The 72089-nt window shown below is 37.4% G+C and overlaps 4 long non-coding RNA genes across 8 annotated transcripts; 2 read left to right on the plus strand and 2 right to left on the minus strand.

Moving 5' to 3' along the window:
* Positions 1-1989: 1989 nt before the first annotated feature.
* Positions 1990-26181, plus strand: LOC126380761 (uncharacterized). Its single transcript, XR_007568534.1, has 3 exons — positions 1990-2082; positions 7894-7985; positions 25983-26181. It is a non-coding gene; the product is annotated as an uncharacterized LOC126380761 (long non-coding RNA).
* Positions 26182-31307: 5126 nt separating this feature from the next.
* LOC126380753 (uncharacterized) lies at positions 31308-58695 on the minus strand. Of its 2 annotated transcripts, XR_007568521.1 has the most exons (8): positions 58588-58695; positions 58352-58486; positions 58138-58264; positions 32185-32319; positions 31966-32100; positions 31751-31877; positions 31513-31646; positions 31308-31396 (listed from the first exon to the last, which is right to left on the minus strand). It is a non-coding gene; the product is annotated as an uncharacterized LOC126380753 (long non-coding RNA). The 2 variants fall into 2 exon arrangements; XR_007568520.1 differs by lacking the exons at positions 58138-58264; positions 58352-58486; positions 58588-58695 and adding an exon at positions 32404-32512.
* LOC126380754 (uncharacterized) lies at positions 32516-48407 on the minus strand. 3 transcript variants are annotated; one of them, XR_007568523.1, is made up of 5 exons: positions 48305-48407; positions 44184-44216; positions 32856-32983; positions 32634-32768; positions 32516-32541 (listed from the first exon to the last, which is right to left on the minus strand). It is a non-coding gene; the product is annotated as an uncharacterized LOC126380754 (long non-coding RNA). The 3 variants fall into 3 exon arrangements; XR_007568524.1 differs by lacking the exon at positions 44184-44216 and having other exon boundaries at positions 48305-48406; XR_007568522.1 differs by lacking the exons at positions 44184-44216; positions 48305-48407 and having other exon boundaries at positions 32856-33047.
* Positions 50270-52374, plus strand: LOC126380756 (uncharacterized). 2 transcript variants are annotated; one of them, XR_007568526.1, is made up of 3 exons: positions 50270-50613; positions 50687-50907; positions 51727-52374. It is a non-coding gene; the product is annotated as an uncharacterized LOC126380756 (long non-coding RNA). The 2 variants fall into 2 exon arrangements; XR_007568527.1 differs by having other exon boundaries at positions 50270-50633; positions 50770-50907; positions 51727-52372.
* Positions 58696-72089: the final 13394 nt, after the last annotated feature.

Below are 72089 nucleotides of genomic sequence, written 5' to 3' on the forward strand. Positions count from 1 at the left end.
GTATGGCGGCCATCTTGTTTTTCCACCATTTTGTTTTTTTTTCACCGGGGATTGAATTTGACCACAATTTAAATAGGTTTTGTGAAAAAAATATTGCTCTAGGTTTTATAGTTTTGCCAGGCCGTAGAGTGTCTCCCTGATGCGGAGCAGTTTTTCAAGATCGAGCAAAATTGAAATATTCAACATGACGATCCGATCACATCCCTATACATCATTTTTACCCTCGAGGCATTTTCAGGAAAAACGAAAATTTTGTATGGCGACCATCTTATTTTTCCGCCATTTTGGTTTTTTTTCACCGGAGATTGGATTCGACCAAGATTTAAATACATTGTGCGAAAAAAAAATTGATCCAGATGTGATAGTTTAGCCAGGCCGTAGGGTGTCTCCCTGATGCGGAGCAGGTTTTCAAGATCGAGCAGTATTTTCATACTCGACATAACGTTCCGATTACACCCCCATACACAGTTATTACCCACGAATCATTTTCTGGAAAAATTAAATTTTGTATGGCGGCCATCTTGTTTTTCCGCCATTTTGATTTTTTTTCACTCACAATAGAATATGACTAAGATTTAAATAGGTTTTGTGAAAAAAGAATCGTTCCAGGTGCGATAGTTTCGCCAGACTGTTGGGTGTATCCCTGATGCGGAGCAGTTTTCCAAGATCTGGAAGTTTTCCCATACTCACCGGGAGGTCCCGATCACACCCCCCGTACATCATTTTCACCCCCCGACGCTCCTTCTGGGAGAACAACTATGTTTGTAGCTATATATAATATAATAACTAGATCTCGCGTGGTTCGCTCGCAGCAAGCTGCTCGCGTGTCTTGTTTTCCCGCCATTTTTTTACCGCGATAAAATTTGACCAAGACTAAAATAGGTCTTGTGAAATCAAAATAAATCTAGGTGCTATAGTTTTGCCAGGCCGTAGGGTGTCTCCCTGATGCGGAGCAGTTTTCCAAGATGACGTTCCGATCATCAATTTTACCTCTGAGACATTTTCTGGAAAAACAAAAATTTGTATGGCGGCCATCTTGTTTTTCGGCCATTTTGTTTTTTTTTTTTCACCAGGGAAAAATTTGACCAAGAATTAAATAGGTTTCGTGAAAACAAAAAAGGTCCAGATGCGATAGTTTCGCCAGGCCGTAGGGTGTCTCCCTGATGCGGAGCAGTTTTCCAAGATGACGTTCCGATCACACCCCTATACATCATTTTTACACCCGAGACATTTTCTGGAAAAACAAAAATTTATATGGCGGCCATCTTGTTTTTCGGCCATTTTGTTTTTTTTTTCACCGGCGATAAAATTTGACCAAGATTTAAATAGGTTTCGTGAAATCAAAAATGTTCCAGGTGCGATAGTTTTGCCAGGCCGTAGGGTGTCTCCCTGATGCGGAGCAGTTTTTCAAGATCGAGCTGTATTGACATACTCAACATGACGATCCGATCACATCCCTATACATCATTTTTACCCCCGAGGCATTTTCAGAAAAAACAAAAAATTTGTATGGCGGCCATCTTGATTTTCCGCCATTTTGGTTTTTTTTCACCGGCGATTGGATTTGACCAAGATTTAAATACGTTGTGCGAAAAAATCATTGTTCCAGGTGCGATAGGTTAGCCAGGCCGTAGGGTGTCTCCCTGATGCGGAGCAGTTTGCGAAGATCGAGCAGTTTTTCCATAGTCAACGGGATGTTCCGATTACAACCCCATACACAGTTTTTACCAACGAGGCATTTTTTCAAAAAACGAAATTTTGTATGGCGGCCATCTTGTTTTCGGCCATTTTGTTTTTTTTTCACCCACAATAGAATTTGACCAAGATTTAAATAGGTTGTGCGAAAAAAAAATTGATCTAGGTATAATAGTTGCGCCAGACTGTAGGGTGTCTCCCTGATGCGGAGCAGTTTTCCAAGATCTGGAAGTTTTTCCATACTCACCGGGAGATCCAGATCACACCCCCCATACATCATTTTGACCCCCCGACGCTCCTTCTGGGAGAACAACCCTGTCAGTGAGTCAGTCAGTCAGTCAGTGAGTCAGTCAGTGGGTTTGTAGCTATATATAATATAATAACTAGGTGTCGCGTGGTTCGCTCGCAGCAAGCTGCTCGCGTGTCCTGTATTAGTTCGAAGCTTTGTATGGCGGCCATCTTGTTTTCGTGAAATCAAAAAAGTTCTAGGTGCTATAGTTTTGCCAGGCCGTAGGGTGTCTCCTTGATGCGGTGCAGTTTTCCAAGATGACGTTCCGATCACACCCCTATACATCATTTTTACACCCGAGACATTTTCTGGAAAAACAAAAATTTATATGGCGGCCATCTTGTTTTTCAGCCATTTTGTTTTTTTTTCACCGGCGATAAAATTTGACCAAAATTTTAATAGGTTTCGTGAAAACAAAAAAGTTCCAAATGCGATAGGGTTGCCAGGCCGTAGGGTGTCTCCCTGATGCGGAGCAGTTTTCGAAGATCGAGCAGTATTTTCATACTCGACATGACGTTCCGATCACACGTGCTATACATCATTTTTACCCCCGAGGCATTTTCTGGAAAAACGAAAATTTTGTATGGTGGCCATCTTGTTTTTCCGCCATTTTGATTTTTTTGCAACGGCGATAAAATTTGACCAAGATTAAAATACATTGTGCGAAAAAAAATTGATCCAGATGTGATAGTTTTGCCAGGCCGTAGGGTGCCGCCCTGATGCGGAGCAGTTTTTGAAGGTCGGGAAGTATACCCGTACTCTTTATGACGTTCCGATCACATCCCTATACATAATTTTTACCCTCGAGGCATTTTCAGGAAAAACGAAAATTTTGTATGGCGACCATCTTGTTTTTCCGCCATTTTGGTTTTTTTTCACCGGAGATTGGATTCGACCAAGATTTAAATACATTGTGCGAAAAAAAAATTTAACCAGATGTGATAATTTAGCCAGGCCGTAGGGTGTCTCCCTGATGCGGAGCAGGTTTTCAAGATCGAGCAGTATTTTCATACTCGACATAACGTTCCGATTACACCCCCATACACAGTTATTACCCACGAGTCATTTTCTGGAAAAATTAAATTTTGTATGGCGGCCATCTTGTTTTTCCGCCATTTTGATTTTTTTTCACTCACAATAGAATTTGACCAAGATTTAAATAGGTTTTGCGAAAAAAAAATTGATCCAGGTATAATAGTTGCGCCAGACTGTAAAGTGTCTTCCTGATGCGGAGCAGTTTTCCAAGATCTGGAAGTTTTCCCATACTCACCGGAAGATTTGGATCACACCCCCCGTACATCATTTTTACCCCCCGACGCTCCTTCTGGGAGAACAACCCTTGTAACAGTTTCACTGTCCACTTGAACATATACTCCTTAAGTTTAAATAAAAACAAAATGAAAACCTTAAACTACATTAATAATAAAACTTTGAAAACCTAAAAAAAAAAATATCTACATTTAAAACATTCTTATACTAAAACTATTTATCTACATACTCAACATCGCGCATAGCAACGAAATCAGTCCCAACGCTTAGAAACCGGTCGGTGCGAGCCGATGCAGCGAGAACGGAGAGGTGGGGTCCGAGCGCCGGACACCGGAAGGTGACTTACTCGACCACGATCTATCGGGGTACTAGCTGTGTACTCATTCGATTTTTTTATAGTTTCCGAACAGCTAATTGTTCGATTTTGCTCCGATACCTCGAAAGGTGTCGCAATTCAAATAGAATTTATTTTACTTTATTAATTAGACAACTTTGTAGTGGTTTCTGTGATTTTACCCCGTACTTGGGTGAGTGTTGAAATAATTTACTTATAATTAGCTGTAAGTACCTAGAATAGTGTAGTATGGCAATAGTTTATTCTAAACCCTAGAACTAAATAATTTTATAGAACAGATGAAAACCATCGCATTTATATTACTAAGTTGATGATTGTGTAGTTTAATAGATAATCCACCTACACAAATCTTTTTGGTTGTACCTGCAATGTAATTAAAACTGTTCTATTGTATTACATTAGTAATTTTAATTTTAAAGCCCATGGTAAATAATAATTAGAAAAGTAGATAATTTATAGATAGTTGTAAATATCATGCTGAACTGCTGTAGCTCGGGTACATATATTATGTGATAATTTCTGCCATTGTTTAAAAAAGGGATCATCATTGTGTTATCGCTAATTTACCCAGATGATTTTGCATGTACTACCACATCACCAATTACTACTTAATGCCATTTGGGTACACGCTTTCTAGCCGTTTCGCTTATTCAAGAATCCGGAAGTTGCAGTCAGTAACATGAAATCGGACACTTTATGAAATGCCTAAATTCCGGGTTCCAGGGTTTTTGTGACCGGGTCTACACCCTGGTTGTCGACCGACCTGCGGAAGTCACTACTTGCCGCTCTGCCGCTGCTACCCCTCTACTGCTGTCCCCCACCGGGGCCGCTTTGGACTTCGTCGCGCTCCGACCACGGCAGGGAAGTGGTACTCCATTTGGAAGCGTTTCAAGTGTTCCTCAAAGATTCGATCTCCACGACCTCGAGTTGTTCTACCGGGATTTCTATGGTTCTTGATACCAATATAAGTTACTTTGTTACAAAAGTGTCTTTGTTTTATTTAATTCACTACTCACTATCTTTTGTGACCAAGAAAGGTGACACCCTGTCAGTCAGTGAGTCAGTCAGTCAGTCAATAGGTACATGGGTTTGCAGCTATATATAGTATAATAACTAGATGTCGCGTGGTTCGCTCGCAGCAAGCTGCTCGCGTGTCTTGTTTCCCGCCATTTTTTTAACGCGATAGAATTTGACCAAGACTTGAATAGGTCTCGTGAAATCTAAAAAGTTCTTGGTGCTATAGTTTTGCCAGGCCGTAGGGTGTCTCCCTGATGCGGAGCAGTTTTCCAAGATGACGTTCCGATCACACCCCTATACATATTTTTTGACCTTGAGGAATTTTCTAGAAAAACAAAATTATGTATGGCGGCCATCTTGTTTTTTTTTTTCACCGGCGATAAAATTTGACGAAGATTTAAATAGTTTTTGTGAAAACAAAAAAGGTCCAGATGCGATAGTTCCACCAGGCCGTAGGGTGCCGCCCTGATGCGGAGCAGCTTTTAAAGATCGAGAAGTATTTCCATACTCCACAAGACGTTCCGATTACAACCCTATACACAGTTATTTTCCCCGAGACATTTTCTAGAAAAACATTTTTTTTTATGGCGGCCATCTTGTTTTTCCGCCATTTTGATATTTTTTCACCGGTGATGGAATTTGACCAAGATTTAAATAGATTTTGTGGAAGAAAAATTGGTTTAGATACGATAGCTATGCCAGGACATAGGGTGCCGCCCTGATGCGGAGCAGCTTTCCAAGATCGAGAAGTATATCCATACTCAACAAGACGTTCCGATTACATCCCCATACATAATTTTTACCACCGAGACATTTTATGAAAAATCAAAATTTTGTATGGCGGCCATCTTGTTTTTCCGCCATTTTGATTTTTTTACACTCACGATAGAATTTGACCAAAATTTAAATAGGTTTTGTGAAAAAAATATTGTTCTAGGTTTTATAGTTTTGCCAGGCCGTAGGGTGTCTCCCTGATGCGGAGCAGTTATCGAAAACCAAGAAGTATTTTCAAACTCAACATGATGTTCCGATCTCAACCCTATACATCATTTTTACCCCCGAGGCATTTTTAGGAAAAATGAAAAATTTGTATGGCGGCCATCTTGATATTCCGCCATTTTGATTTTTTTTCGTCAGCAATAAAATTTGACCAAGATTTTAAAGAGTTTTGTGAAAAAATAATCGTTCCAGGTGCGATAGTTTTGCCAGGCCGTAGGGTGTCTCCCTGATGCGGAGCAGTTTTCTAAAATCTAGAAGTTTTCCCATAATCTCTGGGAGGTCCAGATCACACCCCCATACACAATTTTTAGCCCCGAGACATTTTCTGGGAAAACAAATTTTTGTATGGCGGCCATCTTGTTTTTCCGCCATTTTGATTTTTTTTAGCAGGCATTGGATTTAACCACAATTTAAATATGTTTCGCGAATAAAAAATTGCTCCAGGTTTTATAGTTTTGCCAGGCCGTAGGGTGTCTCCCTGATGCGGAGCAGTTTCTGAAGATCGAGACAAATTTTTATACTCAAAAAGACGTTCCGATTACAACCCCATACACAGTTTTTACCTCCAAGACATTTTCTGGAAAAACAAAATTTTGTATGGCGGCCATCTTGTTTTTCCGCCATTTTGATTTTTTTTCACCGACAATAGAATTTGACCAAGATTTAAATAGATTTTGCGAAAAAAATATTTAACCAGGTATTTATTATAGTTGCGCCAGACTGTAAGGTGTCTCCCTGATGCGGAGCAGTTTTCCAAGATTTGGGATTTTTCCCATACTCACCGGGAGGTCTTGATCACACCCCCAATACATCATTTTGACCCCCCGACCCTCCTTCTGGGAGAACAATTATGTCAGTGAGTGAGTCAGTCAGTCAGTCAGTGGGTTTGTAGCTATATATATTATAACTAGATGTCGCGTGGTTCGCTCGCAGCAAGCTGCTCGCGTGTACTGTATTAGTTCGAAGCTTTGTATGGCGGCCATCTTGTTTTCCCGCCATATTTTTACCGCGATAGAATTTGACCAAGACTTAAATAGGTCTCGTGAAAATAAAAAAGTTCTAGGTGCTATAGTTTTGCCAGGCCGTAGGGTGACCCCTGTTGCGGAGCAGTTTTCCAAGATGACGTTCCGATCACACCCCAATACATCATTTTTACCTCTGAGACAATTTCTGGAAAAACAAAAATTTGTATGGCGGCCATCTTGTTTTTCGGCCATTTTGTTTTTTTTTTCACTGGCGATAAAATTTGACCAAGACTTTAATAGGCTTCGTGAAAACAAAAAAGTTCCAGGTGCGATAGTTTCGCCAGGCTGTAGGGTGTCTCCCTGATGCGGAGCAGCTTTCGAAAATCGAAAAGTATTTCCATACTCAACATGATGTTTCGATCACATTCCTCATACATCATTTTTACCCCCGAGGCATTTTCGGGAAAAACGAAAATTTTGTATGGCGGCCATCTTGTTTTTCCGCCATTTTGGTTTTTTTTCACCGGGGATTGAATTTGACCAAGATTTAAATAGGTTTCGTGAAAAAAATATTGCTCTAGGTTTTATAGTTTTGCCAGGCCGTAGGGTGTCTCCCTGATGCGGAGCAGTTTTTCAAGATCAAGCAGTATTGAAATACTCAACATGACGATCCGATCACATCCCTATACATCATTTTTACCCCCGAGGCATTTTCGGGAAAAACGAAAATTTTGTATGGCGGCCATCTTGTTTTTCCGCCATTTTGATTTTTTTTCACCGGCAACTAAATTTGACCAAGATTTAAATATGTCATGTGAAAATAAAATTGCTCCAGGTTTTATAGTTTCGCCAGGCCGTGGGGTGTCTCTCTGATGAGGAGCAGTTTTTGAAGGTTGAGCAGTATTTAAATTCTCAACATGATTTTCCTATTACGTCCCCATACATTGTTTTTACCCCCGAGACATTTTCTGGAAAAATATTTTTTTGTATGGCGGCCATCTTGTTTTTCCGCCATTTTGATTTTTTTTCACCCACAATAGAATTTGACCAAGAATTAAATAGGTTTTGTGAAAAAAGAATCGTTCCAGGTGCGATAGTTTTGCCAGACGGTAGGGTGTCTCCCTGATGCGGAGCAGTTTTCCAAGATCTGGAAGTTTTCCCATACTCACCGGGAGGTCCCGATCACACCCTCCATACATCATTTTTACCCCCCGACACTCCTTCTGGGAGAACAACTCTGTCAGTGAGTGAGTGAGTCAGTCAGTACATGGGTTTGTAGCTATATATAGTATAATAATAACTAGATGTCGCGTGGTTCGCTCGCAGCAAGCTGCTCGCGTGTCTTGTTTTCCCGCCATTTTTTTACCGCGATAGAATTTGACCAAGACTTGAATAGGTCTCGTGAAATCAAAAAAGTTCCAGGTGCGATAGTTTCGCCAGGCTGTAGGGTGTCTCCCTGATGCGGAGCAGCTTTCGAAGATCGAAAAGTATTTCCATACTCAACATGATGTTTCGATCACATTCCTCATACATCATTGTTACCCCCGAGGCATTTTCGGGAAAAACGAAAATTTTGTATGGCGGCCATCTTGTTTTTCCGCCATTTTGGTTTTTTTTCAGAGGGCATTGGATTTGACCAAGATTTAGGTAAGTATAGTGGAAAAATAAGTGTTCCAAGTGCGATAGTTTTGCCAGGCCGTAGGGTATCGCCCTGATGCGGAGCAGTCTTCGAAGATCGAGAAATATTTCCATACTCAACATGACGTTTCAATCATAACTTCCATACAAAATTTTTACCCCCGAGGCTTTTTCTAGAAAAAGGAAATTTTGTATGGCGGCCATCTTGTTTTTCCGCCATTTTGATTTTTGTTCACCGGCGATAAAATTTGACCAAGATTTAAATAGGTTTCGTGAAAACAAAAAAGTTCCAGGTGCGACAGATTTGCCAGGCCGTAGGATGTCTCCCTGATGCGGAGCAGTTTCTGTAGATCAAGAAGTATTTCCATACTCAACAAGACGTTCCGATTACAACCCCATACACAGTTTTTACCAACGAAACATTTTCTGGAAAAACAAACTTTTGTATGGCGGCGGCCATCTTGTTTTTCCGCCATTTTGATTTTTTTCACCCACAATAGAATTTGACCAAGATTTAAATAGGTATTGCGAAAAAAAAATTGATCCAGGTATAATAGTTGCGCCAGACTGTAGGGTGTCTTCCTGATGCGGAGCAGTTTTCCAAGATCTGGAAGTTTTCCCATACTCATCGGAAGATTTTGATGACACCCCCCATACATCATTTTCACCTCCGAGGCATTTTTTGAAAAAACAAAATTTTGTATGGCGGCCATCTTGTTTTTCCGCCATTTTTTTTACCGCGATAGAATTTGACCAAGACTTAAATAGGTCCCGTGGAATCAAAAAAGTTCTAGGTGCTATAGTTTTGCCAGGCCGCAGGGTGTCTCCCTGATTCGGAGCAGTTTTCCGAGATGACGTTCCGATCACACCCCAATACATCATTTTTACACCCCGAGACATTTTCTGGAAAAATTAAAATTTATATGGCGGCCATCTTGTTTTTCGGCCATTTTGTTTTTTTTTTCACCGGCGATTGGATTTGACCAAGATTTAAATAGGTTTTGCGAAAAAAAAATTGTTCCAGGTGCGATAGTTTCGCCAGGCTGTAGGGTGTCTCCCTGATGCGGAGCAGTTTTCGAAGATTGAGAACATTTTCCGTACTCGACAAGACACTCCAATTACACTCCCATATACAGTTTTTACCCCCGAGACATTTTCTGGAAAAACGAAAATTTTGTATGGCGGCCATCTTGATTTTCCGCCATTTTGTTTTTTTTTACCCACAATAGAATTTGACCAAGATTTAAATAGGTTTTGCGAAAAAAAAATTGATCCAGCTATAATAGTTGCGCCAGACTGTAGGGTGTCTCCCTGATGCAGAGCAGTTTTCAAAGATCGAGCAGTATTCCATATTTAGCTTGACGTTTCGATCAAACCCCCCATACATCATTTTCAACTACGAGGCATTTCTTGAAAAAACAAAATTTTGTATGGCGGCCATCTTGTTTTTGCGCTATTTTGTTTTTTTTTTCACCGACAATAGAATTTGACCAAGGTTCAAATACGTTGTGCGTAAAAAGAATTGTTCCAGGTGCGATAGTTTCGCCAGGCCGTAGGATGTATCTCTGATGCGGAGCAGTTTTCCAAAATCTGGAAAATTCCCCATACTCGACGGGAGGTCCAGATCACAACCCTATATACAGTTTTTACTCGCGAGACATTTTCTGGAAAAACAAAATTTTGTATGGCGGCCATCTTGTTTTTCCGCCATTTTGGATTTTTTTCACCTACAATTGAATTTGACCAAGATTTAAATAGGTATTGTGAAAAAAGAATCTTTCCAGGTGCGATAGTTTTGCCAGGCCGTAGGGTGTCTCCCTGATGCGGAGCAGTTTTCCAAGATGACGTTCCGATAACACCCCTATACATCGTTTTTACACCCGAGACATTTTCTGGAAAAACAAAAATTTGTATGGCGGCCATCTTGTTTTTCGGCCATTTTGTTTTTTTTTTCACCGGGGATAAAATTTAACCAAGAATTAAATAAATTTCGTGAAAACAAAAAAGGTCCAGATGCGATAGTTTCGCCAGGCCGTAGGGTGTCGCCCTGATGCGGAGCAGCTATCGGAAACCCAGACGTATTTTCATACTCGACATGACGTTCCGATCACATTCCTATACATCATTTTTATCCGCGAGGCATTTTCAGGAAAAACGAAAAATTTGTATGGCGGCCACCTTGTTTTTCCGCCATTTTGATTTTTTTTCAACGGCGATAAAATTTGACCAAGATTTAAATACATTGTGCGAAAAAAAAATTGATCCAGATGTGATAGTTTTGCCAGGCCGTAGGGTGTCTCCCTGATGCGGAGCAGTTTTCCAAGATGACGTTCCGATAACACCCCTATACATCGTTTTTACACCCGAGACATTTTCTGGAAAAACAAAAATTTGTATGGCGGCCATCTTGTTTTTCCGCCATTTTTTTACCGCGATAGAATTTGACCAAGACTCGAATATGTCTCGTGAAATCCAAAAAGTTCTAGGTGCTATAGTTTTGCCAGGCCGTAGAGTGACTCCCTGACGCAGAGCAGTTTTCAAAGATGACGTTCCGATCACACCCCTATACATCATTTTTACACCCGAGACATTTTCGGGAAAAACGAAAATTTTGTATGGCGGCCAACTTGATTTTCCGCCATTTTGTTTTTTTTCACCGGCGATAAAATTTGACCAAGATTTAAATAGGTTTCGTGAAAACAGAAAAGTTCCAGGTGTGATAGTTTCGTCAGGCCGTAGGGTGTCTCCCTGATGCGGAGCAGATTTCAAGATCGAGAAGTATTTTTATATACTCGACATGACGTTCCTATTACACCCATATACATCATTTTTACCCCCGAGGCATTTTCAGGAAAATTGAAAAATTTGTATGGCGGCCATCTTGTTTTTCCGCCATTTTGTTTTTTTTTTTCACCAGCGATTGGATTTGACCAAGATTTAAATAGGTTTCGTGAAAAAATAAATGCTCCAGGTTTTATAGTTTTGCCAGGCCGTAGGGTGTCTCCCTGATGCGGAGCAGCTATCGAAAACCCAGACGTATTTTCATACTCGACATGACGTTCCGATCACATTCCTATACATCATTTTTACCCCCCCGGCATTTTCGAGAAAAACGAAAATTTTGTATTTTACCGCGATAGAATTTGACCAAGACTTGAATAGGTCTCGTGAAATCTAAAAATTTCTAGGTGCTATAGTTTTGCCAGGCCGTAGGGTGTCTCCCTGATGCGGAGCAGTTTTCCAAGATGACGTTCCGATCACACCCCTATACATCAATTTTACCTCCGAGACATTTTCTGGAAAAACAAAATTTTGTATGGCGGCCATCTTGTTTTTCCGCCATTTTGTTTTTTTTTCCACCGGCGATAAAATTTGACCAAGATTTAAATAGGTTTTTTGAAAACAAAAAAGTTCCAGGTGCGATAGTTCCGCCAGGCTGTAGGGTGTCTCCCTGATGCGGAGTAGCTTTCGAAGATCGAAAAGTATTTCCATACTCAACATGATGTTTCGATCACATTCCTCATACATCATTTTTACCCCCGAGGCATTTGCGGGAAAAACGAAAATTTTGTATGGCGGCCATTTTGTTTTTCCACCATTTTGGTTTTTTTTCACCGGGGATTGAATTTGACCAAGATTTAAATAGGTTTCGTGAAAAAAATATTGCTCTAGGTTTTATAGTTTTGCCAGGCCGTAGGGTGTCTCCCTGATGAGGAGCAGTTTTTCAAGATCGAGCAGTATTGAAATACTCAACATGACGATCCGATCACATCCCTATTCATCATTTTTACCCTCGAGGCATTTTCAGGAAAAACGAAAATTTTGTATGGCGGCCATCTTGTTTTTCGGCCATTTTGTTTTTTTTTCACCCACAATAGAATTTGACCAAGATTTAAATAGGTTGTGCGAAAAAAAAATTGATCTAGGTATAATAGTTGCGCCAGACTGTAGGGTGTCTCCCTGATGCGGAGCAGTTTTCCAAGATCTGGAAGTTTTCCCATACTCACCGGGAGGTCCCGATCACACCCCCCATACATCATTTTGACCCCCCGACGCTCCTTCTGGGAGAACAACCCTGTCAGTGAGTCAGTCAGTGAGTCAGTCAGTCAGTACATGGGTTTGTAGCTTTATATAATATAATAATAATAATAACTAGATGTCGCGTGGTTCGCTCGCAGCAAGCTGCTCGCGTGTCTTGTTTTACCGCCATTTTTTTACCGCGGTCCCGTGAAATCAAAAAAGTTCTAGGTGCTGTAGTTTTGCCAGGCCGTATGGTGTCTCCCTGATGCGGAGCAGTTTTCCAAGATGACGTTCCGATCACACCCCTATACATCAATTTTACCTCTGAGACATTTTCTGGAAAAATAAAACTTTGTATGGCGGCCATCTTGTTTTTCGGCCATTTTGTTTTTTTTTTCTCTAGCGATAAGACTTGACCAAGATTTAAATAGGTCTCGTGAAAAAAGAATCGTTCCAGGTGCGATAGTTTCGGCAGGCCGTAGGGTGTCTCCCTGATGCGGAGCAGTTTTCGAAGATCGATTAGTATTTAAATACTCAACATGACGATCCGATCAAATCCCCCACATATAAATTTCACCCCCGAGGCATTTTCGGGAAAAACGAAAATTTTGTATGGCGGCCATCTTGTTTTTCCGCCATTGTGATTTTTTTTCAACGGCGATAAAATTTGACCAAGATTTAAATACATTTTGCGAAAAAAAAATTTATCCAGATGTGATAGTTTCGCCAGGCCGTAGGGTGCCGCCCTGATGCGGAGCAGTTTTCCAAGATCGAGAAGTATTTCCATAATCAACAAGACGTTCCGATTACACCCCCATACATTGTATTTACTTCTAAGACATTTTTCTGAAAAAACAAAATTTTGTATGGCGGCCATCTTGATTTTCCGCCATTTTGGTTTTTTTTCAGCAGGGATTGAATTTGACCAAGATTTAAATAAGTCTTGTGGAAAAATAATCGTTCCAGGTGTGATACTTTGGCCAGGCCGTAGGGTGTCTCCCTGATGCGGAGCAGTTTTCTAAGATGACGTTCCGGTCACACCCCTATACATAATTTTTACACCAGAGACATTTTCTGGAAAAACAAAAATTTATATGGCGGCCATCTTGTTTTTCCGCCATTTTGGTTTTTTTTTCGTCGGCAATAAAATTTGACCAAGATTTAAATAGTTTTTGTGAAAAAATAATCGTTCCAGGTGCGATAGTTTTCCCAGGCCGTAGGGTGCCGCCCTGATGCGGAGCAGTTTTTGAAGGTCGGGAAGTATTTTCATACTCAATATGACATTTTGATCTCATCCCTCTTACATCACATTCACCCCGAGGCATTTTCGAGAAAAACGAAAATTTTGTATGGCGGCCATCTTTTTTTCCGCCATTTTGTTTTTGTTTCGCCGGCTATAAAATTTGACCAATACTTTAATAGGCTTCGTGAAAACAAAAAAGTTCCAGGTGCGATAGTTTCGCCAGGCTGTAAGGTGTCTCCCTGATGCGGAGCAGCTTTCGAAGATCGAAAAGTATTTCCATACTCAACATGATGTTTCAATCACATTCCTCATACATAATTTTTACCCCCGAGGCATTTTCGGGAAAAACAAAAATTTTGTATGGCGGCCATCTTGTTTTTCCGCCATTTTGTTTTTTTTCAGCAGGAATTGGATTTGACCAAGATTTAAATATGTTTCGCGAAAGAAAAATTGCTCCAGGTTTTATAGTTTTGCCAGGCCGTAGGGTGTCTCCCTGATGTTAAGGTGAAAGTTAGATAGATATTACTATCTATCTAACTTTTACAAAAGACAAATAGCGAAGTCGCTATCCTTTTTTTTTACAATAGAATCAGCCAATTCGTTGGCTTTTAACGCGTCTGCTCCTATTGAGCAGCCTATTTTTATTTCTGACATTTGTAATTTAAATTAAATTTAATGACAACAGAGAAAAACTTTGGCTGTAGTAAGTTAAATGAGGACATATTAAATATAAAATGCAATAAGAAAAATACAAATGTAATCAACCTGGTACACCAAAACATACAAGGAATATTGGGCAAGGAACTTGAAATTGAACTTTTTTTAAACAGTAATTGTGTTGATATTATGTGCGTAACTGAACATTGGCTAAAAAAACATGAGTTCGTTTGCTTCAATAATCACCAGGTTGCCAGCTCGTACAGCAGGGAGACGGCTATCCGTGGCGGTTCATTAATATTAGTACGTAATTGTTTAAAATATAAGGAACGAACGGATATTGTAAGTCTCTCAGTTGAGCGAACTGTTGAGCTAGCCTGTATTGAACTCAGCCGGCTTATTGTATTGAGCGTATACAGACCCCCCGCTTCATCTTATGATCTATTTGAGAAAGTTATTGATGAAGCTTTATGCAAATTATGTAATAAAAGCAAACATGTTATCGTCTGCGGTGATTTCAATATTGATATTCTGGAAAATTGCTCATTAAGTACTACATTCAAATCTTTATTTCTGTGTTATAATCTTGTAAATCTTTTTTCAGAACCAACCCGAATCACGTCACAGTCCGCGAAATGTATCGATAATATTTTTAGTAACTTAGAACCTTGTGATAAATTAATAATTAATAAATTAAAGTCAGATCACTGTGGTCAACAAATATCTTTCAACTTATTTATTGACCGCTCTCTGAAAAAGGATGTTACATGCAATCCCATATCAAGTAGTCGTTTAGAACAATTCAAAGATAATATGTCAAACAAATTACCAGAACTTCCTTACTGTGATGACCCAAATTTGTTATATAACTCCCTATTTAATCTAACAAAATCTGAAGTTAGTAAAGTATTTAAGGCAAAAACAATTAAGAAAGCAGACACACCAATTTTTAGTGACTGGGCGACGGTAGGAATTTATAAGAGTAGAAACAGGTTGTATGAACTTTATGAAGAAAGAACATACAATCATAGCGTAGCTTTTCACGACTATGTAAAACGGTATTCAAAAGTTTTCAAACGTGTTTGCGTTACCGCGAAGGCAATGTTTGTTAGCAGTAAAATTAAAAGTAGCTCAGATATTATTAAAATGACTTGGAAAGTTATAAATAGCGAAAATGGGAAAGTCAAAGCACGCGATCTCGAGTATCAATTACAAATTGACGGTAAACTACTCACAAATGATAAGCAAGTTGCTGAAGCTTTTGAAAAATTCTTTACTGACATTCCATTTTCGACTACCAAGGACTTGAAGTCATCTCCTGCACTCGCTCAATCACTTGTAAAGGAGCACATAGATACGTCCAAAGTAGATAAACTAACATTTACACACGTGAGTCCTAGGGACGTCTTAAGAGCTTTTAAATCTTTAGAAATGAAAAAGACTGCAGATCTTCATGGTCTCTCTGTTAAAGTCATTAACTCCGTGATTGATTGCATAGCTCCCTATCTATCATGTATATTTAATAAATGTGTAGACAATGGTGTGTTTCCAGATTTAATGAAGCACAGTAAAGTCATTCCATTGTTTAAAGCTGGTAGTACTTCTGACCCTACTAATTTTAGACCAATATCTATACTACCCACGCTTAGTAAAATATTTGAAAAAATTTTATTACTGCAATTACTTCAACATTTCAATTTAAACAATTTAATGTCTAATAAACAATTTGGTTTCACAAAGGGTCGCTCAACAACCGATGCTGGTGTTGAGTTAATAAATCATGTTTTTCAGGCTTGGGAGGAGTCCAAAGATGCTATTGGTGTCTTTTGTGACCTTTCCAAAGCCTTCGATTGCGTTTGTCATGATATATTGATCGCGAAACTTCGTCACTATGGAATAACAGATAATGCCATCGCTCTTTTGGAGTCGTACCTTAGTGGCCGCGTTCAGAGGGTTGATGTGCATGGCTCCAGATCGTGTGGATCTAACGTCACTATAGGCGTCCCGCAGGGCTCAATTCTAGGTCCATTTCTATTCCTAGTTTACATAAACGACCTACCTAGTCTTGTAAAACATGAAGTGGTGCTATTTGCAGATGATACCTCCTTACTTTTTAAAGTAAAGAGACGACAAGATTCCTTTGACGATGTAAACAACGCCATTTCAGAGGTAGTGGATTGGTTTACTGTAAACAACCTGCTACTTAATGAAAATAAAACAAAATATGTTTATTTTACGTTATCGAATGTTAGTAGGCCGCTCGATTCTATTATTGTAAAAAATAAGGAATTGGACCTCACGGATACTGCTGTATTTTTGGGAATTACTTTGGACGCTAAGTTGCAATGGAGTCCTCCCATATTGATAAGTTGTCCAAAAGGCTCAGCTCAGCAGCATTCGCGGTCAAAAAAATTCGTTTAATAACCGATGTAGAAACCGCGCGATTAGTTTATTTTGCCTACTTCCACAGTCTAATGTCGTACGGCATCTTGCTGTGGGGTCATGCTGCAGATGTGAACAGCATTTTTGTTCTGCAAAAGCGGGCCATTCGGGCGATTTACAAATTGGGACCCAAGATGTCACTTAGAAATAAATTTAAAGAAATTAATATTTTAACTATGGCATCACAATATATCTTTGAAAACTTAATGTATGTAAAAAAACATATAGGATTATTTGCAAAAAATAGCGATCGGCACATTGTTAATACCCGGAATAAAAATAAACTTGCTTTACAAGTCAGTCGATTACATAAGATTACTAAATCTTTTAAGGGGCAATGTATACGTTTTTACAATAAGATTCCCATTGACATTCAGAATTTGCCTTTCAACTGCTTTAAGAAAGTAGTTAAACAAAAACTTTACAAAAAAGGTTATTATAAAGTTAGTGATTATTTAGAAGATATGAATGCATGGGATTAACTGTCTGAGAACTGATATTAGGCAGCTAAATTACTCAATTGTATATCAATATTTTATGTTTATTTTTATTTTTTTTAAAAAAGAACGTCTAGGGCCCTGTGCCGAGGTTTTTCTTGCAGCTTCTTTTCCCCGGCTATACAGGTTGTGAGAAGCTGCAGTAGTTTTAGGCGGATGAGACGTTCGTTATGTAAAAATTGACGATTCAAAGTGTAACTATGTTACCTACTGAATAAAGATATTTTTGAATTTGAATTTTGAATTTGAAAATTTGATGCGGAGCAGTTTTTCAAGATCGAACAGTTTTTCCAAACTCACCAGGACGTTCCGATTACAACTCCATACACAGTTTTTACCAACGAAACATTTTCTGGAAAAACAAACTTTTGTATGGCGGCGGCCATCTTGTTTTTCCGCCATTTTGGATTTTTTTCACCTACAATTGAATTTGACCAAGATTTAAATAGGTATTGTGAAAAAAGAATCTTTCCAGGTGCGATAGTTTTGCCAGGCCGTAGAGTGACCCCTGATGCGGAGCAGTTTTCCAAGATGACGTTCCGATCACACCCCAATACATCATTTTTACCTCGTGAGACATTTTCTGGAAAAACAAAAATTTGTATGGCGGCCATCTTGTTTTTCGGCCATTTTGTTTTTTTTTCACTGGCGATAAAATTTGACCAAGACTTTAATAGGCTTCGTGAAAACAAAAAAGTTCCAGGTGCGATAGTTTCGCCAGGCTGTAGGGTGTCTCCCTGATGCGGAGCAGTTTTCCAAGATGACGTTCCGATCACACCCCTATACATCATTTTTACACCCGAGACATTTTCTGTAAAAACAAAATTTTGTATGGCGGCCATCTTGTTTTTCCGCCATATAGTTTTTTTTTTCTCTAGCGATAAGATTTGACCAAGATTTAAATAGGTCACGTGAAAAAAGAATCGTTCCAGGTGCGATAGTTTTGCCAGGCCGTAGGGTGTCTCCCTGATGCGGAGCAGATATCGAAGATCGAGAAGTACTTCCATACTCAACATGACGATCCGATCACATCCCTATACATCATTTTTACCCCCGAGGCATTTTCAGGAAAAACGAAAAATTTGTATGGCGGCCATCTTGTTTTTCCGCCATTTTGGTTTTTTTTCACCGGCGATTGAATTTGACCAAGATTTTAATAGGTCATGCGAAAACAAAATTGCTCCAGGTTTTATAGTTTCGCCAGGCCATAGGGTGTCTCCCTGATGCGGAGCAGATTTTCAAGATCGAGCAGTATTTCCATACTCAACAATACCTTCCGATTATACCCCCATTCACAGTTTTTACCCCCGAGACATTTTTTGAAAAAACATTTTTTTGTATGGCGGCCATCTTGTTTTTCGGCCATTTTGTTTTTTTTTCACCGGCGATAAAATTTGACTAAAATTTAAGTAGGTTTTGTGAAAAAAGAATCATTCCAGGTGCGATAGTTTCGCCAGGCCGTAGGGTGTCTCCCTGATGAGGAGCAGTTTTTCAAGATCTGGAAGTTTTCCCATACTCACCGGGAGGTCCCGATCACTTTTCCCATACATCATTTTCACCCCCCGACCCTCCTTCTGGGAGAACAATTATGTCAGTGAGTGAGTCAGTCAGTCAGTCAGTACATGGGTTTGTAGCTTTATATAATTTTTCGGCCATTTTGTTTTTTTTTCACCGGCGATAAAATTTGACCAAAATTTAAGTAGGTTTTGTGAAAAAAGAATCATTCCAGGTGCGATAGTTTCGCCAGGCCGTAGGGTGTCTCCCTGATGAGGAGCAGTTTTTCAAGATCTGGAAGTTTTCCCATACTCACCGGGAGGTCCCGATCACTTTTCCCATACATCATTTTCACCCCCCGACCCTCCTTCTGGGAGAACAATTATGTCAGTGAGTGAGTCAGTCAGTCAGTCAGTCAGTCAGTACATGGGTTTGTAGCTTTATATAATATAACTAGATGTCGCGTGGTTCGCTCGCAGCAAGCTGCTCGCGTGTCCTGTTTTAGTTCGAAGCTTTGTATGGCGGCCATCTTGTTTTCCCGCCATTTTTTTACCGCCATAGAATTTGACCAAGACTTGAATAGGTCTCGTGAAATCAAAAAAGTTCTAGGTGCTATAGTTTTGCCAGGCCGTAGGGTGACCCCTGATGCGGAGCAGTTTTCCAAGATGACGTTCCGATCACACCCCAATACAACATTTTTACCTCTGAGACATTTTCTGGAAAAACAAAAATTTGTATGGCGGCCATCTTGTTTTTCGGCCATTTTGTTTTTTTTTTTTCACTGGCGATAAAATTCGACCAAGACTTTTATAGGCTTCGTGAAAACAAAAAAGTTCTAGGTGCGATAGTTTCGCCAGGCTGTAGGGTGTCTCCCTGATGCGGAGCAGCTTTTGAAGATCGAAAAGTATTTCCATACTCAACATGATGTTTCGATCACATTCCTCATACATCATTTTTACCCCCGAGGCATTTTCGGGAAAAACGAAACTTTGTATGGCGGCCATCTTGTTTTTCGGCCATTTTGTTTTTTTTTCTCCGGCGATAAAATTTGACCACGATTTAAAAAGGCCTCGTGAAAAAAGAATCGTTCCAGGTGCGATAGTTTCGCCAGACCGTAGGGTGTCTCCCTGATGCGGAGCAGATTTCAAAGATCGAGAAGTACTTCCATACTCAACATGACATTTCGATTACACCCCCATACATTGTTTTTACCTCTAAGACATTTTTCTGAAAAAACAAAATTTTGTATGGCGGCCATCTTGTTTTTCCGCCATTTTGATTTTTTTTCACCATTGGTTGAATTTGACCAAGATTTAAATAGACTTCGTGAAAACAAAAAAGTTCCAGGTGCGATAGGTTAGCCAGGCCGTAGGGTGTCTCCCTGATGCGGAGCAGATTTTCAAGATCGAGCAGTATTTTCATACTCAACATGACCTTTTAATTACGCTCCCATACACAGTTTTTACCAGCGAAACATTTTCTGGAAAAACAAGCTTTTGTATGGCGGCCATCTTGTTTTTCCGCCATTTTGTTTTATTTTCACCGACAATAGAATTTGACCAAGATTTAAATAGGTTTTGCGAAAAAAAAATTGATCCAGGTATAATAGTTGCGCCAGACTGTAGGGTGTCTCCCTGACGCGGAGCAGTTTTCCATGATCTGGAAGTTTTCCCATACTCACCGGAAGATTTGAATCACATCCCCCATACATCATTTTTACCCCCCGACGCTCCTTCTGGGAGAACAACCCTGTCAGTGAGTCAGTGAGTCAGTGAGTCAGTACATGGGTTTGTAGCTTTATATAATATAATAACTAGATGTCGCGTGGTTCGCTCGCAGCAAGCTGCTCGCGTGTCCTGTATTAGTTCGAAGCTTTGTATGGCGGCCATCTTGTTTTCGTGAAAACAAAAAAGGTCCAGATGCGATAGTTTTGCCAGGCCGTAGGGTGTCGCCCTGATGCGGAGCAGTTTTCAAAGATCGAGAAGTATTTCCATACTCTTAAAGACGATTCGATCCAAACTCTCATACATAATTTTTACCCCCGAGGCATTTTCTGGAAAAACAAAAATTTGTATGGCGGCCATCTTGTTTTTCGGCCATTTTGTTTTTTTTCACCGGGGATAAAATTTAACCAAGAATTAAATAGGTTTCGTGAAAACAAAATAGGTCAGGATGCGATAGTTTCGCCAGGCCGTAGGGTGTCTCCCTGATGCGGAGCAGTTTTCCAAGATGACGTTCCGATAACACCCCTATACATCGTTTTTGCCCCCGAGACACTTTCTGAAAAAACAAAATTTTGTATGGCGGCCATCTTGTTTTTCGGCCATTTTGTTTTTTTTACCGGCGATAAAATTTGACCAAGATTTTATTAGGTTTGGTGAAAAAAGAATCGTTCCAGGTGCGATAGTTTTCCCAGGCCGTAGGGTGCTGCCCTGATGCGGAGCAGTTTTTGAAGGTCGGGAAGTATTTCCATACTCAATATGTCATTTTGATCTCATCCTTCTTACATCACATTCACCCCGAGGCATTTTCGAGAAAAACGAAAAATTTGTATGGCGGCCATGTTGATTTTCCGAAATTTTGATTTTTTTTTACCGGCGATAAAATTTGACCAAGGTTTAAATACGTTGTGCGAAAAAAGAATCGTTCCAGGTGCGATAGTTTCGGCAGGCCGTAGGGTGTCTCCCTGATGCGGAGCAGTTTTCGAAGATCGAGCAGTATTTAAATACTCAACATGACGATCCGATCAAATCCCTTATACATAATTTTTACCCCTGAGGCTTTTTTCTGGAAAAACAAATTTTTGTATTGCGGCCATCTTGTTTTTCCGCCATTTTGATTTCTTTTCACCGGTGATTGAATTTGACCAAGATTTAAATAGGTTTCGAGAAAAAAGAATCGTTCCAGGTGCGATAGTTTTGCCAGACTGTAGGGTGTCTCCCTGATGCGGAGCAGTTTTCCAAGATTTGGGATTTTTCCCATACTCACCGGGAGGTTCCGATCACACCCCCCATACATCATTTTGACCCCCCGACGCTCCTTCTGGGAGAACAATTATGTCAGTGAGTGAGTCAGTCAGTGGGTTTGTAGCTATCCATACTAATATTATAAATGCGAAAGTAACTCTGTCTGTCTGTCTGTCTGTCTGTCTGTCTGTCTGTTACTCTTTCACGCCTAAACGGCTCAACGGATTTTGATGAAATTTGGTATGGTGATAGATGATAACCTAGAAATGGTCATAGGCTATAAATAATCACGCCATCGTTCTTACGGGGTAGGCAGTTGGCAGATAACTAAATTGATTTAGTGATTTGTAGTCGTTTTTGTTGGGACTTTTGCTCTTTCACGTCTAAACGGCTGAACGGATTTTAATGAAATTTAGTAAGGTAATAGTTGGTTATCTAAAAACGGTTGTACGATCAAATTGATCACGTCATCGTACTTAGGGGGTAGGAAGTAGGCAGAAAACTGAATTGAGTTAGTGATTTTTTTATGGTTTTTGCTGGGAGTTTTGTCTATCATGCCTAAACGGCTCAACGGATTTTGATGAAATTTAGTTAGCTGATAGATAGTAATCTAGAAAAGGATATGGCCTATTAATATTTATGCTATCGTACTTAAGGCGTAGGCAGTAGACAGAAAACTAATTAGATTAGTGATTTTTAATTGTTTGTTTTAAAAGTTTGCCTCATTCACGCCTTAACGTCTGAACGGAATTTTATAAGACTTGGTTAATTTAAAGATAGGATCTTAGGCACGGACACAGGCTACTTTTTATGGCGGGAAAATACCTCATTCCCGCGGAAATCTAGATTTCGTGATCGTGTCAAGAAGCGCATGACGCCATAGCTACTGGAATGATTTCGATGCTTTTTTTTAAACTGAGTGACTTCAAGTTAGTATTTGATCACTTTTCTAACTTAGAGGGTAGGTAGGCGCCATAATTTAGGGAATTTATGATAAAATTTTGATGCAACTGTCTTTATTAAACAGTTATATCTCATTCCTACAGGAACCTACACATAGCTATAGCTAGCTATCTATTAACATTAAAACTCTTTCTAGAATCACATTACGCCAATTAATTGATCTGATTTGTATAAGTTTTTTTATTCAACTGACTGTTACATTACATACAGATAAAATCTAATTACTTACACCACATAATTAATATAGTACTACATGACTAGCTACGCTTTAAACTTGAGGAGGTAATTCGATAGACATTTATACGAACTTTAAGCCCAGTAATCAATCATAGTAATAAGGTAATACTCATTTTAGACAAAGAAACGGATAGGTAATCAGTTCGTCAACGAAATTATAACACCTACACTTAGTTTGTTTACTATTTAACGAGGGAAAATAATCCTTACTAATATTATAAATGCGAAAGTAACTCTGTCCTGTCTGTCTGTTTCGCTTTCCCGCTTAAACCTCTCAACCGATTTTGATTAAATTTAGCACAGACAATCTTTAGACCCTGAGAAAGAAAATAGGATACCTTTTATTGCGAAAAGAAGGGACGAAGAGATTGAAATAGGGGTTGAAAGTTTGTATGGGATATTTTAATCTATACTTATAATAAATCTGTAGAGAGGTCAATTCTGTACATTAAATATTTTTTCAAAATAACTATCAGGGGGTGATAAGTGGTCGATACTGATGCCAAAAATGCAATCAGTAAAATTTTTGTCTGTCTGTCTGTCTGTCTGTCTGTCTGTCTGTATGTTCCTTATAGAAACAAAACCTACTGGACGGATTTTAATGAAACTTGGTACAATTATTCTTCACACTCCTGGACAGGTTATAGTTTACTTTTCATCACGCTACAATCAATAGGAGCAGAGTAGTGAAGGGAAATTCTTTTGTATGAAAAATCTAAACCACTCAAGTTAGACGTTTGAAATTTGGCATGCAGGTACCTTAGATACCGTAGAGGTGTACTAAGAAAGGAATTCCCGAAATTCCCACGGGAACGGGAATTAGCGGGAAAATCCTTTTGTATGAAAAATCTAAACCACTCAAGTTAGACAATTGAAATTTGGCATGCAGGTACCTTAGATACCGTAGAGGTGTACTAAGAAAGGAATTCCCGAAATTCCCACGGGAACGGGAATTAGCGGGAAAATCCTTTTGTATGAAAAATCTAAACCACTCAAGTTAGACGTTTGAAATTTGGCATGCAGATACCTTGAGTACCGTAGAGGTGCACTAAGAAAGGAATTCCCGAAATTCCCACGAGAACGGGAATTAGCGGGAAAATCCTTCTGTATGAAAAATCTAAACCACTCAAGTTAGACCTTTGAAATTTGTCATGCAGGTACCTTAGGTACCGTGGAGGTGCACTAAGAAAGGAATTCCCGAAATTCCCACGGGAACGCGAATTAACGGGAAAATCCTTTTGTATGAAAAATCTAAACCACTCAAGTTAGACGTTTGAAATTTGGCATGCAGGTACTTTAGTAAACTTAAAGCTTAGTTGCAACAGGATATTACAAAATTCCCACGGGAACGGTAGTTAGCGGGAAAATCCTTTTGTATGAAAAATCTAAACCACTCCAGTTAGACAATTGAAATTTGGCATGCAAGTACCTTAAGTACCGTAGAGGTGCACTAAGAAAGGAATTCCCAAAATTCTCACGGGAACGGGAATTAGCGGGAAAATCCTTTTGTATGAAAAATCTAAACCACTCAAGTTAGACGTTTGAAATTTGGCATGCAGATACCTTAAGTACCGTAGTGGTGCACTAAGAAAGGAATTCCCGAAATTCCCACGAGAACGGGAATTAGCGGGAAAATCCTTTTGTATGAAAAATCTAAACCACTCAAGTTAGACGTTTGAAATTTGGCATGCAGGTACTGTAGTAAACTTAAAGCTTAGTTGCAACTGGATATTACAAAATTCCCACGGGAACGGTAGTTAGCGGGAAAAAACATTTGTATGAAAAAATCAAATCTAAATAAAAGGAGAAACTGACTGACTCAGTGACTGACATATATCAACGCATAGCCTGAACGGCTAAACGTAGGCATTTGAAATTTGGAAGGGACATAGCTTAGGTACCGTAGAGGTGCACTAAGAAAGGAATTCCCAAAATTCTCACGGGAACGGGAATTAGCGGGAAAATCCTTTTGTATGAAAAATCTAAACTACTCAAGTTAGACGTTTGAAATTTGGCATGCAGATACCTTAAGTACCGTAGTGGTGCACTAAGAAAGGAATTCCCGAAATTCCTACGAGAACGGGAATTAGCGGGAAAATCCTTTTGTATGAAAAATCTAAACCACTCAAGTTAGACCTTTGAAATTTGTCATGCAGGTACCTTAGGTACCGTGGAGGTGCACTAAGAAAGGAATTCACAAATTCCCACGGGAACGCGAATTAACGGGAAAATCCTTTTGTATGAAAAATCTAAACCACTCAAGTTAGACGTTTGAAATTTGGCATGCAGGTACTTTAGTAAACTTAAAGCTTAGTTGCAACAGGATATTACAAAATTCCCACGGGAACGGTAGTTAGCGGGAAAAAACATTTGTATGAAAAAATCAAATCTAAATAAAAAAGAGAAACTGACTGACTCAGTGACTGACATATATCAACGCATAGCCTGAACGGCTAAACGTAGGCATTTGAAATTTGGAAGGGACATAGCTTAGGTACCGTAGAGGTGCACTAAGAAAGGAATTCCCGGAATTCCCACGGCAACGGAAATTAGCGGGAAAATCTTTTTGTATGAAAAATCTAAACCGCTTAAGTTAGACGCTTGAAATTTGGCATGCAGGTACCTTAGTTAACTTAAAGCTTAGTTGCAACAGGATATTGCAAAATTCCCACGGAAACGGGAGTTAGTGGGAAAAAAACATTTGTATGAAAAAATCGAAACCGCGTAAGATAGATATTTTCAATTCAATTCAATTAAATTATTTATTGCATTCCATGTAGTACAATAGGGTGTTACATAGGCATAGGAACTAAAACATGGACCCTATAGGGCACAGCAACGTTGAAGGGAAGAGAGGAAGTGTGTATTAAAATTAAAACTCAATGAACAATCAATTAAAAAAAAAACAATTCAATCAATTGATTCAATCTAGCACGCATGCATACCTTAGTAAATATAAAGTTTATTTTTGGCTGTATTTTGAAAAATGGGAGTTATTGGGAAAAAAAAATGTACTTATGAAAAAATCTAAACTGCATAAGTATGCACTCCCACACACACAAAGATCTCTCTCTTATATAACACGCCACGCGGACGAAGTCGCGGGCAAAAGCTAGTATATAATATAATAATAATTATAACTAGATGTCGCGTGGTTCGCTCGCAGCAAGCTGCTCGCGTGTCTTGTTTTCCCACCATTTTTTTACTGCGATAGAATTTGACCAAGACTTAAATAGGTCTCGTGAAATCAAAAAAAGTTCTAGGTGCTATAGTTTTGCCAGGCCGTAGAGTGACCCCTGATGCGGAGCAGTTTTCCAAGATGACGTTCCGATCACACCCCAATACATCATTTTTACCTCGTGAGACATTTTCTGGAAAAACAAAAATTTGTATGGCGGCCATCTTGTTTTTCGGCCATTTTGTTTTTTTTTCACTGGCGATAAAATTTGACCAAGACTTTAATAGGCTTCGTGAAAACAAAAAAGTTCCAGGTGCGATAGTTTCGCCAGGCTGTAGTGTGTCTCCCTGATGCGGAGCAGCTTTCGAAGATCGAAAAGTATTTCCATACTCAACATGATGTTTCGATCATATTCCTCATACATCATTTTTACCCCCGAGGCATTTTCGGGAAAAACGAAAATTTCGTATGGCGGCCATCTTGTTCTACCGCCATTTTTTTTTTTTTCACCGGCGATTGGATTTGACCAAGATTTAAATAGGTTTCGTGAAAAAATTATTGCTCTAGGTTTTATAGTTTTGCCAGGCCGTAGGGTGTCTCCCTGATGCGGAGCAGTTTTTCAAAATCGAGCAGTACTGAAATACTCATCATGACGATCCGATCACATCCCTATACATCATTTTTACCCTCGAGGCATTTTCAGGAAAAACGAAAATTTCGTATGGCGGCCATCTTGTTCTACCGCCATTTTTTTTTTTTTCACCGGCGATTGGATTTGACCAAGATTTAAATAGGTTTTGTGAAAAAATTATTGCTCTAGGTTTTATAGTTTTGCCAGGCCGTAGGGTGTCTCCCTGATGCGGAGCAGTTTTTCAAGATCGAGCAGTACTGAAATACTCACCATGACGATCCGATCACATCCCTATACATCATTTTTACCCTCGAGGCATTTTCAGGAAAAACGAAAATTTTGTATGGCGGCCATCTTGTTTTTCCGCCATTTTGGTTTTTTTTCACCAGGGATTGGATTTGACCAAGATTTAAATATGTTTCGCGAAAGAAAAATTGCTCCAGGTTTTATAGTTTTGCCAGGCCGTAGGGTGTCTCCCTGATGCGGAGCAGATTTTGAAGATAGAGAAGTGTTTTCATACTCCACAAGACGTTCCGATTATATCTCCATACACAGTTTTTACTCACGATGCATTTTCTGAAAAAACAAAATTTTGTATGGCGGCCATCTTGTTTTTCCGCCATTTTGTTTTTTTTTTCACCGGCTATAATATTTGACCAAGATTTAAGTAGGTTTCGTGAAAACAAAAATGTTCCAGGTGCGATAGTTTCGCCAGGCCTTAGGGTGTCTCCTTGATGCGGAGCAGTTTTTGAAGGTCGGGAAGTATTTCCATAATCAACATGACATTTTGATCACATCCCTTTTACGTCATATTCACCCCCGAGGCATTTTCGAGAAAAACGAAAATTTTGTATGGCGGCCATCTTGATTTTCCGCCATTTTGATATTTTTTTCACCGTTGATGGAATTTTACCAAGATTTAAATATATTATGTGAAAGAAAAATTGATTTAGGTACGATAGCTATGCCAGGCCATAGGGTGCCGCCCTGATGCGGAGCAGCTTTCCAAGATCGAGATGTATATCTATACTCAACAAGACGTTCCAATTACATCCCCATACATAATTTTTACCACCGAGACATTTTATGAAAAAACAAAATTTTGTATGGCGGCCATCTTGTTTTTCCGCCATTTTGATTTTTTTGCACTCACGATAGAATTTGACCAAGATTTAAATAGGTTTTGTGAAAAAAGTATTGTTCTAGGTCCGATAGTTTTGCCAGGCCGTAGGGTGTCTCCCTGATGCGGAGCAGTTATCTAAAACTAAGAAATATTTTCAAACTCAAAATGGCGTTCCGATCACATTCCTATACATCATTTTTACCCCCGAGGCATTTTCAGGAAAAACAAAAAATTTGAATGGCGGCCATCTTGTTTTTCCGCCATTTTGTATTTTTTTTACCGGTGATAAAATTTAACCAAGATTTTAATACATGGTCCGAAAAAAAAATTGATCCAGATGTGATAGTTTTGCCAGGCCGTAGGGTGTCTCCCTGATGCGGAGCAGTTTCTGAAGATCAAGAAGTATTTCCATACTCGACAAGACACTCCGATTACATTCCCATACATAGTTTTTACCCCCGAGACATTTTCCGAAAAAATAAAATTTTGTATGGCGGCCATCTTGTTTTTCCGCCATTTTGATTTTTTTTCACCCTCGATAAAATTTGACCAAGATTTAAGTAGGTTTTGTGAAAAAAGAATCATTCCAGGTGCGATAGTTGCGCCATGCCGTAGGGTGTCTGCCTGATGCGGAGCAGTTTTCCAAGATCTGGAAGTTTTCCCATACTCACCGGAAGATCTTGATCACACCCCCCATACATCATTTTTACCCCCCGACGCTCCTTCTGGGAGAACAACCCTGTCAGTCGCGTGGTTCGCTCGCAGCAAGCTGCTCGCGTGTCTTGTTTTCCCGCCATTTTTTTGCCGCGATAGAATTTGACCAAGACTTAAATAGGTCTCGTGAAATCAAAAAAGTTCTAGGTGCTATAGTTTTGCCAGGCCGTAGAGTGACCCCTGATGCGGAGCAGTTTTCCAAGATCTGGAAGTTTTCCCATACTCACCGGGAGGTCCCGATCACACCCCCCATACATCATTTTTACCCCCCGACGCTCCTTCTGGGAGAACAACTATGTCAGTCAGTGAGTCAGTCAGTCAGTCAATGGGTTTGTAGCTATATATAGTATAAACTAGATGTCGCGTGGTTCGCTCGCAGCAAGCTGCTCGCGTGTCTTGTTTTCCCGCCATTTTTTTACCGCGATAGAATTTGACCAAGACTTGAATAGGTCTCGTGAAATCAAAAAAGTTCTAGGTGCTATAGTTTTGCCAGGCCGTAGGGTGTCTCCCTGATGCGGAGCAGTTTTCCAAGATGACGTTCCGATCATCAATTTTACCTCTGAGACATTTTCTGGAAAAACAAAAATTTGTATGGCGGCCACCTTGTTTTTCGGCCATTTTGTATTTTTTTTTACACCGAGAATAAAATTTGACCAAGAATTAAATAGGTTTAGTGAAAACAAAAAAGGTCCAGATGCGATAGTTTCGCCAGGCCGTAGGGTGTCGCCCTGATGCGGAGCAGTTTTCCAAGATGACGTTCCAATCATACCCCTATACATTAATTTCACCTCTGAGACATTTTCTTGAAAAACAAAAATTTGTATGGCGGCCATCTTGTTTTTCCGCCATTTTGATTTTTTTTCGCCAGCGATTGGATTCGACCAAGATTTAAATAGGTCTCGTGGAAAAATAATCGTTCCAGGTGTGATACTTTTGCCAGGCCGTAGGGTGTCTCCCTGATGCGGAGCAGTTTCTGAAGATCAAGAAGTATTTCCATACTCAACAAGACGTTCCGATTACAACCCCATACACAATTTTGACCCCCGAGACATTTTCTGGAAAAACGAAAATTTTGTATGGCGGCCATCTTGTTTTTCCGCCATTTTGTTTTTTTTCACTGGGGTTTGCATTTGACCAAGATTTAAATAGGTTTCGTGAAAACAGAAAACTTCCAGGTGCGATAGTTTTGCCAGGCCGTAGGGTGACCCCTGATGCGGAGCAGTTTTCCAAGATGACTTTCCGATTACACCCCAATACATCATTTTTACCTCTGAGACATTTTCTGGAAAAACGAAAATTTTGTATGGCGGCCATCTTGTTTTTCCGTCACTTTGATTTTTTTCACCGGTGATTGAATTTGACCAAGATTTAAATAGGTATCGTGAAAACTAAAAAGTTCCACGTGCGATAGTTTCACCAGGCTGTAGGGTGTCTCCCTGATGCGGAGCAGCTTTCGAAGATCGAAAAGTATTTCCATACTCAACATGATGTTTCGATCACATTCCTTATACATCAATTTTACCTCTGAGACATTTTCTGGAAAAACTAAATTTTGTATGGCGGCCATCTTGTTTTTCCGCCATTTTGTTTTTTTTTTTCACCGGCGATTGGATTTGACCAAGATTTAAATAGGTTTCGTGAAAATAAAAAAGTTCCAGGTGCGATAGTTTTGCCAGGCCGTAGGGTGTCTGCCTGATGCGGAGCAGTTTTTGAAGGTCGGGAAGTATTTCCATACTCAATATGACATTTTGATCACATCCCTCTTACATCATATTCACCCCCGAGGCATTTTCGAGAAAAACGAAAATTTTGTATGGCGGCCATCTTGTTTTTCCGCCATTTTGAAATTTTTTCAACGGCGATTGGATTCGACCAAGATTTAAATAGATTTCGTGAAAACCAAAAAGTTCCAGGTGCGATGGTTTGGCCAGGCCGTAGGGTGTTTTCCTGATGCGGAGCAGACATCGGAAACCCAAACGTATTTTCATACTCGACATGACGTTTCGATCACATCCCTATACATTATTTTTACCCCCGAGGCATTTTCAGGAAAAACGAAAAATTTGTATGGCGGCCATCTTGTTTTTCCGCCATTTTGATTTTTTTTCAACGGCGATAAAATTTGACCAAGATTTAAATACATTGTGCGAAAAAAAAATTGATCCAGATGTGATAGTTTTGCCAGGCCGTAGGGTGTCTCCCTGATGCGGAGCAGGTATTCAAGATCGAGAAGTATTTCCATACTCAACATGACATTTTGATCACATCCCTCATACATCATATTCACCCCCGAGACATTTTCCGGAAAAACAAAATTTTGTATGGCGGCCATCTTGCTTTTCCGCCATTTTGATTTTTTTTCACTCACGATAGAATTTGACCTAGATTTAAATAGGTTCTGTAAAAAAATAATCGTTCCAGGTAAGATAGTTTTGCCAGGCGGTAGGGTGTCTCCCTGATGCGGAGCAGTTTTCCAGGATCTGGAAGTTTTCCCATACTCACCGGAAGGTCCCGATCACACCCCCCATACATCATTTTCACCCCCCGACACTCCTTCTGGGAGAACAACCCTGTCAGTGAGTCAGTGAGTGAGTCAGTGGGTTTGCAGCTATATATAATATAATAATAATAATAATAATAATAATAATAATAACTAGATGGTGCTAAGTGCGCTCGCTGCTAAAGCAGCTTCGCGGGCGTTGTATGTGAATTGACGTTTTCGTATAGTTTGTTTCGCATCACAGATTTGTAATAACTATTAAGACAGACACAAAAAGAAATAAAAAAAATGTGTAGGATATTGTTGGTTTATTTTATGTTATCAAAAAATAAAAATATAACATTATATTCTCTCTCTCTCCCTTGCATTGTTCCCATATGGTGGTGGGGTCTTTATTCCGAGTCTTTTCTTTCCACTTCGCTCTGTTGGATGTATCGTCTGCGGAAACATTGCAGGAACAAAGATCTTCTTTGATGATATCTGCTTCTTTGCCTTCTGTATTTCCTGTTAAAAATAAAATAATATTAATTTATTTATAATAACGTATAGATATAATATCCTTTTCTTAGTCGATAGCGATACGTTTTTGCCAAAGTGGTCGTGGGCGTCATGTAACGTACCTAAATTCTTGTCACTATTGATTGCTGGCTGTCACACTGCTGCATTCATTGAAGAAGCTACCGACATCAGGCTTGGTTGATATAATACTATTGTATTAATAATCTCCTACGCAGTTCTTTGCCTTCTGCATTTCCTATAAATAAAATATATATTAAATATTATTATATAATAATTTCTTTTCCTTGGTCGATAGCGATACGTCTTTGCCAAAATAGTCGAGGTCGTCATGTAACGTACCTCGATATCTTGTAACTTTTGATTGCTGGCTGTCACACTGCTGCGTGCATTGAAAAACTTCAGGCTTGGTCGATTTTATTCTATTGCAATCATAATCTCCTACACAGTTTATTACACTCTGCATTTCCTGTGAATAAAATATATATTACATTTTTTTTCCTTAGTCTATAGCGATACGTTTATGCCAAAGTGGTCGTGATCGTCATGTAACGTACCTCGACATCTTGTTACTTTTGATTGCTGGCTGTCACACTGCTGCATTCTTTGAATGAGCGGCCAACATCAGACTTGGTTTATATAATACTATTGTATTAATGATCTCCTATGCAGTTTTTTGCCTTCTGCATTTCCTGTAAATAAAATATAAAATTTATTTTCCTTAGTCGATAGCGATACGTTTTTGCTAAAATAGTCGTGGTCGTCATGAAACGTACCTCGATATCTTGTTACTTTTGATTGCTGGCTGTCACACTGCTGCATTCATTGAAGGAGCTGGCAACATCAGGTTTGGTTTATATAATACTTTTGTATTAATGATCTCCTACGCAGTTTTTTGCCTTCTGCATTTCCTGTAAATAAAATATATAATTTATTTTCCTTAGTCGATAGCGATACGTTTTTGCTAAAATAGTCGTGGTCGTCATGAAACGTACCTCGATATCTTCTTGTAACTTTTGATTGTTGGCTGTCACACTGCTGCATTCATTGAAGGGGCTGCTGACTTCAGGCTTGGTCGATTTTATTATATTGCAATCATGAACTCCCACACAGTTTATTGCCATCTGCATTTCCTGTAAATAAAATATATATATATATATATATTTTTCCTTAGTCTATAGCGATACGTTTTTGCCAAAATAGTCGTGGTCGTTCTGAAATGTACCTCGATATGTTGTAACTTTTGATTGCTGGCTGTCACACTGCTGCATTCATTGAAGGGGCTGCTGACTTCAGGCTTGGTCGATTTTATTCTATTGCCATCATGAACTCCTACACAGTTTATTGCCATCTGCATTTCCTGTAAATAAAATATATATTATTTTTTTTTCCTTAGTCTATAGCGATACGTTTTTGCCAAAGTGGTCGTGATCGTCATTTAACGTACCTCGATATCTTGTTACTTTTGATTGCTAGCTGTCACACTGCTGCATTCATTGAAATAGCGGCCAACATCAGGCTTGGTAGTACTATTGTATTAAAATCTCCTACGCAGTTTTTAGCATTGTGCATTTCCTGTTAAAAAAAATAATAATGTTAATTTATATAATTATATTAACTTTTATTTATAAATATATACATATATATATATTAAGTGATTTCCAAACTACCCAGGAGGTACACCCAGTAGCTCGCTTTTTTTCATGTGGTTCCCCCGCTAATCGAGGCCGCATCCACCTACTTATATGAGAAGTAGGTTCTATCTAATGAGTTAGCAATAGTCATTCAATAAGCAGAGAAATGTGAAAGAAAAAGCAATTTTTAGCTAAGGAATTTAAAATAAAAAGCAATTTTCAGCAATTAGCATGCAATAAGCAAAGCAATTACTCAGTAATTGTCAAACATAAGCGAGTTGTATAATTTAAAGATATTATTGACAATAACAAACACGTACCGAGTTTGTTAATACTTACATTGAGTTATCATCGCTAAGTTGACCAAATTATTAGTACAGGTTATCACATTCACTAAATGAAAATATGTGTTTTTATCAATTGTAACAATGCTTGCATGACCTAACCAACCGTTGGTGTTGTGGACGCCAATCTTCAAGAGACAAGTGGACGGGTGTGAGGAAAACTGGCAAGATGAACACGTCGGTGTGGGTGCGACTGGTGCACGGGAGAGAAGTGGAGCTAGTTGGCAGATGGAATTAGGCATCACTCTCTTGCTTCAGTTAAGTTCCACTCAGATCAGGTGGGTTGTCGCATGGATGAACATCGCATGGGTTGGAGTAATTCGGAGTAGAACTGTCCATGTTGTTCCCTTCATCGTAGGCACTTCAGTGGACTGTGGATCGATCAACAATAGTTACGTGAGTTGGCTGTCAAACCGATATGACGTGCCAGCCGAATCTAGCGACCAGGTATGCAGGGGATGGAGGTATCCTGTGGAGTAATCATATCAGCAAAGGTGAAAATGTCGATTGGGAGTGAAATGGAGGGAGAAGGAGAGCTGCAGTCAGCGGTCACGATCTTGCTGTAGATAGACTACATGCTCAGTTTACGTGTAGTTGTAACTGTTCGAAGTTAATTGAAAACGATCGATATGCAAATTCCTGTTTAATGAAACAAGTAATAAATGAACAGGCAGGTGTTTTTTCGGTATTTAAACGCTAAGACCGTTGTTTGTTTATTGATTAGCAGTGGTATGATGAATTCTTGGATACTGATGAATGCTAATAAGTTAAGTATTTAAAACAAAATCACATTCAGAAGCATTAAAAACACATTAAATTAAAGAACGAAATAATACCATATGAAATATTATTTAATATAATATAAAGGATGGAAAGAAGAAATGACAAGAATGCTATTTAGCGTGACATGGCTCTAACCAGATCCACTGGAAAACATAATAAAACAATATAAAACCTAAGTTTTAGTTTAGCTCATACACGATATTATGTTTTTTGAGGAACCGTCTCATGCGAAACAGTGTTCTATTGAAAAGTATTGTAAGAAGAAATGCAAAGAACACCATTTAGCGTGACATAGCTCTAACCAGATCCACTGGAAAACATAAAACCATGTAAAACCCTATGTTTTAGTTTAGCTCATACACGATATTATGTTTTTTGAGGAACCGTCTCATGCGAAACAGTGTTCTATTGAAAAGTATTGTAAGAAGAAATGCAAAGAACACCATTTAGCGTGACATAGCTCTAACCAGATCCACTGGAAAACATAAAACCATGTAAAACCCTAAGTTTTAGTTTAGCTCATACACGATATTATGTTTTTTGAGGAACCGTTTCATGCGAAACAGTGTTCTATTGAAAAGTATTGTAAGAAGAAATGCAAAGAACACCATTTAGCGTGACATAGCTCTAACCAGATCCACTGGAAAACATAAAACCATATAAAACCTAAGTTTTAGTTTAGCTCATACACGATATTATGTTTTTTGAGGAACCGTCTCATGCGAAACAGTGTTCTATTAAAAAGTATTGTAAGAAGAAATGCAAAGAACACCATTTAGCGTGACATAGCTCTAACCAGATCCACTGGAAAACATAAAACCATATAAAACCTAAGTTTTTGTTTAGCTCATACACGATATTATGTTTTTTGAGGAACCGTCTCATGCGAAACAATGTTCTATTGAAAAGTATTGTAAGAAGAAATGCAAAGAACACCATTTAGCGTGACATAGCTCTAACCAGATCCACTGGAAAACATAAAACCATATAAAACCTAAGTTTTTGTTTAGCTCATACACGATATTATGATTTTTGAGGAACCGTCTCATGCGAAACAATGTTCTATTGAAAAGTATTGTAAGAAGAAATGCAAAGAACACCATTTAGCGTGACATAGCTCTAACCAGATCCACTGGAAAACATAAAACCATGTAAAACCCTATGTTTTAGTTTAGCTCATACACGATATTATGTTTTTTGAGGAACCGTCTCATGCGAAACAGTGTTCTATTGAAAAGTATTGTAAGAAGAAATGCAAAGAACACCATTTAGCGTGACATAGCTCTAACCAGATCCACTGGAAAACATAAAACCATATAAAACCTAAGTTTTAGTTTAGCTCATACACGATATTATGTTTTTTGAGGAACCGTCTCATGCGAAACAGTGTTCTATTGAAAAGTATTGTAAGAAGAAATGCAAAAAACACCATTTAGCGTGACATAGTTCTAACCAGATCCACTGGAAAACATAAAACCTTATAAAACCTAAGTTTTTGTTTAGATCATACACGATATTATGTTTTTTGAGGAACCGTCTCATGCGAAACAGTGTTCTATTGAAAAGTATTGTAAGACGAAATGCAAAGAACACAATTTAGCGTGACATAGCTCTAACCAGATCCACTGGAAAACATAAAACCATATAAAACCTAAGTTTTAGTTTAGCTCATACACGATATTATGTTTTTTGAGGAACCGTCTCATGCGAAACAGTGTTCTATTGAAAAGTATTGTAAGAAGAAATGCAAAGAATACTATTTAGCGTGACATAGCTCTAACCAGATCCACTGGAAAACATAAAACCATGTAATCCCTAAGTTTTTATTCTGCACTTACTATGTATATTATATTATCATTGTATATTCATGGTAAGTTGGATTTACTGTAGGTGTATGCAAATTCATAACAAGCATAGTTGTTTGTTATTTGCGTCATTATAAGTAAATAAATAACGAATGTAGACTTAAAAAATAAAACGTAGGTAGTATGTTGGTTATGACTGTACACATATAAATTAAACTTAATGCGTAATAATATAGAAAATATGACTTGTTACTTTCATTTCTAATAACATTTGGTGTATTTGGTAACATTTAAAACTAAACAATTTTACCAGAATATATAAAATATGATTCGCTTTCTATTTTTTTTTAACTAAAGGTGTTTTCTTTTACCTTTCAATTTTTAAGTATTTTTTTTTGTTTTAGCCATATTTGATTTGAAAATTTGAATATCAAAGTTTCACGTTGTTAGGTAGTGCTTTCTTCTCCAATTATTGTTTTTCCAAGTAGTAGGTATTTTCTAGCAATTTCACTTTATTTAGCCTGTATACATGTATTAATTACTTTATGTATGTTTTTGTATCGATGAGTGATCATTCTTCTGTCAATACTGGTGAGACCCGCTTGTGGGAGGCCAGAAATTAACATGATCAAATTTGTTTTTGAATTTGCTTAGAATGGTATAGAACATTCATTGTTGATTATAGGCTTAATTATTTTTAAATACACCATTAAAGGTAAAGCATGGTCGTAAATAATATCCTCCTGCGGCTTAGATTTTCAAACACAACAGCGAAACAATGGGATTTGGTTTAAGGACTTTTTTCATGTTTAGCCCATCTGACAGTCGTCATATTTACCCATGTTTATGAATGAAATTGTTCGTCACTGCCGGATATAGGTAATTATTGACCTATTTTATTCCACAACACAATAAATAATGTTCTAAATAACACTTTTCATTTATATATTTGTAGCCACAAATCTGTGCAATTGATGATGCGTCTTTGCTGACACAATGACGATGACGATTCTTACACCATTGAATGCTAATGTATAATATTATACTGTACTGATTCGACGTACCATAACACATAATCTTTATTCTGTCCGTTCCATTACAGGACACGCGAGGTGTAGCGTTTATGTGTACTTATTAATCGATTTCCAGCTGGGCATTTGTTTAAATTTCTGAATCTTTCTTCGAGCAGACATTTGTAGTAATGTTATTTCTTAAAGTTTTCTTGATGATGAGTAAACAGGCACCCGGATAGTTTCCTTTCTTCCTTATATTTATTAATTAAGGCGTATATTTTTTTGTTAGTTTACTTAATTCTAACTTAAGTTCCTAATATACGCTAATTTGCAAATGGTAAATGCATTAAAATGTATACACTACACATTACACAAATTTAATCGGTTATATAAACTTATTTTTCATTATACATTTATTTTCCTGAATTAATGTATGAAAATATCAAGTCGTTTGTGTTATAAAATAGCTAATCCAACTTACCATGAACATCGTATTTTTTTATTATTTTAGTAAATATATTTTGATTACTGCTTAGTGAATGATAAAAATATAAGTGACTAAAATGACAAAGATAAATTTTACTTAATGTAAGTTAGGTATTGGGTAAAATGCTTTTGAATGATGATTTGTTTAAATATACTCGTAGAAGTATAATTACTGCATAACTTATTGCTTTAAGTTGAGAAAGTAGCACTTAGGAGAAAAATGTATCAATAAACATCATTGGTGTCTTCATCGAAATATTTTAGTATTAATTTATTATTGTTTATATACGCACTTAAATTTGGTAACAATATTATTTGTAAAGCGTTAGCGTTATAAAGTAAAAAAAAATGAACATCAATAAATCATACGTTTGCTTACACAAAAAACAGTTTTAGCGCTTAAACACTGAAACAGAATTCTTTTCAAATAACTTCGAACAATTACCACTTTAATACACCTAAACTAAACATTGTCCATGTACAGCGAGATCCTGAATACTGATTACAGTTTCCGTACTCCCTCCTTTCCAGTCCTAAGCGACATTCAAACCTTCACTGACACGATCATTCCACAGGATACGTCCATCCCTTGTATCCCAGATCGCAAGAATCGGCTAGCACGGCATAGCAGCTTGACAGCTAAAACTCACGCAACCATTGTCGATCGACCTACAAAATCCACCGAAAATGCCTACGACGATGGGAACGACACCGACAGTTCTACTCCGGATCATTCCAACCTGCGACATTCATCCATATGACAGCTTACTTGATCTGAGTGGAACTCAGCTAAAGCAATCGAGTGATACCTGCCTCCATCTTCCAGCCAGCTCCACTTCACTCCCATGCACCGGTCGCACCCGCAGCCAAGTGTTCATCCTGCCAGTTCCCTTCACGCCCGTTCTCTCGTCCCCTAAAGATGAGCCTCCACAGCGTTAACGGCTGGGAAGGGCATGCACACATTGCCAATTGATTAACACACATTTTAATTCAGTGATAGTGACTAATAAAATGGTAAACCTAGCTTTGAAATTCAATGTAACCATCATCAAATCGAGTGCAAGCTTGTTAAAGTCAGTTCTATCGTTAAATTATACTAAAAGAAGAAAAAACAAGATAGAATGAATATAAATAATAAATAAAAATTCGCAATATACGATAATTTCAGCACATGATTTAACCGATCTAAAAAAAACCCAATAAGCTTAATAACAGAGATGAACTGTTCAGTCTTTTCAAGAAGTGCCACCCTAAATAAAGTTACGTTAAACTTAAAAGTTCTGATATGATAACGTTATTCGAGAAAGGTTGGTCATTTTCGATTCGGTGCCTGGGTAGTAGTACTTTTATGTCACGTCTTTCGCGAACGCGACCTAAAGCTACATACAGTTGACCGTGACTAAACATATCAGATCTAAGATCGACCCCAACGCGACTAATCGTTTGACCCTGGCTCTTGTGAATAGTCATTGCATAACACACCTGCAATGGAAATTGACGGCGACACATCTCGTAAGGGCTGTTATGTTCTATAGGCGCTTTAAAAAGAATTCGAGGGATCAAATAATCTCCTAGTTCACCTTGTTTCCGAACTTTAATAATATATGGAGATGTTTCAACGACTATTACTTTGGTGCCATTTACTAAGCCGTCCGCGAAACTAAGATTACGCGTGATTACACAAACACATTCTAATTTTAATTGTAAGTCGAAATCTGGAACACCTTGTGGTCGAAGTGTATGTAAGAATTCAGGACTAAAATATACTTGATCAGCGTTGTCGCTTAAAACTTTGTCTATGGCATAAAAATGTAATACTTCTCCTGGTAGTTTGTCTAAAATAACGGCATTAATTTCTCTAACTGCATCGTTACGGGTGCATAGAATCGCTCTGAAGGAGCATACGCCTGGCTCAGTAAGGGTAACTTCTGGGAATACAAAATCAATTAAATCTTCTAATTCAGTAACATAATCAATGGATTCAAGTTGGACTAATTGCAAATCATTATTATTTGTTTCTAACCTATGAGTAGGTAATGAATTTGAACCCAGTTTTAAAAGAAATTCTGCGTACTGTGCGTCATCCTTACATCTCTGTGAAGTTACCAAACTAAATTTTTTCAACTGTTTCCAAATAGGAGAAGTTTTTAGTGACGCGTTTAATATATCAAAATTCGTTCGTGCTTCTGGGACTACAGGAGGAATTTGACGAAAATCTCCTGCAAAAATAATTATTTTAGAACCAAAAATTTTGTCTGACCTCATCAAATCCTGCAATGATCTATTTAATAAATTTATAAGGTATTTATGAGCCATCGGCGCTTCATCATACACAATGAGATTAGAATTGTAAATCAATTCAGCTCTTTGAGTACCATTTGAGATGTTCCAGTATCCGCTATCATCTAATAGATGTAAAGGAAATCTAAACAAGGAATGAGCCGTCATTCCGTTTGTGTAATTTTGAGCAGCAATTGCAGACGATGCACAGGTTAAAACTATACCTTTAAGGTTACCGCGGATATATGCAGTTATGACCTTCAATAAAAGCGTTTTTCCGGTTCCGGCGGGACCATCGATAAAAATCGCACAGTTGTTGGATTCTCGGTAAACACTATCAACGCAAAGCTTTTCTACGTAATCGAATACGGCACGTTGATCGGGAGATAACTGTGGCAACCACTCTTCTACGTATGATTTCAAACTATCTAAATCATATTCAGTGCGTTCCCTATCCAACTCCGTTGACCTGTAAACTACTTCCGGCAAACCTTGTTCTATTAACGAAGTTCCGTGTCTGCGTAGCATTCTATCTATTTGAATGAGGCACATGTTAAACGCGTTTTCTTCGTCATCTGGCACCCTGTAAAGGAAATCTTCGGCCAATTGACGTTTATACGTGTTCCACAGTGACGCCACTGAGGCACCATTAACAGCCAGCGTTACAAAAAAGCTACGAAGTCGTGGTCCGGTTAAAAAAGTGGAAGCTTCTTCCATAGCCCGTTCATATTCGACTGCGTCGTCCGCAAGTCCTACGAATTTGGCAGCTTCTTGAAAAGTTGTGCAATTTGGACCTCCAATTTGTAGTAAATCCGCGAAACTACGACAAGGGTAAACACTTAAAAGAAGTCTTAAAAAGAACTGTTCACCTCTGTTCGGCGCGACCCAAAATAGACGCGCGACGAGCTCACCCCGCATCCTCCGCGTAAAAAATTTGCCGTTTTGCATTTGCACCGCCTGAACTGTCTTTAAACATGGATCTTTCGCATGAATGTTATAATTTTCAAAAAAATCTAAGTAGGATACCCGATCAAACTCCTCAGTTAAAGGCCTACTGAAATAGTCTAAAAGATCTGAACCTGCATTATTAACTGCCTCGTTCGCGTGGCCAGGCTTAAAAAAAACTGAATTTTGATCGGGCAAATGCACTGTTAACATTTTTACCGTAGGGTTCCTAGCTACAATATCAAATTCGAGAACACGCCACGCTGCTTCGCTAGAACTAATATATCGCTTAGTGACATATTGTTCGATTTCATCCTCACGATGTTCTTCATCAACAACGGCAATACGGGCTTCATCAGGTCCTTTTGTCATATATTTAAATAAATACTTAATTATAGCACGCTGTGTGGACACTTCTAAATTTATGTGAGCATCATATTTTAGGAGAAGAGCAGGATTATAAGGAACGACCCATAAATCATTAACTATTACGTCTCTGCCGCGATATTTAATAATCGCCTGATTTTTACTATTGCGACGTAAATGTATAAAACCTCTATCGTCACTGAAGGTGACTGGTGTTTCTTTTTTTGGAAAATATTTTAAACAGTTTTTTTTTTCACTATTCCAACACGGCAAATTAGTTCGGTAAGGAGGGCCGCATGGACCATGTATCATATGATCCATGACAACTTTGTATAATAAAGTTTGTGCCGGATCGGGTATGGTAGCACGAACAAACTTATCAATATCCGGACTTTCCACAGGTCCACCACCTTCCACTCTAAAAGCAATATGCGCGTGTGGTAGTCCTCTTTTTTGGAACTCAATAACATGCATTATATAAACAATTTTTCCGAACCATTTACCCGATTTTAAATCTTTTAATAACTCTCCGAGTTTTAAGTTGAAAACTCGAGCACAAGTAAGGGGGTCTTTTGATCGACCTGATAATGTTGAATTTTTTATTTCAGGCCAGTTGGGATTACAAGTTAAAGTTAAAAAATATGATGGTGGACCTAACCTGTTCACCATTGCTATAGCATCCAGGTATTTCTTTTTCATGTACCGCGGACCCCCTGTGAATGAGCTAGGTAAATAAATTTTACCAGGTTCTACTCCACCTTCTCCTAAAATAAACTCGTCATTAATTAACTCTTGGAGTGGAGCTACTCTTAGCCTGTTTTGTTGTTTTGATTGGCTATTTTTCAAAAACCGTAGGCGTTCTTCTAAAACTCTACAAAACATATCGACTAACCACTCTTCAGATAAACGACCAAATATGCTAAATCGCGACTCTGATAAAAGTAAACAACGGACATATTTAACCTGATTAAGCTTATTGCCCTTATTATCTCTCATATCTGGATGCCAACCAGTATTTCCGTGAGGATATAAGAGAGGATACTGGAAAGTCTCGTATAAGGAATCCATTATATCTATTGTTCGAGGCCTACCGTCTGCTATCTTTTTGACTACAATACAGCGTGGAGAAAATTCTTCGCGGTCTGTACTAATAATTGCGGCAATTTCTTGACCAATAGGTTGATCTCCGAGGATGTTACCGTGAGTCGCACGAGTAGTTCTTTCGAACTTCAAGAAAGCTTCTGATGATACCTCTGAACTTAACCTTCTAAAACATTTTATGTATGGATTAACTGTGTGCATGAACCCTGTAATCATTCGAACTACCGTTTTATCTAAACTTAATTCGCCAGCTAAACTCTCTCTTTCGCTACTGTCATTTATGTAAAAATTAATATTATTAGGACTTTCATTGTAAGACAAATCAAAGATACGGTGGTAAATACGTCCTTGAATTTTTAGAAAAGATATACCTTCTGGATGATGGTAACCATGGGAAACACCTAATGCCGAAAATGCAAAAATATTATTGTAAGCGCGTGGTCTATTTAAAAAAGCTGAATTTGTATAAAATTCTTCGTTTAAGGGGAGAAAATTCTGAACGTTATAGTCACCTGAATGACAACACCATTGCCGACGAGATTTCTCTTCTTCGAACAATGGAGCATTGCATCTTGGACATCTATATGTTTGCTCAGACAGAAGCGACATATTTTTTAAATTATATAAGCGAATAGTGCTGAGTTCATGTCCCTGTTTTTCACCTATTAAATTTTTTGAATATCTCAGCGGTGTTTCTATGTTACGACAATTTTCTGTATATCTTTGTGCTGCTTTTTTGTTAATTTCGGGGTGGAGCTCGTAATAACGTTGAACGGCCGCGCGATGAACGTCTGGGTTGTTCTCGTTATAACGTTGAACGGCAGCGCGATGAACGTCTGGGTTGTTCTCGTTATAACGTTGAACGGCCGCGCGGTTTATGTCTGGATTGCGTTCGTTATACCGTTGAACGGCCTCGCGGTTAATGTCTGGATTGCGTTCGTTATACCGTTGAACTGCCTTGCGATTAACAGCGGGGTTTTTCGTTGTATATTTCCTTACAGCTTCGCGATGCGCATTTTCTTTATTCGGTTTTCGTCCGCGTTTCTGTTTTTTGGGTCGGCCGCCTTTATTTTTAACGCATTGGTTTTCGGCTTGATTACCAATTCTTTCTAATAGGACAACTGGTTTTAAAATTGACAATTTCAAATCATTTGTAATGTCATAAACATCTACAGGATTTGTATCAACTTTCAATTTACTATCTAAATTTTGCACAGAGGTTTTAATCGGGGTCAGTGTTGACTGATAGTTTATCAAAATAGAATCTAAAGTTTGATTCACATGTAATGGTGATGATATTAAATCTATTAAAATGGACTGTGAAGTTTCGGAACTAACCTGGGTTTCATTTTGCCACATAAGGTCGTCATTTAATACTCTTAATCGAGTTAATGAGTATTCGGATCCGTCGTAAATTTCATTCGCGAGTAAAAGTTTTGCTAGCGCTTCGGTTGAATTACATTTAAATAAACGTGCTACGTAAGGACCGTCCTCTGGTTTGCCCCTTCCTATGTTAATGTTTTTGCTGTTAACCGCATGGCTGTTAAAGAAATAATATTCACCATTAAAGCGCCAAAAACTAAAAGTATAACCCTGACCCGTAAACAATATGCTATCCGTACTGTCGTTGTGATTTGAATTGTTTACATTATAAGCAAATTCTGAATCAACAGTATAGTCATTAGTATTAAAAAATACTCTGTTGTCCAAAATATTCTTTAACGTTAATAAACCTACGTCTTTATTCGCGGGAGTTGTAGGATACGTATTAGAAATGATCCAGTTGTCCTCCATGCTAACTATATTTACGACGTTACTCCCGACGCGAAGCTCATTGGGTAATTCATCTGGCATAAAATAACTGACACCCCTCTGAAGTAAATATTTTAACTGCATGTAAAGTGTATCCCCCATTTTTAAAATTTCATCAACTTCGGCAGTAGTGAAACATGCGCGATTATGGAATACAGAATAAATTGAAGCGCATGCTGAGATAACCGTACATTGCGAATTATTACCTTCATACACATCGGAGCCTTGGTGTGTTAGACCTAAGGAATTAGTAAACGTTAGATATTAATTTATTTAATAGATAAGGCAATACACACTATTTTTGACATCAAAAATAAGATAATTTTGATATATTCCATGCTATCTAAACAAAAATATGGTCCAATCTGGTTCTAGGTAATGGACATTTTTTTTAAAAACCATTTTAAACGCCTTAACCTCAGTGCGAACGTTAAAATTTGAGAAATGATTAGACTGTACCACTAATTTAAGGTGCTAATAATTAGGCAGTTTACCCTATATACTTAAATTAAAATATTATTTATCAATATTATCATTCTCCAATAATGTAATTTTTTAATAAAAAAATAATTCACAGATATAATTACAGGCAATGCAATAACTATTATATGACCATTAAATTACCTATTATTAAAAAAAGAAATAATAACCTACGCATATACAATTTCAGTCGGATCAATAAACCTAGGTAGTAATTTGTTTAAGCCTTACGTATAAAAATACACAATGCCGCCTTTACATTGTAAACGCAGGCTAAATAAGCTGTTGGTTATCTAAATAAAATAAATAAATAAATAAATAAACCCTACAAGATTTATCAAAATAATGTACTATGTATTGTACACATTAAAAAGGTCCACAGAAAACTCCGCGATGGTATATGTGTATCTCTTATGGATATCTTTAGTATTCATCTACGGATGAATACGAGCTTATACTTGGAAGAGTTACAATCAAAAATTCAACAACTGGAACAAAAACTGGAAATAACAGAGAATGAAATTGAGAATTTGGTATCTGAAAACTATGCACTTATAAAGAAAAATTCTGACTATGAACTAAAAATTAAACAGCTAACGCAAATATGTAAAACTACACCAAGCCAAAGTGCGTCTAAGAAAAAACTTCAGACCCTTAGTCTAAATTGAATTTCTCGAGTTTAGCTAACAACCAACCAATTGTTCCACCTATGATATGGAGTTTATTTCTTTAAATATCCTGGAATTAATCGAGGTATGTCTCTGCTTACCCCGGTGGGAAATAGGCGTGAGTTTATGTATGTATGTATGTATGTACTACCTAGGCCTTCCTCTTCCGATTCTACTAATTATACTACTAAATAAATCTTGTCCATGTCCAAAATATCTAAGCATTCTTTTATCAATTCTCTTCACTATACATTTTCTTTCACAACAGTCCCTTATCACGCTATTTTATCATTCAAAGTCATTTCACTCATACTTCTCAATGTTGTCATTAGTAACCTTTTGACAGTTTTAATAAAAGATTAAGCAAATAATTAATTAACGGTAAGGTAAGGTAATAAACTAACTTTAAGTCCAATTTCTCTCTCGTAATCTGTTTTCTGCCTACCCCAATGGGAAATAGGCGAGATATTATGTAGGTATGCAATGCAGCACTCTATTTAGGAATATTTCGAAAATTTAATATAAAATAACAGTAAAACGTAATACCACAGTTTTTGTTCTTATTTTAATCTTGTTGCATCATAGTGTGAGATTATTTCAGACTAATAAGTGAAGTATGTATATTTTACAAAATATAAAAAAAAAAACCAGGCAAGTGCGATTTGGAATCGCGCACCTAAGGTTCCGTCCACAGATGTGATCAGTAAAAGAAAATTCTGATGGCGAAATCTAAGATATAATACGATTGAGTTGAACATCTCTCATCATCATCATCACACATCAAAAATAAAGAATAATATAATACCTTAGAATGGTCTGTCTCGTACTTATGCATTAGACGTGTAGGTATCTATACTACATACTTACATACACAGAATTTTCCTTTATTAACCTTTACTGTGGACGGAACCTTAGGTACATATACACATTAAATATAGTATAACATAGTATATATACCTACATTATTTTTTACTATATCAGGGCTGTGGAGACATGGTATTTTTATGCACTCATTGCATTCGGCGTTTTCCATATCTTTAGACAGCTGTAAAGTTGTTACTTTATTTTGCTTATTACTTTATAGCTCATCATCATCATCAGCCCATTAACGTCCCCACTGCTGGGGTACGGGCCTTCCCTATGGATGGGTAGGGAGATCGGGCCTTAAACCATCACGCGGGCCCAGTGCGGATTGATGGTTATTAACGACTGCTAATGCAGCCGAGACCAACGGCTTAATGTGCCTTCCGAAGCACGGAGGAGCTCAAGATGAAATTTTTTTTTTGTGGTCACCCATCCTGTGACCGGACTTTGCGAAAATTGCTTTACTTCAACAATCGCAGACCGAGCGCATTAACCGCTGCGCCACCGAGCTCCTCAAATAACTCTTATAGCTATAACTTTATAGCTATCACAAAAAATAATTAAAAAAAACTCAAACCAACTTCAAAATCTGTCAAATAAAAAGTAATAAATAATATTAAGTTAAATACCTACATTAAAATCAAAATTTTGAAAATACTTTTTATTTATTTATACTCGAGAGTGTGACTAATAATATAATTTAATTAATACGCCCGTAACCAGGTACCTTCCTTAACAAAACACTGGAATATAACATACATACACATAAACAGCCTATATACGTCCCACTATTGAGCACAGGCCTCCCCTCAATCAACCGGAGGGGGTATGGAGCATACTCCACCACGCTGCTCCACTGCGGGTTGGTGGAGGTGTTTTTACGGCTAATAGCCGGGAGCAACAGCTTAACGTGCCCTCCGAAGCACGGAATCATCTTACTTTTTCGGACAATCAAGAATATAACATGTCTTATAATTTGTTTAATGTGTGTAGTGCCCGACACACCCTTGACCGTTTTCCAATTTTCTTTAAACCATTAGTAATCATACTCACTTAAGCTGTAAGCCTCTATTAGTCGTCGAAACACAAGGTTCCTAATTTTTAACTGTTTTTCAACCATAAGTTGGAAATTTCTAAACCAATTTTGATGAAACTTGCATTCTTTCCTATGTTGGACGATACTTAATCCCATAAACAAGCATTATTGCAATACGATTTGTAGTTACTAAGAAATGCATGGACAAACATACATCCATATATTTTGAATACATATGGGTCCAATTGATAACCTATTTTTTGAAGTCGATTAAAAAAAAGGTTTGTTTGTGGTCTACCTAGGTGAACTGACAAGGTGTACCAAAACCAACACAGGGTTTCCTTCAGTCCCTACCACATGGTCATCAAGATATATAACCATATTCAAAATATAGACAAACCTACATTCACTCTTTGACAGTAATTTAAGTTTCTTGTAAGTAGACAAATGTTATTATACCTAGCATTCAATATTTTTTTTTTCAGATAAACTAAATATTTCAAAGCTTCAATATCTCTATATTAGGTACTTACTTAATAACTTGTTTGATATAATTTTGTTATTATAAATAGCTGTTAAATAATTAAGTAGGTAACTTTGTAATAATTTTGTTACCTAATTACTTATTTCTATAATTCTTAGTTAGATAGTTAATATTTAACCATCATTATCACATATTTAGTTGACTTTTTCACGATTTTAGAGAAAGGTTTAACTTTTCACTCAGAATATTAAGAGAGTGACTGCTATAGCATAGAATAAGTAATAATACTATGGTCATAGGTTAACTTATGTGTGTATTATAATTTGTTACAGACCTACTTATTACTTACAGGTCATCTAATGAGTAATGTTACTGTTGTGCTACAACATGGGTTGCTGTCAAACCTGAATCACTCCGATTGTTATAATTCAAAAAGGATTGACTCTTATTATTATTATATTTATTTTCTACAGTCTTATGACTTCTCTGACCATCTAAATTTATCATAGGTTAACTAACTTACTTCATATAGGTACCTACCTACTTAAATATTCTAAAATATGAATAGTAATTACCTATCGCCTATTCTAGTCACACAGCATAAGTAGGGGCAATGCAATTGATTTAAGTAGATACCTAGGTACCTAATACCTGTTATTAAGTAAAGTTTTTTCCACGGCTGATGTCAAGCGGCTGGCTACTTTAGACATAATGATCAATCGATCGTTTCGTAAAATGGATTTAACATAAAAAATGTGCATTAGATATTAAGCTCGTTAAAACCTAAATACTTACCGGCACCGACGCAGGTCGCAGCAGTCTCGTCATAGAGGCCCTGCTGCTCGTCGTCGACGCGACGGCGAAGCATTGTAGAGCACGATGGAATCTCAACGCTTGAACGCTTCATCTGTAAACAAACCACTTCTATACTATTTGTGTTTATCTAATAGACAATAAAATAAGAATTATAGCTTTTAAGTAGATAGGTACTTACCTTTTAACGTTCTCACTTTCATTATGTGAAAAAGAGAAAATCAGTACCTACAGAAAGTTAAAAATCTTACAATTATAATACCTAATTATGTTTATATGGCTAACTTTTTTACGATTTCAAAGATTAGTACCTTATTATATACCTAAATATTTATAAATAATTGTTAAATTATTAATAACAAAATCGACTTACCTTTGGAAATCTTGAAATACAAGTGAAAAGACGCTTGTCACTTTTTCGCGCCAACGGTTTGGGTACGAATTAACTTTTTTTTTCCATGAGACTAACAAAGAAATTCTGCCAAAACAGATTCAAACAGCCAATATCGAAAAATATTGAGATACTTTTTAACGTCAGTTGGACGCATAGATATCGATGGAATTAATAAATAAGCAATATAAAATCTAATTGTTTTTTTGTCACATCAGTACCATTTAACTTTATAAATAAGCAACAATGATTGAGTATTTTCATTCATTTTTCCGTGGGTTTTTGGCGGGAAAGTTGCTTTTTTCATTGAATAATCTTTTTTTTTTCTTATTTTATCACCACTTGCATAAGCAGGTCTGGGGGGCTGCCGTTCCTTCATTTCATCAGTCGGGTGTTTTGAATAATCTAAATATTTAATACGAAGTGAACATTGAACATTCTTATCACAATGAGGGACATTCTTGGCTACGTTCGCGAAAAAAATGTGTGTATCCATGGATGATGGCGCAAAGCAACCTTGTTAGTAATTTGAGTTTAAGGCCCCAGGAAATTAGATTCACCCCGGGTGAGACCGCGCTATTATAATAGAAGATGAAGCTGTAGGTATGGCATAAATAATACCTTTGCGTAACCTGTGGATAAGACATAACAACAGTAGAAACTGTATGCCTGTGTACCATTGCCTTCCGATTTAAGAAAATTAAAATACGTTTACCTATTTTTAACGAATTTAACGTAGGCTTTTTGGCGGGAAACGGGAACGGGACAGTTGCTTTCTTCATCGAATAATCTAAATAATTACGAAGTGGTGTTTTGTAGTTAATGATCGCATTAAGTTAGTCGGAAGACATTCGCGAGTGTTATTATATCGGAGTATTCAATAAACAAAGTGTATCTGCCTATTTTCGCTTCGTGCCAGGAAACCGCTTCATAACTCGAAAGTTTATGCAGACTTTTGAGTTAATTCGTTTGGGGTTCGGAGTAGGAGTCTACTCCGAGGGTGGGGGCTTAGGTTTCACCATCATCACCTTTCATCATTTCATTAATCATCAAGAAAAAAAATACGTAAGACATGGCTGTATGGGCATAGTTCCCTTTGCCTTACCCTTTGGGGAAAAACAAAACAAAAAAAAAGAATTTAACGTAGTACGTTTGGCTGTATGGGTTATGTTCCCTTTGCCTGTTCTATGGACAAAATAACAAAAAAAAAATTATATATTTTATTTTATTTTTTTAGACTTTTTGGCTGGAATGGACAGTTGTTTTCTTCATTGAATAATCTTAAATCTAAATAATTAATACGAAGTGGTGTTTTGTGGTTAATGACCGCATAAAGTTAGTCGGAAAACATTAGCGACAGTGTTATGCTATTATATCGGAATATTCAATAAACAAAGTGGATCTATTTATTTTCGCTTCGTGCCAACAAGCCGCTTCATAACTTCAAAGTTTATGTGACTTTTGAGTTAATTCGTTTAGGGTTCCTGAGTAGGAGTCTGCTCCGATGGTGGGGGCTTAGGTTTCATCATTCATCGTCATCACCTTTTATAATTTAATTAATCATCAAGAAAAAAAATATGTAAGATATGGCTGTATGGGCATAGTTTCCTTTGCCTTACCCTTCGGGGAAAACAAAAAATATATTTTTTTTGTCTCGGTCGTGTCTCGGCAAAGACCTTTGTGTCTCGGTGAACATTTGAACAATTGGTGAAGTTCTATTGTATTGATAATATTTTCCTGTGCTACTTTTTTCCTACCTACTTTATTAGAATTTGTAACTTACAAGTTCATCGAGTCGAGCCCTACTTCTCCGTTTTTGCGTGGATATTCAACTGGTAAAACTTCCAGAACCATTATGTGTTTTGGATAAAGCCGAAATGATAAAAAGTTTGTGGATAATGTTCGTTGATAAATTGCAATGTAAGTAATATACAATCGAATGACACTGTTATTATAAAGTTATTTATTTATAGGTGTTAGATGCTGATCGACTTTGTGTGTAACTCATACTAAGAGATGCAAGTAACAATAACAAGTCTCCTGATGAATGTTCCAGTCCGAGAGTTGGAAGTAATGTGTCTGTATAAGATGTGGAATATCTTTGGGAAGGCATACAAGAAGACAAAATCACAGGCCATAACCTTGAAAGAAATGAAGAGTGACATATAGAAAAACAAAAATATCTCCGAGACAGGTAATAAGGTGAATATCAAAATGTGCCAAGTTTGGTGGCGAACTTTCATATTATTTTTCGTGAAAAATTGGGTTCCGACATGATAAAGGATCCAAAAGGAGGAGGAGGATCCTTTTTCAAGTCGGAACCCAATTTTTAACGAAAAACAAAATATAAAATTTTGCCACCAAACATGGCACATTTTGATATTCACCCAATAAAGTATTAAAGATTATAATTTACATTGTGTAAGAGCTATTTAAAAGGTTTTATGTGTTTCAATCATAATGGGGGACTTTCCAATCGGTGTTCCGCAAAAACACAATAGATGGTATTGTTAAGTTTTTTCTTCGTTTAAACTTCTAACTTCATGGATAATAGACATATGCATCTTTTATCTTTGTTTTTGGGTATAAATGATGATGGTAGGTATATTATGATGATACAACTTCCACCTATTATTATTCTGATCAAAAGAAGCAATATAGGTAGCAATGTCATTCTATACATAATGTGATCCTAAAATCAAGAAACAATTAGTTTTATATTATATGATGATTCCATCATTACATTACATTTTTGAATAATTATGTACCCCAGCAAAGAGAAAATAGGTAATTATCAGGTTAAAAGTGAACAACGCCATCTATCATGTGTTTGGGGAATGTCGATTAGAAAGACCCTCATTGTTATAAGGCAACTTAAGTTGGCATATTTTAATTTCATCCCTACAGATTTAATAATATTGTTATAATCAGGCATATTGTGTAAAATATATTATTGTACATGGGACATCAAAACTACAATTATTTTTTTAAGAACATTCATATTTGCTTTCAGATTCCTGATGGATGCTCATGTATGCATTGTTTGCAGGATGAGCTCACCTCAAAAGTATTAATATCTAGTGAACATAAGAGCTGTGTTAAGTGTGCCGTTCTGTTGCATTGTATGTAGTTAGTAGCTATTTATGTTCATAAATGTTGTTAAACTATGAGCTTAAATTACTTTATAATTTATATTATCATATCATTAAATAGTTAATAAGCTAGTTAGGCACATAACCCATATATTTTAATGTTATTGTCAAGTTTATTCTATACCTACTTACTAATATGTTACCATATTAAGTTCCCTGACATGATTTATGTAATGACTATGTACTAACATCAGTAAGTAGTAACTGGGACCAGCAGCTTAACATGCCATTCGAAGCATAGATTATCTTACTTCAGGCAATCGGTTGATCAGCCAGCCATCTCCTAACCAAACTGGGGATCACAAAGTAATTTTTGGGGAGTTGAACCGAGGACCTCCAGATGTGTTGACCCAACAGTCAGCCACTGGACCATGGAGGCCGAGAGTACTTGGTTAAGTTGCTGTTTTATTTCAACTATTTAATTAAATGTAGAAATATTTTGTGTGGTTGCACCTACTTATGATATTTTAAATATATAATAAAACAACTTATTTCTAAAAATATATCTTTCATTGTCTTTTAATAAAATTGTTTAATTTAAAAATTATTTTGAAACATATAAATAGTAATCACATAGTTTACCACCACTTCAACTGATAAGATCTCACAATCGGTGTTTTGTTGTAAGTATCAAAATTGTTAGTTGCATTTTAATGTAGGTACCTACCTACTGACAGTGAACTTATGACCTTTTGAGACCAGATTTCTTTATTGGCTTAAATACAAGACAAATATTATTACAAAATCTATAGGTACCAATGAGGGACTTTCCAGACTACTTTTCCCAAACAAAGATAGATGGCTCTGTACAGATGTGCGATCGTTTAACCTTCTAATTTTACGGATAATTTATATACTGCCATTGCATTATAATATATTTGAATAATTATTTATTCGAGTAGGTAATGAGAAAATAGGTATTTACGTATTTATCACGTTAAATCTGGACAACTCCATCTGTATTTTTTTTTAAATAGCCTGGAATGTCATCTATTAGTATTTTATAAAATATTTCTATTACCTACCTACCTACTTAGTTACCTACTAAATATGCAAGAGTAACATGTGTTGTTGGTGCTGATTCCAGTACACACTATCGAAGTTAATTTGAAGTTATACCTGTCATTTTCTTATCAACCGAAAAGGAAAGGGACGGATGATTGAAAACTGTAACTGGGTACCTTCACACGACTTATTTAAACTATGATAATCGCTAATTACAGTACCCAATGCACCTAGAGCGAGGCGTCAAAGTCACGTCGAGATTGGGATAATCGACGCTATTACCTACAGTAGCTCGTGGTTACCATGGTTATGAACTACACGACCCTGATCGACAAGCCCGTGACCTTGACGCACCGGGCAGAATGAATTAGAAAGTGTAATTGCCGCGCGATAAAATTTGATCAAGATTTAGTTAGGTCTCGTGAAAACAAAAAAGATCCAGGTGCGATAGGTTTGCGAGGCCGTAGGGTGTCTCCCTGATGCGGAGCAGTTTTCGAAGATCGAGCAGTATTTCAATACTCAACATCACGTTCCGATCAAATCCCTCATACATACGTTTTACCCCTGAGGAATTTTCTGGAAAAACAACAATTTTCTGGAATTTTGTATGGCGACCATCTTGTTTTTCCGCCATTTTGTTTTTTTTTTACCGGCAATTAATTTTGACCAAGATTTTTAAATACGTCTTGCGAAAAATAATTGATCCAGATTTTATAGTTTTGCTAGGCCGTGGGGTGTCTCCCTGATGCGGAGCAGTTTTTGAAAACCTGGAAGTATATCCGTACTTTAGATGACGTTCCGATCAAAACCTTCATACATAATTTTTATCCCTGAGGCATTTTCAGGAAAAACGAAAAATTTGTATGGCGGCCATCTTGTTTTTCGGCCATTTAGATTTATTTTCAACGGTGATTTGATTTGACCAAGATTTAAGTACGTATAGTGGAAAAATAAATGTCTCAAGTGCGATAGTTATGCCAGGCCGTAGAGTGCCGCCCTGATGCGGAGCAGTTTTCAAAGATCGAGAAGTATTTTTATACTCAACATGACGTTCCGATTACACCCCCATACACAGTTTTTACCACCGAGACATTTTCTGGAAAAACAAAATTTTGTATGGCGGCCATCTTGTTTTTCCGCCATTTTGTTTTTTTTTCACCGGCGATAAAATTTGACCAAAATTTAAGTAGGTTTTGTGAAAAAAGAATCATTCCAGGTGCGATAGTTTCGCCAGGCCGTAGGGTGTCTCCCTGATGAGGAGCAGTTTTTCAAGATCTGGAAGTTTTCCCATACTCACCGGGAGGTCCCGATCACTTTTCCCATACATCATTTTCACCCCCCGACCCTCCTTCTGGGAGAACAATTATGTCAGTGAGTGAGTCAGTCAGTCAGTCAGTCAGTCAGTACATGGGTTTGTAGCTTTATATAATATAACTAGATGTCGCGTGGTTCGCTCGCAGCAAGCTGCTCGCGTGTCCTGTGTTAGTTCGAAGCTTTTTCCCGCCATTTTTTACCACGATAGAATTTGATCAAGACTAAAATAGGTCTCGTGAAATCAAAGAAGTTCTAGGTGCTATAGTTTTGCCAGCCCGTAGGGTGTCTCCCTGATGCGGAGCAGTTTTCCAAGATGACGTTCCGATCACACCCCAATACATCATTTTTACCTCTGAGACATTTTCTGGAAAAACAAAAATTTGTATGGCGGCCATCTTGTTTTTCCGCCATTTTGTTTTTTTTCACTCACGATAGAATTTGACCAAGACTTAAATAGGTCTCGTGAAATCAAAAAAGTTCTAGGTGCTATAGTTTTGCCAGGCCGTAGGGTGTCTCCCTGATGCGAAGCAGTTTTCCAAGATGACGTTCCGATAACACCCCTATACATCGTTTTTACACCCGAGACATTTTCTGGACAAACAAAAATTTGTATGGCGGCCATCTTGCTTTTCGGCCATTTTGTTTTTTTTTTTCACCCACAATAAAATTTGACCAAGATTAAAATAGGTTTTGCGGAAAAAGAATCGTTCCAGGTGCGATAGGTGCGCCAGGCCGTAGGGTGTCTCCCTGATGCGGAGCAGATTTCAAAGATCGAGAAGTATTTCTATACCCAACATGACATTCCGATTACATCCCCATACATTGTTATTACCTCTAGGACATTTTTATGGAAAAACAAAATTTCGTATGGCGGCCATCTTGTTTTTCCGCCATTTTGGTTTTTTTTCACCAGGGATTGGATTTGACCAAGATTTAAATATGTTTCGCGAAAGAAAAATTGCTCCAGGTTTTATAGTTTTGCCAGGCCGTAGGGTGTCTCCCTAATGCGGAGCAGATTTTGAAGATAGAGAAGTGTTTTCATACTCAACAAGACGTTCCGATTACATCCCCATACATCATTTTTACCTCCGAGGCATTTTCGGGAAAAACGAAAATTTCGTATGGCGGCCATCTTGTTTTTCCGCCATTTCGTTTTTTTTTCACTGGCGATAAAATTTGACCAAGACTTTAATAGGCTTCGTGAAAACAAAAAAGTTCCAGGTGCGATAGTTTCGCCAGGCCGTAAGGTGTCTCCCTGATGCGGAGCAGCTTTCGAAGATCGAAAAGTATTTCCATACTCAATATAATGTTTCGATCACATTCCTCATACATCATTTTTACCCCCGAGGCATTTTCGGGAAAAACTAAAAATTTTGTATGGCGGCCATCTTGTTTTTCCGCCATTTTGGTTTTTTTTCACCGGCGATTAGATTTGACTAAGATTTAAATACGTTGTGCGAAAAAAACATTGTTCCAGGTGCGATAGGTTAGCCAGGCCGTAGGGTGTCTCCCTGATGCGGAGCAGTTTTTCAAGATTGAGAAGTATTTTTATACTCAACAAGACGTTCCGATTACAACCCCATACACAGTTTTTACCTCCGAGACATTTTCTGGAAAAACAATTTTTTGTATGGCGGCCATCTTGTTTTTCCGCCATTTTGATTTTTTTTCACCCACAATAGAATTTGACCAAGATTTAAATAGGTTTTGCGAAAAAAAAATTGATCCAGGTATAATAGTCGCGCCAGACTGTAGGGCGTCTCCCTGATGCGGAGCAGTTTTCCAAGATTTGGGATTTTTCCCATACTCACCGGGAGGTCCCGATCACACCCCCCATACATCATTTTGACCCCCCGACGCTCCTTCTGGGAGAACAATTATGTCAGTGAGTCAGTCAGTCAGTCAGTCAGTCAGTCAGTGGGTTTGTAGCTATATATAGTATAACTAGATGGTGCTAAGTGCGCTCGCTGCTAAAGCAGCTTCGCGGGCGTTGTATGTGGATTGACGTTTTCGTATAGTTTGTTTCGCATCACAGATTTGTAATAACTATTAAGACAGACACAAAAAGAAATAAAAAAAATGTGTAGGATATTGTTGGTTTATTTTATGTTATCAAAAAATAAAAATATAACATTATATTCTCTCTCTCTTCCTTGCATTGTTCCCATATGGTGGTGGGGTCTTTATTCCGAGTCTTTTCCTTCCACTTCGCTATGTTGGATGTATCGTCTGCGGAAACATTGCAGGAACAAAGATCTTCTTTGATGACATCTGCTTCTTTGCCTTCTGTATTTCCTGTTAAAAATAAAATAATATTAATTTATTTATAATAACGTATAGAGGTGGAAGAGGATGATCGTGGCCCGGACATCTTGAGAGAGGAATTTGATAAAGCTTTAAACAGTTTAAAAAATAAAAAAGCTGCCGGAGACGACAAGTTGTTTATAGAATTGCTAAAATCTGCAAACCCCTTAGTTTTGAACGAAATTTACGAATTAATCAATCTAATGTATACAACTGGCAAAATACCAACAGACTTTCAAGTTAGTAAAACTTTGGCATTACCAAAAAAACCAAATACTTTGAAATGCGAAGAACACCGGACACTGAGCATAATATCACAGGCTTCAAAAATTTTACTTAAAATCATTCAAAACCGACTGAGACCTAAAGCTGAGGGATGTCTGGGAGATGACCAGTATGGGTTCAGGGAAAAGAAAGGTACAAGAGAAGCAATATTAGCTTTAAGACTGATAATCGACAGGAGATTGGATTTAAGCATGGATACCAGCGTGGCTTTTATAGACCTTGAAAAGGCTTTTGACAAGGTAAACTGGAGGAAAATGATGAGGGGGTTGAAGGAAGTAGGAATGGATTATAGAGACCGAAGGATAATATACGAACTATATAAACACCAGGAAACTGTCGTAGAAATAGGAGAAGTGAAGAGAAAAGCTAGAGTACGGCAAGGTGTAAGACAGGGCTGTTCCTTATCTCCACTAATATTTAACATTTTCATAGAGGGTGCCATGAAGGAAATAGCTAAAATCAGTAACGGAATAACAATAAATGGACAGAATATAATTAGTATCAGATTTGCAGACGATATTGCGGCACTGGCCAGTAATAAAGAAGACCTAGAAACCCTACTTAACACAATGAACACAGTTTTTGAAAAATACGACCTTAAAATTAATATATGTAAAACCAAAATTCTAACAATTTCCAAAACTCCAAAAATAGACAGCCAAATAATTAAGTTAAATAATATCCCGATTGAAAATGTAAAGAACTTTAAGTATCTAGGCAGCATAATAACGAATGACTCAAGATGTACTTTAGACGTTAAAACCAGAATAGCAATGGCAAAACAAGCTTTCCATAACAAAGGGTGCATATTCAAGGCTAGGATTGCCAAATCTATCAGAAAAAGATGTGTCAAAACCTTCGTATGGAGTATAGCCCTCTATGGATGTGAAACTTGGACACTGACACAGAAGGACAAAGAGAGACTCGAGGCCTTTGAAATGTGGTGTTGGAGGAGGATGGAAAGAATAAGTTGGACAGAAAGGGTTACAAATGAGGAAGTGCTGGTAAGAGTAAGGGAAAAGAGACAAATACTGAGAATTATTGAGGACAGAAGAGGCAAGATGATTGGACACCTAATAAGACACGACGAATTCATTAAAAACATCATAGAAGGAAAGCTAGAAGGAAAGAGAGGAAGGGGAAGACCAAGAAGAGCTTACATGGAACAGATTAAAGAAAAGGTTAACGTCGTGTCTTATAGGGAAGTCAAGGAATTGGCCTTTGATAGACTGGAATGGAAAATGCTACACCGACAAGAGCGTGGCTCTTAAATTGATGATGATGAACGTATAGATATAATATCCTTTTCTTAGTCGATAGCGATACGTTTTTGCCAAAGTGGTCGTGGTCGTCATGTAACGTACCTCGATATCTTGTAACTTTTGATTGCTGGCTGTCACACTGCTGCGTGCATTGAAGGACTTCAGGCTTGGTCGATTTTATTCTATTGCAATCATAATCTCCTACACAGTTTATTACACTCTGCATTTCCTGTGAATAAAATATATATTACATTTTTTTCCTTAGTCTATGGCGATACGTTTATGCCAAAGTGGTCGTGATCGTCATGTAACGTACCTCGACATCTTGTTACTTTTGATTGCTGGCTGTCACACTGCTGCATTCTTTGAATGAGCGGCCAACATCAGGCTTGGTTTATATAATACTATTGTATTAATGATCTCCTACGCAGTTTTTTGCCTTCTGCATTTCCTGTAAATAAAACATATAATTAAATATTATATGTAATTTATTTTCCTTAGTCGATAGCAATACGTTTTTGCCAAAATAGTTGTGGTCGTCATGTAACGTACCTCGATATCTTGTTACTTTTGATTGTTGGCTGTCACACTGCTGCATTCATTGAAGGAGCTGGCAACATCAGGTTTGGTTTATATAATACTTTTGTATTAATGATCTCCTACGCAGGTTTTTGCCTTCTGCATTTCCTGTAAATAAAATATATAATTAATTTTCCTTAGTCGATAGCGATACGTTTTTTGCCAAAATAGTCGTGGTCGTCATGAAACGTACCTCGATATCTTGTAACTTTTGATTGCTGGCTGTCACACTGCTGCATTCATTGAAGGGGCTGCTGACTTCAGGCTTGGTTGATTTTATTCTATTGCAATCATGAACTCCTACACAGTTTATTGCCATCTGCATTTCCTGTAAATAAAATATATTTTTTTTTTTCCTTAGTCTATAGCGATACGTTTTTGCCAAAGTGGTCGTGATCGTCATTTAACGTACCTCGATATCTTGTTACTTTTGATTGCTAGCTGCTGAAATAGCGGCCAACATCAGGCTTGGTAGTACTATTGTATTAAAATCTCCTACGCAGTTTTTAGCATTGTGCATTTCCTGTTAAAAAATAATAATGTTAATTTATATATATTAACTTTTATTTATAAATATATACATATATATTTTAGGTGATTTCCAAACTACCCAGGAGGTACACCCAGTAGCTCGCTTTTTTTCATGTGGTTCCCCCGCTAATCGAGGCCGCATCCACCTACTTATATGAGAAGTAGGTTCTATCTAATGAGTTAGCAATAGTCATTCAATAAGCAGAGAAATGTGAAAGAAAAAGCAATTTTTAGCTAAGGAATTTAAAATAAAAAGCAATTTTCAGCAATTAGCATGCAATAAGCAAAGCAATTACTCAGTAATTGTCAAACATAAGCGAGTTGTATAATTTAAAGATATTATTGACAATAACAAACACGTACCGAGTTTGTTAATACTTACATTGAGTTATCATCGCTAAGTTGACCAAATTATTAGTACAGGTTATCACATTCACTAAATGAAAATATGTGTTTTTATCAATTGTAACAATGCTTGCATGACCTAACCAACCGTTGGTGTTGTGGACGCCAATCTTCAAGAGACAAGTGGACGGGTGTGAGGAAAACTGGCAAGATGAACACGTCGGTGTGGGTGCGACTGGTGCACGGGAGAGAAGTGGAGCTAGTTGGCAGATGGAATTAGGCATCACTCTCTTGCTTCAGTTAAGTTCCACTCAGATCAGGTGGGTTGTCGCATGGATGAACATCGCATGGGTTGGAGTAATTCGGAGTAGAACTGTCCATGTTGTTCCCTTCATCGTAGGCACTTCAGTGGACTGTGGATCGATCAACAATAGTTACGTGAGTTGGCTGTCAAACCGATATGACGTGCCAGCCGAATCTAGCGACCAGGTATGCAGGGGATGGAGGTATCCTGTGGAGTAATCATATCAGCAAAGGTGAAAATGTCGATTGGGAGTGAAATGGAGGGAGAAGGAGAGCTGCAGTCAGCGGTCACGATCTTGCTGTAAATAGACTACATGCTCAGTTTACGTGTAGTTGTAACTGTTCGAAGTTAATTGAAAACGATCGATATGCAAATTCCTGTTTAATGAAACAAGTAATAAATGAACAGGCAGGTGTTTTTTCGGTATTTAAACGCTAAAACCGTTGTTTGTTTATTGATTAGCAGTGGTATGATGAATTCTTGGATACTGATGAATGCTAATAAGCTAAGTATTTAAAACAAAATCACATTCAGAAGCACTAAAAACACATTAAATTAAAGAACGAAATAATACCGTATGAAATATTATTTAATATAATATAAAGGATGGAAAGAAGAAATGACAAGAATGCTATTTAGCGTGACATGGCTCTAACCAGATCCACTGGAAAACATAAAACCATATAAAACCTAAGTTTTTGTTTAGCTCATACACGATATTATGTTTTTTGAGGAACCGTCTCATGCGAAACAGTGTTCTATTGAAAAGTATTGTAAGAAGAAATGCAAAGAACACAATTTAGCGTGACATAGCTCTAACCAGATCCACTGGAAAACATAAAACCATGTAAAACCCTAAGTTTTTGTTTAGCTCATACACGATATTATGTTTTTTGAGGAACCGTCTCATGCGAAACAGTGTTCTATTGAAAAGTATTGTAAGAAGAAATGCAAAAAACACCATTTAGCGTGACATAGCTCTAACCAGATCCACTGGAAAACATAAAACCATGTAAAACCCTAAGTTTTTGTTTAGCTCATACACGATATTATGTTTTTTGAGGAACCGTCTCATGCGAAACAGTGTTCTATTGAAAAGTATTGTAAGAAGAAATGCAAAGAACACAATTTAGCGTGACATAGCTCTAACCAGATCCACTGGAAAACATAAAACCATGTAAAACCCTAAGTTTTTGTTTAGCTCATACACGATATTATGTTTTTTGAGGAACCGTCTCATGCGAAACAGTGTTCTATTGAAAAGTATTGTAAGAAGAAATGCAAAAAACACCATTTAGCGTGACATAGCTCTAACCAGATCCACTGGAAAACATAAAACCATGTAAAACCCTAAGTTTTTGTTTAGCTCATACACGATATTATGTTTTTTGAGGAACCGTCTCATGCGAAACAGTGTTTTATTGAAAAGTATTGTAAGAAGAAATGCAAAGAACACCATTTAGCGTGACATAGCTCTAACCAGTTCCACTGGAAAACATAAAACCATGTAAAACCCTAAGTTTAGCTCATACACGATATTATGTTTTTTGAGGAACCGTCTCATGCGAAACAGTGATCTATTGAAAAGTATTGTACGAAGAAATGCAATAAACACCATTTAGCGTGACATGGCTCTAACCAGATCCACTGGAAAACATAAAACCATATAAAACCTAAGTTTTAGTTTAGCTCATACACGATATTATGTTTTTTGAGGAACCGTCTCATGCGAAACAGTGTTTTATTGAAAAGTATTGTAAGAAGAAATGCAAAGAACACCATTTAGCGTGACATAGCTCTAACCAGATCCACTGGAAAACATAAAACCATGTAAAACCCTAAGTTTTTGTTTAGCTCATACACGATATTATGTTTTTTGAGGAACCGTGTCATGCGAAACAGTGTTCTATTGAAAAGTATTGTAAGAAGAAATGCAAAGAACACAATTTAGCGTGACATAGCTCTAACCAGATCCACTGGAAAACATAAAACCATGTAAAACCCTAAGTTTTTGTTTAGCTCATACACGATATTATGTTTTTTGAGGAACCGTCTCATGCGAAACAGTGTTCTATTGAAAAGTATTGTAAGAAGAAATGCAAAGAACACAATTTAGCGTGACATAGCTCTAACCAGATCCACTGGAAAACATAAAACCATGTAAAACCCTAAGTTTTTGTTTAGCTCATACACGATATTATGTTTTTTGAGGAACCGTCTCATGCGAAACAGTGTTCTATTGAAAAGTATTGTAAGAAGAAATGCAAAGAACACCATTTAGCGTGACATAGCTCTAACCAGATCCACTGGAAAACATAAAACCATGTAAAACCCTAAGTTTTTGTTTAGCTCATACACGATATTATGTTTTTTGAGGAACCGTCTCATGCGAAACAGTGTTTTATTGAAAAGTATTGTAAGAAGAAATGCAAAGAACACCATTTAGCGTGACATAGCTCTAACCAGTTCCACTGGAAAACATAAAACCATGTAAAACCCTAAGTTTAGCTCATACACGATATTATGTTTTTTGAGGAACCGTCTCATGCGAAACAGTGATCTATTGAAAAGTATTGTACGAAGAAATGCAATAAACACCATTTAGCGTGACATGGCTCTAACCAGATCCACTGGAAAACATAAAACCATATAAAACCTAAGTTTTAGTTTAGCTCATACACGATATTATGTTTTTTGAGGAACCGTCTCATGCGAAACAGTGTTTTATTGAAAAGTATTGTAAGAAGAAATGCAAAGAACACCATTTAGCGTGACATAGCTCTAACCAGATCCACTGGAAAACATAAAACCATGTAAAACCCTAAGTTTTTGTTTAGCTCATACACGATATTATGTTTTTTGAGGAACCGTGTCATGCGAAACAGTGTTCTATTGAAAAGTATTGTAAGAAGAAATGCAAAGAACACCATTTAGCGTGACAAAGCTCTAACCGGATACACTGGAAAACATAAAACCATATAAAACCTAAGTTTTAGTTTAGCTCATACACGATATTATGTTTTTTGAGGAACCGTCTCATGCGAAACAGTGTTCTGTTGAAAAGTATTGTAAGAAGAAATGCAAAGAACGCAATTTAGCGTGACATAGCTCTAACCAGATCCACTGGAAAACATAAAACCATGTAAAACCCTAAGTTTTAGTTTAGCTCATACACGATATTATGTTTTTTGAGGAACCGTCTCATGCGAAACAGTGTTCTATTGAAAAGTATTGTAAGGAGAAATGCAAAGAACACAATTTAGTGTGACATAGCTCTAACCAGATCCACTGGAAAACATAAAACCATGTAAAACCCTAAGTTTTTGTTTAGCTCATACACGATATTATGTTTTTTGAGGAACCGTCTCATGCGAAACGGTGTTCTATTGAAAAGTATTGTAAGAAGAAATGCAAAAAACACCATTTAGCGTGACATAGCTCTAACCAGATCCACTGGAAAACATAAAACCATGTAAAACCCTAAGTTTTAGTTTAGCTCATACACGATATTATGTTTTTTGAGGAACCGTCTCATGCGAAACAGTGTTCTATTGAAAAGTATTGTAAGGAGAAATGCAAAGAACACAATTTAGCGTGACATAGCTCTAACCAGATACACTGGAAAACATAAAACCATGTAAAACCCTAAGTTTTTGTTTAGCTCATACACGATATTATGTTTTTTGAGGAACCGTCTCATGCGAAACAGTGTTTTATTGAAAAGTATTGTAAGAAGAAATGCAAAGAACACCATTTAGCGTGACATAGCTCTAACCAGATCCACTGGAAAACATAAAACCATGTAAAACCCTAAGTTTTTGTTTAGCTCATACACGATATTATGTTTTTTGAGGAACCGTCTCATGCGAAACAGTGATCTATTGAAAAGTATTGTACGAAGAAATGCAATAAACACCATTTAGCGTGACATGGCTCTAACCAGATCCACTGGAAAACATAAAACCATATAAAACCTAAGTTTTAGTTTAGCTTATACACGATATTATGTTTTTTGAGGAACCGTCTCATGCGAAACAGTGTTCTATTGAAAAGTATTGTAAGGAGAAATGCAAAGAACACAATTTAGCGTGACATAGCTCTAACCAGATCTACTGGAAAACATAAAACCATGTAAAACCCTAAGTTTTAGTTTAGCTCATACACGATATTATGTTTTTTGAGGAACCGTCTCATGCGAAACAGTGTTCTATTGAAAAGTATTGTAAGGAGAAATGCAAAGAACACAATTTAGCGTGACATAGCTCTAACCAGATACACTGAAAAACATAAAACCATGTAAAACCCTAAGTTTAGCTCATACTCGATATTATGTTTTTTGAGGAACCGTCTCATGCGAAACAGTGTTCTATTGAAAAGTATTGTAAGAAGAAATGCAAAGAACGCAATTTAGCGTGACATAGCTCTAACCAGATCCACTGGAAAACATAAAACCATGTAAAACCCTAAGTTTTAGTTTAGCTCATACACGATATTATGTTTTTTGAGGAACCGTCTCATGCGAAACAGTGTTCTATTGAAAAGTATTGTAAGGAGAAATGCAAAGAACACAATTTAGCGTGACATAGCTCTAACCAGATACACTGGAAAACATAAAACCATGTAAAACCCTAAGTTTAGCTCATACTCGATATTATGTTTTTTGAGGAACCGTCTCATGCGAAACAGTGTTCTATTGAAAAGTATTGTAAGGAGAAATGCAAAGAACACAATTTAGCGTGACATAGCTCTAACCAGATACACTGGAAAACATAAAACCATGTAAAACCCTAAGTTTAGCAATACACGATATTATGTTTTTTGAGGAACCGTCTCATGCGAAACAGTGTTCTATTGAAAAGTATTGTAAGAAGAAATGCAAAGAACACAATTTAGCGTGACATAGCTCTAACCAGATACACTGGAAAACATAAAACCATGTAAAACCCTAAGTTTAGCTCATACTCGATATTATGTTTTTTGAGGAACCGTCTCATGCGAAACAGTGTTCTATTGAAAAGTATTGTAAGAAAAAATGCAAAGAACACAATTTAGCGTGACATAGCTCTAACCAGATACACTGGAAAACATAAAACCATGTAAAACCCTAAGTTTTTGTTTAGCTCATACACGATATTATGTTTTTTGAGGAACCGTCTCATGCGAAACAGTGATCTATTGAAAAGTATTGTACGAAGAAATGCAATAAACACCATTTAGCGTGACATGGCTCTAACCAGATCCACTGGAAAACATAAAACCATGTAAAACCCTAAGTTTTTGTTCTGCACTTACTATATTATTTTATATTCATGGTAAGTTGGATTTTCTGTAGGTATATGCAAATTAATAACAAGCATAGTTATTTGTTATTTGCTTCATAATAGTAAATACCGAATGTAGACTTGTAGAATGTAGACAACGAATGTAGAAAAACAAACGATTATCTTAAAATATTACGTAGGTATTATGTTGGTTATGACTGACTGTACACATATGAATTAAACTATTTGCAGTTACTTTCATTTCTAATAACATTTGGTGTATTTGGTAACATTTAAAACTAAACAATTTTACCAGAAAATATAAAATATGACTCGCTTTCTATTTTTGTAACTAAAGGTGTTTTCTTTTACATTTCAATTCTTAAGTATTTTTTTTGCTTTAGCCATATTTGATTTGAAAATTTAGAATATCAAAGTTTCACGTTGTTAGGTAGTGGTTTCTTCTCCAATTATTGTTTTTCCAAGTAGTAGGTATTTTCTAGCAACTTCACTTTATTTAGCCTGTATACATGTATTAATTACTTTATGTATGTTTTGTATCGATGAGTGATCATTCTTCTGTCAATACTGGTGAGACCCGCTTGTGGGAGGCCAGAAATTAACATGATCAAATTTGTTTTTGAATTTGCTTAGGATGGTATAGAACATTCATTGTTGATTATAGGCTTAATTTTTTTTACATACGCCATTAAAGGTAAAGCATGGTCGTACTTAATATCCTCCTGTGGCTTAGATTTTCAAACACAATAGCGAAACAATGGGATTTTGTTTAAGGACTTTTTTTCATGCTTAGCCCATCTGACAGTCGTCATATTTACCCATGTTTATGAATGAAATTGTTCGCACTGCCGGATACAGGTAATTACTGACCTATTTTATTGCACAACACAATAAATAATGTTCTAAATAACACTTTTCATTTATATATTTGTAGCCACAAATCTGTGCAATTGATGATGCGTCTTTGCTGACACAATGACGATGACGATTCATACACCATTGAATGCTAATGTATAATAATATACTGTATCCATCACAGGACACGCGAGTTTTACTATGTAGCGTTTATGTGTACTCATTAATCGATTTCCAGCTTGGCAATTGTTTAAGTTTCTGAATCTTTTTTCGAGCAGACATTTGAAGTAATGTTATTTCTTAAAGTTTCCTTGATGATGAGTAAACAGATCCGGATCCGGAGTTTTCTTTCTTCCTTATATTTATTATTTTAAGGCCTTCCTTTTTTTTCCTTATATGTTCCTTATATTTATATTTTTTTTTTGTTTGTTTACTTAATTCTAACTTAAGTTACTAAAATACGCTAGTATAAAATATTCTTTAGTACAATTTGAATGCAAATTATAATTTTTTACTATATTGATGAGTAAAACTACACATTACACAAATTTAATCGGTTATAAAAACTTATTTTTCATTGTACATTTATTTTCCTGAATTAATGAATGAAAATATCAAGTCGTTTGTGTTATAAAATAGCTAATCCAACTTACCATGAATATCGTATTTTTTTTTATTATTTTAGTAAATATATTTTGCTTACTGCATCAATAAAAATGTATCAATAAACATCATTGGTGTCTTCATCGAAATATTTTAGTATTAATTTATTGTTTATATACTCACTTAAATTTGGTAACAAAATCATTTGTATAGCGTTAGCGTTATAAAGTAAAAAATGAAGATCAATAAATCATACGTTTGCTTACAAAAAACAAACAGTTTTAGCGCTTAAACACTGAAACAGAATTCTTTTCAAATAACTTCGAACAATTACCACTTTAATACACCTAAACTAAACATTGTCCATGTACAGCGAGATCCTGAATACTGATTACAGTTTCCGTACTCCCTCCATTCCAGTCCTAAGCGACATTCAAACCTTCGCTGACACGATCATTCCACAGGATACGTCCATCCCTTGTATCCCAGATCGCAAGAATCGGCTAGCACGGCATAGCAGCTTGACAGCTAAAACTCACGCAACCATTGTTGATCGACCTACAAAATCCACCGAAAATGCCTACGACAATGGGAACGACACCGACAGTTCTACTCCGGATCATTCCAACCTGCGACATTCATCCATATGACAGCTTACTTGATCTGAGTGGAACTCAGCTAAAGCAATCGAGTGATACCTGCCTCCATCTTCCAGCCAGCTCTACTTCACTCCCATGCACCGGTCGCACCCGCAGCCAAGTGTTCATCCTGCCAGTTCACTTCACGCCCGTTCTCTCGTCCCCTAAAGATGAGCCTCCACAGCGTTAACGGCTGGGAAGGGCATGCACACATTGCCAATTGATTAACACACATTTTAATTCAGTGATTGTGACTAATAAAATGGTAAACCTAGCTTTGAAATTCAATGTAACCATCATCAAATCGAGTGCAAGCTTGTTAAAGTCAGTTTTATCGTTAAATTATACGAAAAGAAGAAAAAACAAGATAGAATGAATATAAATAATAATAAATAATTCGCAATATACGATAATTTCAGCACATGATTTAACCGATCTAAAAAAACCCAATAAGCTTAATAACAGAGATGAACTGTTCAGTCTTTTCAAGAAGTGCCACCCTAATAAAGTTACGTTAAACTTAAAAGTTCTGATATGATAACGTTATTCGAGAAAGGTTGGTCATTTACGATTCGGTGCCTGGGTAGTAGTACTTTTATGTCACGTCTTTCGCGAACGCGACCTAAAGCTACATACAGTTGACCGTGACTAAACATGTCAGATCTAAGATCGACCCCAACGCGACTAATCGTTTGACCCTGGCTCTTGTGAATGGTCATTGCATAACACACCTGCAATGGGAATTGACGGCGACACATCTCGTAAGGGCTGTTATGTTCTATAGGCGCTTTAAAAAGAATTCGAGGGATCAAATAATCTCCTAGTTCACCTTGTTTCCGAACTTTAATAATATATGGAGATGTTTCAACGACTATTACTTTGGTGCCATTTACTAAGCCGTCCGCGAAACTAAGATTACGCGTGATTACACAAACACATTCTAATTTTAATTGTAAGTCGAAATCTGGAACACCTTGTGGTCGAAGTGTATGTAAAAATTCGGGACTAAAATATACTTGATCAGCGTTGTCGCTTAAAACTTTGTCTATGGCATAAAAATGTAATACTTCTCCTGGTAGTTTGTCTAAAATAACGGCATTAATTTCTCTAACTGCATCGTTACGGGTGCATAGAATCGCTCTGAAGGAGCATACGCCTGGCTCAGTAAGGGTAACTTCTGGGAATACAAAATCAATTAAATCTTCTAATTCAGTAACATAATCAATGGATTCAAGTTGGACTAATTGCAAATCATTATTATTTGTTTCTAACCTATGAGTAGGTAATGAATTTGAACCCAGTTTTAAAAGAAATTCTGCATACTGTGCGTCATCCTTACATCTCTGTGAAGTTACCAAACTAAATTTTTTCAACTGTTTCCAAATAGGAGAAGTTTTTAGTGACGCGTTTAATATATCAAAATTCGTTCGTGCTTCTGGGACTACAGGAGGAATTTGACGAAAATCTCCTGCAAAAATAATTATTTTAGAACCAAAAATTTTGTCTGACCTCATCAAATCCTGCAATGATCTATTTAATAAATTTATAAGGTATTTATGAGCCATCGGCGCCTCATCATACACAATGAGATTAGAATTATAAATCAATTCAGCTCTTTGAGTACCATTTGAGATGTTCCAGTATCCGCTATCATCTAATAGATGTAAAGGAAATCTAAACAAGGAATGAGCCGTCATTCCGTTTGTGTAATTTTGAGCAGCAATTGCAGACGATGCACAGGTTAAAACTATACCTTTAAGGTTACCGCGGATATATGCAGTTATGACCTTCAATAAAAGCGTTTTCCCGGTGCCGGCGGGACCATCGATAAAAATCGCACAGTTGTTGGATTCTCGGTAAACACTATCAACGCAAAGCTTTTCCACGTAATCGAATACGGCACGTTGATCGGGAGATAACTGTGGCAACCACTCTTCTACGTATGATTTCAAACTATCTAAATCATATTCAGTGCGTTCCCTATCCAACTCCGTTGACCTATAAACTACTTCCGGCAAACCTTGTTCTATTAACGAAGTTCCGTGTCTGCGTAGCATTCTATCTATTTGAATGAGGCACATGTTAAACGCGTTTTCTTCGTCATCTGGCACCCTGTAAAGGAAATCTTCGGCCAATTGACGTTTATACGTGTTCCACAGTGACGCCACTGAGGCACCATTAACAGCCAGCGTTACAAAAAAGCTACGAAGTCGTGGTCCGGTTAAAAAAGTGGAAGCTTCTTCCATAGCCCGTTCATATTCGACTGCGTCGTCCGCAAGTCCTACGAATTTGGCAGCTTCTTGAAAAGTTGTGCAATTTGGACCTCCAATTTGAAGTAAATCCGCGAAACTACGACAAGGGTAAACACTTAAAAGAAGTCTTAAAAAGAACTGTTCACCTCTGTTCGGCGCGACCCAAAATAGACGCGCGACGAGCTCACCCCGCATTCTCCGCGTAAGAAATTTGCCGTTTTGCATTTGCACCGCCTGAACTGTCTTTAAACAAGGATCTTTCGCATGAATGTTATAATTTTCAAAAAAGTCTAAGTAGGATACCCGATCAAACTCCTCAGTTAAAGGCCTACTGAAATAGTCTAAAAGATCTGAACCTGCATTATTAACTGCCTCGTTCGCGTGGCCAGGCTTAAAAAATACCGAATTTTGATCGGGCAAATGTACTGTTAACATTTTTACCGTAGGGTTCCTAGCTACAATATCAAATTCGAGAACACGCCACGCTGCTTCGCTAGAACTAATATATCGCTTAGTGACATATTGTTCGATTTCATCCTCACGATGTTCTTCATCAACAACGGCAATACGGGCTTCATCAGGTCCTTTTGTCATATATTTAAATAAATACTTAATTATAGCACGCTGTGTGGACACTTCTAAATTTATGTGAGCATCATATTTTAGGAGAAGAGCAGGATTATAAGGAACGACCCACAAATCATTAACTATTACGTCTCTGCCGCGATATTTAATAATCGCCTGATTTTTACTATTGCGACGTAAATGTATAAAACCTCTATCGTCACTGAAGGTGACTGGTGTTTCTTTTTTTGGAAAATATTTTAAACAGTTTTTTTTCTCACTATTCCAACACGGCAAATTAGTTCGGTAAGGAGGGCCGCATGGACCGTGTATCATGTGATCCATGACAACTTTGTATAATAAAGTTTGTGCTGGATCAGGTATGGTAGCTCGAACAAACTTATCAATATCCAGACTTTCTACTGGTCCACCACCTTCCACTCTAAAAGCAATATGCGCATGTGGTAGTCCTCTTTTTTGGAACTCTATAACATGCATTATATAAACAATTTTTCCGAACCATTTACCCGATTTTAAATCTTTTAATAACTCTCCGAGTTTTAAGTTGAAAACTCGAGCACAAGTAAGGGGGTCTTTTGATCGACCTGATAATGTTGAATTTTTTATTTCAGGCCAGTTGGGGTTACATGTTAAAGTTAAAAAATATGATGGTGGACCTAACCTGTTTACCATTGCTATAGCATCCAGGTATTTCTTTTTCATGTATCGTGGACCCCCTGTGAATGAGCTAGGTAAATAAATTTTACCAGGTTCTACTCCACCTTCTCCTAAAATAAACTCGTCATTAATTAATTCTTGGAGTGGAGCTACTCTTAGCCTGTTTTGTTGTTTTGTTTGGCTATTTTTCAAAAACCGCAAGCGTTCTTCTAAAATTCTACAAAACATATCGACTAACCACTCTTCAGATAAACGACCAAATATGCTAAATCGCGATTCGGATAAAAGTAAACAACGGACATATTTAACCTGATTAAGCTTATTGCCGTTATTACCTCTCATATCTGGATGCCAACCCGTATTTCCGTGAGGATATAAGAGAGGATACTGGAAAGTCTCGTATAAGGAATCCATTATATCTATTGTTCGAGGCCTACCGTCTGCTATCTTTTTGACTACAATACAGCGTGGAGAAAAATCTTCGCGGTCTGTACTAATAATTGCGGCAATTTCTTGACCAATAGGTTGATCTCCGAGGATGTTACCGTGAGTCGCACGAGTAGTTTTTTCAAACTTCAAGAAAGCTTCTGATGATACCTCTAAACTTAACCTTCTAAAACAGTTTATATATGGATTAACTGTGTGCATGAACCCTGTAATCATTCGAACTACCGTTTTATCTAAACTTAATTCGCTAGCTAAACTCTCTCTCTCGCTACTGTCATTTATGTAAAAATTAATATTATTAGGACTTTCATTATACGACAAATCAAAGATACGGTGGTAAATACGTCCTTGAATTTTTAGAAAAGATATACCTTCTGGATGATGGTAACCGTGGGAAACACCTAATGCCGAAAATGCAAAAATATTATTGTAAGCGCGTGGTCTATTTAAAAAAGCTGAATTTGAATAAAATTCTTCATTTAATGGGAGAAAATTTTGAACATTATAATCTCCTGAATGACAACACCATTGTCGACGAGATTTCTCTTCTTCGAACAATGGAGCATTACAATTTGGACATCTATATGTCTTATCAGACAGAAGCGACGTATTTTTTAAATTATATAATCTAATAATATTAAGATCGTGTCCCTGTTTTTCACCTATTAAATTTTTTGAATATCTCAGCGGCGTTTCTATGTTACGACTATTCTCTGTGTATTTTCGTGCTGCTTTTTTGATAATTTCGGGGTGGAGCTCGTTATAACGTTGAACGGCCTCGCGATGAACGTCTGGGTTGCGTTCGTTATAACGGTGAACGGCCTCACGTTGAACGTCTGGGTTGTTCTCGTTATAACGTTGAACGGCCGCGCGATGAACGTCTGGGTTGTTCTCGTTATAACGTTGAACAGCCGCACGATGAACGTCTGGGTTACGTTCGTTATACCGTTGAACTGCCTCGCGATTAACAGCCGGG

Source organism: Pectinophora gossypiella, chromosome Z (assembly GCF_024362695.1).
Source record: "Pectinophora gossypiella chromosome Z, ilPecGoss1.1, whole genome shotgun sequence".
Classification (NCBI taxonomy): Eukaryota; Metazoa; Arthropoda; class Insecta; order Lepidoptera; family Gelechiidae; genus Pectinophora; species Pectinophora gossypiella.